The following is a 72,089-nucleotide window of genomic DNA, read 5'->3' on the forward strand; positions in this document are numbered from 1 at the left end:
GGGTAAAGTGAGAAAAAAAAAAGTGAGTTCACATAAAGACAGTTAATAGATAAAGCGAACAAACAAAGCAAAATCTGGAGCTCATCATTACTTCTCATCAGCAGGGGGTGTTCAGCCACTTCCAGGAAGGCAGTGTTCCAACACATGTAATGGTTACTTAGGAAGGCAAACGCCATCATTCCTTCCTTTTCCGCCTCCAAAGTTTTATTGCTGAGCACTGTTTCATATGATGTGAGGTATCCCTTTGGTCAGCTAGGGTCAGAACTCCCAGGTGTAACCCCTCCCAACTTCTTGTGCATCCCCAGGCTATTCAGAGAGAAGGCTTTGAGGCTGTTTAAGCACTGCTCAGTAACAGCTAAAATGAACAGGATGTGAGCTCATACACTCGATTTTGCTACTTTTACACAATCATTGCTCTAATTTCACATGCTTTACTACCCATGTGATGAATTTCTATGACATTTCTCACCAATAAAATAAGATTATAAAACTTAATAAACATTAACCAAGAACCTAAACTTTTCTATTTAAAGATCAAGGGCCTCACACATTTAAAAATACTTCTTTTCGTCCCAGCAAAAGAAAATTCACATTAAAAAAAAGGCAATCAATATGATCGATACTTAAGAGTAAAGAAAACAGGGAAGAAGGAAATAATTATCTATTATCCTTTCTGTTTTCAGTTACTAAATCATAAATTTAAGTGACCATTCTGCATACAGACTGATACTACACAAAGGCAGGGTTAGGGTACAAACAAACCTACACCCCTATAGTTAAATTGCAGTCCTCTATTCATCTGGTACTTTCAAAAACCAGAAGATATTTTCAAAGAACTCAGGCAGGACATTTCTGACATATGCATGTCAGCAAGCATGTCAGGAAAATAGGGAGAGTAATTTCTAAAGAGCATTGTGTTGCAGACCCTTTCAATTTTCACTACTACAGCTAAGTTCTCTAAGGCCATGAAGAAATAGACAAGCTTTACATACTATGAATTCAAAGACACCTTTATACTCATTTATCATCCACCTTCTAAAATGAATGGTATTCAGGAAAAAGAACTCCAAAGCTTAACCATTTTTCTCATAAATGTTTCCATCCAAAAACAAATGGTCATTTTGATGAAGGCATTTTTGCCAGAGTAATATATTTACAGTTACTTTGAAAAGTGTGTCTCTTTTTCTGTGTCTGGATGAAGAGGGTCATTTCATCCTCACGCAAATGCTGCTTTTCTTCCTTGTTTGGTGGGGTGTGCGGCTCTGTGTTACCTAACACAGAGTCTGATAGTAGTTCATGCCTTGGCAGTCACCTGGGTGCAATCCCATCACAGAAGGGTAGTACTTTCTCCTCATGGACACTTGGCTCCCTTAGGCAAAGCAGGATGCCTGTTCTGCTGTGGCATCCCTGGCCCTCAGCTCCACCCCAATACCTAGATTTTCTGCCAAAGTGTGACTGAGATAAGATAGCCAGGTCTTTGAATGTGCCCTTCCCCACACATGCACACCCTTTCCTTTGCAATTGTCTCTGATGAGAAATATGATTTTACTAAGATAAGAACACCCAGTGGGCACTACAGGAGGAACTGTCTGGATGCTTGCATAATGATGCATTCCAGAGACCAGGAGCTGTGATGATTCTGATTGACTTTGGTACACATTGGTTTGCAAAAGTGTTTAAAATACTGCTGGAGACTGAGCCAACTGGACCAACTGGTCTCCCAAGATTGCAGGCAACTTCCAGGCAGTTCCTCCTATCCTGGTAGGGATACCTGCAGAGGATGTCCAGCCCAAAGAACACTCACTTTTCAATGGGTGAGTAAAAGCACCAAAATCTGGTGATAAAATCTTGAAATAGTTCCATAGGTCCTTTGATACTTTGCAATTGTGCATTCTGTAAGGACAAAGAATGTAAACCTGTATGTTCCTAGCTGCTTATATGATAACCCTTTCGACATGCTTATATTGTATACTGTATTGGCAATATTTAGATACTGTATTAGCAATAAATCCAATCATAATAATCCACATAACCAGTGTCATACTTCTTGTGTCTGACCAAGAGTCTTCTCTCTACTACTCTGCTACACAAATACAGGATCATAGGTAGTTCAGTTTTGTTAAAATGAGATCTGGTTAGATGAGGTGTTCATTTAGGAGATAAATCACCGTTTGGACCTCTTTGGGGGTTCAAGGCTATTATGGTTGAGTGGTTGAGTTTTTAAACTCAAAATTCTATGGTATAGTATTTGGGACAAGTAGTGGATCAGGACTCTAGTTAAGATTAGACCAAGTCTGTCTAATAACGGTGACCAGTTAGATTTGGGCTGGCATGGTAAGTACCATTTAGAATGCCTCTTGGTTAATGATCTAAAATCAAGGTAAAGTTGCATCAGGCACAAAGTAGTGGACAGATTGTATCGTGGTACATAATAAGGTTGGATAGGAATGGCTGTTAGCCAGTGAGTGTGACAGAGCAATAAGGCAGAAAAACAGTAAAAATAGTAGACTGGTCCTCAAAATAAGAATAAGGTATTAGCATGAGTAAAACAACTTCTTTGGGGCTGCATTTCCAGTTGTCTTCTGGGTCACTATGGGAATGGATTAGGAGCTTGGCATAGAATTTGAGTACACACTTATCCTGGGCATTGCCATTTTGATAAAATACGAGTCCATCTGCCCAGGATGGACACGTACTGACACTAGATGTTGACAGGACATACATGGGTATGTCAGATTGTTCTGCAACACACTTTGAATAAGCATACAGTGAAGAGTATTTCTGTATTTCTTACAGAATAAAGAACCTCTTTTTAAGACGGAAGGCAACCCAATTTTAAGAGCAATACAAGCAAGTATAAGCAGACCTTCAATTATATTCCTTCTGTTTTCATTGGTCATCCATTACATGCATATGTAGGTAAACAATACACAGGTAAGCATTGTTTGTTTCCTAACCAGATATTTCCCATTACTGACAAGGAAGCACTGCCTTCAACGTGTACTGTGCCTGTTGGCTACAACACATCTCTGCTAGGTATGCAAGCACTGGTGCCCCTTATATCACAATTTCCCATGGTACTTCTTAAATTTATTTATAGCATTTCTCGTTGTTTATATTATGCATTCTTCTAGGTCTATTTACACAAAAGCTGTTTACATTTAGAACAAATAATTATTTATCCAGTTCCATGTAAGCTTTTCCACTATGAGTACACTGCTATTTTCCACTCAGTTCTGAGTCTGGAAATGTTAACTTCACACTGCTCTGAGGCCTTCAGTTATCAGCTTGATAGTTGATCAAACAGAGAGACAATCAACTTTATTTTTCTGCTGAAAACATAAGTTTGCATCTGATTACCAGCACTAGCTGAATTTAGGTTTGCAGCTAAACAGCCACAGACAGCTCAGAAAATACAGTGTCAACATCAGAGACCCACAAAATGTTAAAACTGTCTTGATTTGGCATTTTACATTTATTTTTAGTATAAAAACCACCTCATAAATATAATGCTCTCTGCAGCTACCCTATAGGAGGTTGTAGACAGGTGGGCGTCAGTCTCATCTCCCATGTACCAAGGTGTAAAACAAGAGGAAATGGCCTCAAGTAGCACCAGAGGAGGTTTAGATTTGATATTAGGAAAAAATTCTTCACTAGAAGGGTGGTCAGGTATTGGAACTGACTGCCCATGGAAGTGGTGGAATCACCATCCCTGGAAGCGTTCAAAAAACATGTAGATGTAGCACTTGGGGACATGGTTTAGTGGTGGGCTTGGCAGTGCTGGATTAATGGCTGGACTTGAAGATCTTAGAGGTCTTTTCCAACCTTAATGACTTTGTGATCATAATGTAATACTATTATACTAATTTTTAAGTGTAATACTATTGTATTTTACTATGTCCAGTTCTGGGCTCCTCAGCACAAGAAAGATGTGGAGTTCCTGGAGTGGGTCCAGCAGAGGGCAACAAAGATGACTGGGGGACTGGAGCACCTCTCTTTTGAGGAAAGACTGACAGAGTTGGGCCTGTTCAGCCTTGAGAGGAGATGACTGAGAGGACCTCGTCAGTGTCTGTAAGTATCTGAAGGGAGGGTGTCAAGAGGATGGAGCCAGGCTCTGCTCCGTGGTGCCAAGTAATACAACAAGAGGCAACGGGCAGAAACTGATGCAAGAAAGTTCCACTTAAACATGAGGAAGAACTTTACTGTGCAAGTGACCGAGCACTGGAACAGATTGCCCAGAGAGGTTGTGGAGTCGCCCTCACTGGAGATATTCAAAAACTGTCTAGACACAATCCTGTGTAGTGTGCTCTGGGATGACCCGGCCTAAGCAGGGAGGTTGGACTGGATGATCTACTATGGTCCCTTTTAATCTGACAAATTCTGCGATTCTGTAATAATGTATTCCTAGGTGTCTTTAGACAAACGCATTTTCAGCTTGTTCTATGACTTACTATCAAGATGGCCAAATACACCATCTAAGGAGTCTTTCTGCTGTGCCTTTTGCAATCGGATATGTCTGTCACATATTGCCCTCATAAGCCACCAGCGTGCTTGTAGCAAATGTGGATAGAGCCTTCCCAAATCTTTGTTCGCGAAGCCTAGCCATGATGATGACTTACTATACGAATGAATGACTCCACAGTAATTTCAGCAAACTATATTCCCACAATAATGCAAGGGATGATTGCCATAAGAACCAGAACCACTATTTTGCCAAATTATTGTAAGAAAGGATTATTCAAAAAACAAAGAAGCCTAAGAAAATATTTTCGTAAATAAAAACCAAAACAAAACAAAACAAAACAAAACAAAAACAAACAAACAAACAAACCAAACCCAAATCACTCCCAAGTTTTAAGTGGTTGTTGCTTTCCCCCTTCGCCCTCTGTTCCCGCTTTTCCCCGTTGCCGGGCAGGCAGTGGCGGCGCCCGGAACGGCCGTGTCGAGCAGCCGCTTCCCGGGGAGCAGGATCCGGGAGGAGCTTCCGGCGGGGGCGGGAGCCGGGGTGGCTGGCGCCTTGCTCTGCGACTGACAAAGGGCCCGGCGGGGTCCGGCCGGCCCCATGGCCATCCCCATGGTGCCCATGGAGACGCAGCTGCAGAGCATCTTCGAGGAGGTGGTGGTGAGTCCCGCCCCGGGGCGCCGCCGGCGGCGCAGGGTTGTGGGTAGGCCCGGGATTCGTCTGGGTCCCTGCGGCCCACCGGGCGCCCTCGCGGAGTGGAGGCATCTCGAAGGAGATGAAAACCGGCGGGAAAAGGGGCCACTGATTCTCCTGGCGTAGTTGGTGCGGTGAATCCTCGCCGCCCTCCCCGGCCGTGTTTGGCGCTGTGCCAGCGGCGGCTCCGGGGCCCGAGGGATCCGTGGGGGAGGGGGTTTTCTCAGGGCTGAAATCGCTCTTCGCTGAGTGTTACATAAAAGCTGACGCAGAGCTGGACTGGGCATAAAAAGGGCATAAAACCGGTTGCTTACCCAGCACCAAATTCAGTGCACTGAGTTTACTGCAGAATAAGCTGTTTAAAGAGGCGCTTTGAAGGAGACTGTGAGAAGATGAATGTCTTGAGGAGACCTTTTTCTTCAGCCAGCATAAGGTGTGAACAAATAGTGGAAATACATTCGCACAATGGTGCCTGCAAAATGAAGCACAGTTAGCCCGAAGTCCTCTACTCATAGGACAGTCCTTCCAGCCCTTTCACTAGCTTTAAATGCATTCAACGACCTCCACATCCTTCTTAAATTGCGGGCCCCAGAACTGCTCACACTACTCAAGGTGAGGCCACACCAAGGACTAATACAGCAGAATAATCACCTCTTTGGCCGACTGGTTAAAAACAGTGTTCACAAGCAGCAAACAGTGGGGTTTGCCCTCCTGGCTGCCTGGGCTCCCTCTGGCTCACACTGAGCCAGCTGTCAAATAGCACCCCCAGATCCCTTTCCAAAGGGCTGATCTCCAGCCAATACATTCCTGATTTATACTTGTGCCCAACATTACTCTGTCCCAGGTGCACAATCTGGCACTTCTTAAATTTCATGCCACCAATTGCCACATCCTTCTGTATGGCCTCTCGTCCCTCAGAGAGTCAATACACCTCTCAGTTTAGTATCATCAAAAAATTTGCTCATGGTGCATTCAACCCCTGCATCCATATAATTGATAAATTTATTGAACAAGGCTGACCCTACAGTTGAGCCCAGAGGAACACTGCTAGTCACCTGTCACCAGCCAAATGCAGACCCACTCAATGCAATCCTTTGAGCTCTGCCCTCCAGCCAGTTCTTCACTCAGCGTGCTGTGAACCCGCTCACCCCACAGTTCAACAGCTGGTCCAGAAGGATGCTGTGAGGGATAGTACTAAAAGCATTATCCATAAAAAGTATGCCTACTGCTTTCCCTTTGCCCTCTAGGCAAGTGACGTTATGATAGAAAGATATTATATTAATTAAGCAGGACTTCCCCTTTATGAACCAAAGTCACTGGGTCATTAAGTCACTGTTTTGTAGAGCACAAACGAGTGGGCTTTTTGGTAGATATGGGAACTTCACAGTTGGAAACACTGGGGCGACAATAGCTGATAAGGTCCTGGCGGGTGATACTCCTAGAAAACCTTTTAAAAAACATGTTTTAACAGTAGCTCACTCGGGGGTTTTCTCTTACAGAAAACAGAAGTAATTGAAGAAGCTTTTCCTGGGTAAGTGTAATATTAGTTTATTTGTGTAAGATTTTCTGAAAAGATGTATTTTTGTACTTGTTTCATTGGGTTCTGCTAATAACTGATGTTCTTATTTGCATTAGTATGTTTATGGACACTCCTGAAGATGAGAGAACCAAACTGATCAGCTGCCTGGGAGCTTTTAGGCAGTTCTGGAGCAGTCTTTCCCAGGTAAACGTTTTATTTGTTGCTTATGTGTACTTTATTTACTTTCTTTAATATAAAGATACCTCATCTAGTAGACAGTAATTTTAGCTGTAAGGTCTGCGTCTAGTTATTCAGAATCTGCTTTCAGATATTGTGTAGTAAAGCATATAGGAAGATTTTGCAAGACAAAAATTAGTTTTGAGATTTGTAATGTTATATAGTTGTTCAGCAGAAGTTGGTGTGCAGTGCAAATACAGATAAACAAATGGAAGTATAACAGTAACAAAATAAACAAGATAAAAGTTATTTGTTACAGAATTTCTAGTAGAAGTGAATAAGTAGGCAAAAATTAAAAAAAAAGAAACTAGATGTTTATGTTTAAAAACTACCTTCCAAAACCTAGGTGCTTCCAGGCACTGTTCCATCACTGTTCCATTGGAGACCTGGTCAACTTTAGTTTTATTGAATTTGATTATGACTTTGAAAAGGGAAGAATAATATAGAACAGTTCTGTCTTACTTTATTCTGTTCTAACTTATATGTGAAAACCAAAGTTGACTGTAGAAATCAGTGGTTAAACTAGGAGATGTTTCTTGTACTGGATACCTGAACAGCTTCTATTGGACAAGTGAACTTCTTCAAAATAAGATCAAAAGACTTGTAGGAAAAACTATAGGTTGGACTATTGGTGGATCACTTCCACCAATTCGTAGTCTTGTTCTTATGTTAGTTTCATTTCTTCATAGGAGGATACTATATGAATTTTGTAGTTTGTTTCACTATCTGTAAATACATTCTTTCTTCCTTCTACTGCCTTTTCAGGAGTCCCATGAACAGTGCGTCCAGTGGATTGTAAGATTTATTCATAGCCAACATAGTCCTAAAAGAATTTCTTTTCTTTATGACTGCCTAGCAATGGCAGTAGAAACTGGACTTTTGCCACCCAGGTAAGTTATGTTGGAATGAATTGATCAGATAGATGGAAATTGTAATATTGGAGGTATTTTTACAATGACATTGTACAATTAGTTCTGGAAAACATGTGCTTATTATCTTTCATTCATTCTTGCATTATCTTCTGCTAGGATGGTTTGTGAATCTCTGATAAACTCTGATACACTTGAATGGGAAAGGACTCAGTTGTGGGCATTAACGTTTAAATTGGTCCGGAAGATTATTGGAGGTGTAGACTACAAGGTATCTTCCACCCATTCCTTTCTCTGTGCTAAAATATGTTGGTTTGTAGCTTTGTTTTTATGATTTTATGTCAGAGACACCCAATCTTTCAAAGTCTGCTTTGCTTACAGGAGAAAAAAAAATTCAGTGAGACCACTTTTAATGCTTTTTCATAGTGGAGCTTTACCTTAAGAGGTAATTTTGTATATACAATGTAACTCTTCCTACTCTTTTCTCTATTACAGTCCCCTTTCATCCTTTCTCAGTTACAGGCTGAATAACCCTAATGCAGTTGCAGAAGTGGTATACATATGAAAGTAACACTATCAAGGCTGAAATTTTGTCATCTGCTTAACTCTTCTTGCTACATAGCAGAAGGGTCCGGAAAGCTGAGTCTTTGGCAGAGTACAACTCCAGTGGAAGGAGTAGGGAACCATGCATGTCTTGCAGAGAAGCAGCTCATCAGCACTGTTGATTGCATTAAAGCAAAATAAACTACAAAATAAAATGCAACATAGCACTCTGGTCAGCCTGCACGAGGCACTGTAGGTTGGATGTCTCTGCATCCGCATCAAAATATCAACAGTTACTTTCTCATCCGAGGTATCCTAAGATTGAGACATTCCAAAGCAGTTTTATGTCATTAGTGTTCAAATTCTCAGGAGCCATTTGTCTTCTGACACTTAGCAACAGAGATCTAATTCTGTCAAAATATTGTCTGACCATTTTGATTGTGTAATCTTTCTGTCAAAAATAAAGAATATCTGGGGATGTTAATTTTATGTGCTTTCTTTTAGGGTGTTCGAGACCTGTTGAAAGTGATCCTAGAGAAAATCTTAACAATTCCAAACACTGTGAGCTCAGCTGTTGTACAGCAGCTTTTAGCAGCAAGAGAGGTAACTATCTGAATACTATATCACTACAGAAAAAGATAGGCCTCATTCTGTTGTTGCTAGTGAGTTTGTAATAGGTGGGATGGCTCTGAACATTGGTACATTTAAACAGGAAAGAGCCATTGTGCCCTTATTCTTGACTGTAAATGCATTTTATGCAGGAAACAAAGCAATTTTCGTAAATATCCTAAATATGCATTAAAATCCCCAACAGGAGAGTCAGGCCTAATGTTTGACTTGCTTAAGGTGAAATGTATGAGATTTAATACTCAGATTAGTTTCTTTATTTTTTTTTCTTAGTGAATAAAATTAGTAATTGTTGGCAGTACTTTGTAGGCAGACATAGAGGCATGGTTTTACTTAGATTTAGACAGTCTAACTTAGGCTTATACAATTAAAAACAAGTTTTAGACTAGAGTAGTACTATCAGAATACATCTTCAGAAAAAGTATTTTAATTCTTTTATCTGTTTTAATGGACTGTCTCAGATTAGTAGGCAGACTACACCTTCATTTACCTTGTTCAAAGTCTTTTACACTGATGTATTTTTTCATTTATAGGTGGTAGCCTACATTTTGGAAAGAAATGCATGTTTGTTACCGGCCTACTTTGCAGTTACAGAAATCAGAAAACTATACCCCGAAGGAAAACTTCCTCATTGGGTAATGATATATCAAATACTGTAATCTGGAGTTTTGTTGCACACAAAACAAAATTACTTTAATTTTTTTCATGGAGATTTAAAATCATGCATTCAACAGTAAGCTCTGTGTTTAGTCATATAAATTAAGTGGCAGGCTTGATATGATTGCAGAAGCAGCTGTGTTTAAATTCAGTGATACAAAAATATTTGATGCCATGAGAATGCTCATTGTTTCAAAAAAACCAACTAATATTGATCCAGTTTTTAATTTTGCATTCTGTTAAAATAAATAGGTGTCATGAAAAGGATAAAATCTGGACTCCCTTGAATTAGTGGGAAAATTGTTACTGACTTTTGAGACAAGATTTAAACTAGAGTGTACTAATCTGTGTCAGTTGTCTATGTGGAGTTGTTATTCAGAGGTAAACAGATATATTATGAGCAGGAATTATAGCTTGCCTTAAATCATCTGTTATTAAGTGTTATGCATTGAAATAATATAGTTTGCATAGGAGAAACAGTTCTTATATAAACTCTTGCTTGAGTGCAAGTTGAGAAGAGTGCTTCCTGCACCTTCTTTCTAATGTCACATTTTTTCTTTTGTGATTTTAGGTTCTGAATGATTTTTCTGACTTGTTGAAATCTATAGGAAGCTAGTTATTTTAGTAGATTCCTTTACTTTTATTAGAATGTGTAAAGTATTGAGTCTTAAATGCTCCTTATCATTATCTGGAACTTAAATTCTTATTTTTTTCCTCCTTTTCTCACCCAGTTACTAGGTAATTTAGTATCGGATTTTGTGGATACCTTCAGACCTACAGCAAGGATAAATTCCATTTGTGGTAAGAGAATGACTTAATTAATGACTTTAAAATAAATTAATTTATTTGAACTACTTTGTTTCTTATAACCTTTAGTGACACATATCATCTAAGTCAAATGATTCAGGTCTTTTGTTTCATGAAATGTCTTTACTCTTGTCAGTTCTCAGGCTTGATTCCCTTCAGTTTTTGCTTTGAAGGGGAAAATTCATATTGATGAGATCAAAATAATTTTTTGCTACAACCTGGTAATGGAAGTGTTAACTACTAAGTGTTAACCACTTGTTACATGGTCATATGTTTTCTAAGTACTGTAGACGTTAAGAAAATTGTAGGTTTTCTGTGCTCAGGGATTTTGAGTTAATACATATCTGCTGGTGTGTTAGTCATGGGGTGTTTTCTGACTTCAACTTCCATTGCAGCTTTTGTAGCTGCTCAGCCCTCACTCTGTTGTGGCAGGCTTCTGTGTGAACATTTCCTTGCTCCTATAAGTTCTGGTTCTACTTTTCTGTGAAAGAAATGCTCAGCTTCATTTATTGTTAGAAATCTGGTGGTCAAAATTTGCTGTTTTAGTTGTGATGCTTGCTTCATTTTCTTCAGAAGATAGAAGTGTCTTATGTTTGCTTTGAGAATTAAGTAGTTTAATAACAGCTGCCTTCTTTCTTAGATTTTATTGCAGCTGATCTTATTCAGTGTAGATTAAGAATGTAAATTCATCTGTAATGTTTCAAAGCATTTTGTTTCAGAAGCTTGTAGTTATTCTTGTATTGAAAGTGTGGCATAGCTTTTATTTATATGGCTCATGGGGATCGCACACAATTTTTCTGAGCGTTGTTATGTGTAAATGAGTTGTGTAGTTATGGTTGAAGGGAAGAAATAAATATTTACTTTTTGGTTTATCTGGTAATAGTATGACCAGTTTGGATAATAGAAGTCATGGAATTTGAACTGTCAAAAGTCAATATTGAAGCACCTAAATTTAGGTGCTGATATACAGGTGTGCTTGGTGCCTACGAAATAAATCCCAGGTGCCTAATCTACACTGACTAACAAGTGTAAATTTAGCTTACAGAACACTTTATGTGTGATCAGCCGAATCACATTGGTCTATGCTGACTGAATTGACTAGATTTCCACTGAGTGTAATTGGAATACACACCCCTACATTTGACTCGTTTGCTGTACAGAATCTTACCCACAGGGGGAATGAAGGGAAATTGTAAGACTAGATTATAATTAGATTTATGATGGCATTTTCTTTGTGGAAAGCGTCAGTGTACCGAAATCAAATCCCTAGGTCAAGCAATGGCAAGGGAACAGTCTTCTGGTAACTTAAAAAGGTACTTTTAGCTTGGTATTTGCAAATATTTTTATTTTTAAGGTACCTAATCTGAATAAATGGGGATTTTACTCCTTAGATATTTTGTTAGTTGAAAATTGGTTAGATAAATAAAATCAGCCTGAAGCAATCCTATGGTCAAAAGCTTTAAGCAGTGGAAATTTAAGGAGAGCATAAAAGTGTCTGAGGCCAGTTTTTGCATCAAAATGATTAGGGAATAGGCCAATTTCATTGGTTTAGAATTTATGTTTCTTTGCATGTAGGTCGCTGTAGTCTCCTTCCTGTGGTAAATAACTCAGGTGCCATGTGTAACTCATGGAAGCTGGATCCTACAACCCTTCGTTTTCCTTTGAAAGGTCTCTTACCATATGATAAGGTATGCCTTATTAAACTTCTTAAATATGTTATATTCAATAAATATGAAACTTCTATACAATTTTTTGGGGGGAGGGGAATTTCAGCTGCTGCCCAGGATACTGAAGAACATGAGACATAATTTAATGTACTTTGTGGGTGTGTGCATGTGAGAGAGCAAGTGAGAGCAGAGAGTTGATTGGAAAAGTAGTTAAGCAGTGGCTATGTGGAAGACAATGGGATGGTAATTTCATCTTTTCTGTGCTCTTCATCACTGCATAAAAAAGATAATTTTACAATTCAAACTTATATTTAAGTTAGCTTGTTTGAACTTAAAACTCTTGAGTGTGAAATAGTGGTGTACTAAAAGAACTTAAAAACTCTAAAGAATCAGGACAGAAATCCATGTTGTCCAGCATCCCATTCCCTGTATCCTGTCTAATGAAGGATATAAAGATAGTGTCTCTATTAAGGTGTATAGTGTTCATAATCTACAGCAATTATCATTTTGTGTATTTCCTGAGACAGATGTGATTTCTGTGTATTTAGTTAACCTTCATCTTCCAAATATTTGTTCAGGCTCTTCTTGAGCGCCTTTAAGCTTTTAGCATCCTCAACATTCCTTTGACAAGGAGTGCCATATTTCAACTTCATGTTGCTTGAGGAATCAGCTCCTTCTGTTTGTTTTGAACCCAGCTTCAGATAATGTTTTTCTTTAATGTTATTCAGCTATTGAAAGGTGAAGAGAGCAGCAGTTCCACATCTGATTTCTTCACACTACGCGTGATTTTTGTGCACGTTGGTCATGTGTTTCCTCAGTTTTCTTACCTTGTTTCCTTTGAGTTCAAGGCTGTTCTGTCCTTTTATTAGGTGAACAATGTACTTCTGCTTGGTCCTCATAAAATCTGCCACTTCTTAAGAGCCGTGATTATTTCCTCCTTTTGGTTATCAGAGACCAAGACAATTTACCAGATAATACATATCTGCATAAATTAAACGTTCATTCTTACATTGTTTAATTCTGTTAAACATAAACTCAGTATTAAACATAATTTTGAGGCAATATATGTTTGTATGTGATTGCTTATTTCTTTTTCAAGGATCTGTTTGAGCCACAAACTGCTTTGTTGAGATATGTGCTGGAACAACCGTATTCAAGGGATATGGTCTGCAATATGCTAGGTCTGAATAAGCAGGTACTGTACTGTGCTGTAACATGATTTAATTCTGCATAGAATCTGCACTATTCTTTTTCTCTTTTCTTTGCTATAGCTAACTAAGCAAAACAGTTTAGGTACAGAGAGTGATTTTTTTTAATTTATTTTTATTTTTTTATGAGATCATATTAGGTTAATTGGACCTGTTATTCCTATCATTTGTATATTGCTTTACGAATGTTAAATTGAAAAGTAGAGATTTAAAATATGATTTTTTTTTTGCATTGCTTTTTTTTCCTATAAGGCCAGCCTCAAGTACACCTTTGACAGACAGTAGGAGACTGGTTATTGTTCATTAGTTTTTAAAGCATTGTTGTACTCTGTTATATTGGCATGTTATAGTACTAGAGTAGTTGAAAGCTGGGTTTTGTTTTGTTAACATTTTTTCTTTTTATACCTTAGAATGGGAGGGCTTAGTCTGACTTGGGGATCCTTGAGGCTGGCCTCATAGTCACTGTTTTGTCTTTTCTTTTTTTCTTCCTTTATTTTTGTTCTGTCCTGTCTTGTCCTGCCCATCCTCCAATGCTCTAGACCTTGAACATTGCTCAGGTATGTTCACAACCTTACTGTTGTATTGTGACTAACGATACGCTGGCCGCTTTGTAGCCACTGATTCCAGTTAGAGAATACATGTACAGGCAGGGCTTGAAATTGGCAGGACTGTTAGTCAAGGGCAGATTCTCACTGCAGATCTCTAGAGATATGGGAGATGTAGCATAAAGCTGACAGTCAGTGGTCCTTTGATCCTAAAATTTTTGTTGGAGTGGACTGTTACTATTTTTCTTACCAGTCATAACTTTTTACTTTGCTGGAATTTTCAGGTGAGGAGAGATGCTTAGTTCAAAATTTCTTTCCTTAAGCAGGTGGAAAAACAACCACTGGACTTAAGTGTAAAATTATAAAGCTGTAAATACATAATTTAGAAAAAAAAGGGTTTACTAGTGGAATTTTCTTATCATTAGGAAGCCTCTGTAAAAAACTTACCAACAGGCAATTATAATATTCCCCAAGCTAGGTGAAAGAAAAGTAGTGCAGAATACCACACAAAAAGTAGTTCCTTAAAATTTTGACTACTGTTTAAAATAAATAAAACGCCTGAGCAAATCAACCAAGTGGGCTTCTGCTTGAAATTTGAAATTATTGGTGTTATATTTACCGTTTATCCCTTGTTACACTAAAAATTTCCACACCTACTTTAAAAAATAAGATTTATAAAATAGCGTTGCTGTTTGCAATACTATAGTGAAGGTTGTGTCAGTGTTTCCATTTAAGAAACTTCTTTCAGATTTGTAACTTGACTATAAAATTTACATGATCCTGAAACCTTGTGTATATTTCCCATTGTAAGTGAAGTACACCGGTGCTTTTTCTGAATTGGGACTGTTTTTGAATGAGCAGATTCCTACATCTTGGCAAACAGTACTTTGTGTTATATATGAGAATCTTAAAGCAGCTGAAATGTTAAGCCTTGGAAATGAGCTGCTAGGTTTCCTGTTTAAATGAGTAGTATTTGTGTGTCTATTTCTGTGTCTGCATTGGGTTAATAAACCAAACTATTCCTCTATCCGTCCTGTAGCTGGTAAATTATACAAGATCTAGACAAAAAATATGTTGAACCCATTTTATTCTTTTAACTATGGGTGGTCTGTGCTTTCAGGTCAAAAAACATTTATGTTAAAAATGCTGGGTTTTAACTTCTACTTTACCATATTAATCTATACTCCTTAAAATTTGTTTACTAGTATAGGAATTCCTACACAAAGTTTCATCTTGGCATGAATTTTTATGGCCAAAGAACAAATGTGAAGAATGTAGCTTATAAAGGAAATGCTGACAGAACATGAACTATAGCTGTGCTGCTACGATTACACCAGCATAATGATGTTTGGGCTGTTGAAAATTTGTGAGTTGAAGATATGTGAGTTAAAAATACAAATATAGAGGTGAATGGTGTAGTGGTATAGAACAGGAAGTACGTTCCGTTTAAACATTAATATACTCTGCTTGAAACTGTGGAAAACATTGAAATTTTACTTGGTTTTGGGTACAAATTAACTTCATGTTATAGCTGAGTTTGTTAATGTAGCCACCTGACAAAAATAGTAGCATGCTTTTCAGAAGTTGTGTAACTATATCAATGCTTTCAGTTAATAATTTTGTATTTTATTGTTAGAGAAATAACCTGCAGAAATGAACTGTTGCTATAATAGAAATGCAAATAGTGCCACGTTTGTTTCAAAATAAATACAGAAACACCTCAAAGCAATGATCATTATTTATTTATGATCATTAATTATTTATGTGAAGTTGCTTGTATGCCCTGTCAACTATTTACACAGATCCAGTTGCAGGATTGGAGCCTTCATTTGAATCTTTTGGCATCAGAATCTAGGTATGGTTCAGCCAGATTTGTCCTAGTTCTCAAATATTCTTGAAGATGAACAATGAATTTTGTGGTTCAGTCTTAACTAAGCAGATCTATGTTAGAAAACTGTTCATTCAAGCCATCTCTTGTTGTGTAAAAAACATACAAATCCAGCTGTCCTGTTAACCTTGCAGGGTAAAAAATGAAGGTAAAATTTCATATATTTATAGATTCACGTGTTCCTTTCAGGATTCTAAGTTTTCTTGTGGGATGAGGTTTTCTAATACCCTTGTCAATTTTATGGCTATGAGTCCAGATGTAATAATATGGACTTCAAAATGTGTCTTCTCTTGGTGTCTGGGGACTTGGAGTTTTTACTACTGTGTACTTCTGTGTGGGATAGTACGTACTCTTGTATACCTGTTTGAATTAGTCTCTAGGAAGTAGAGATTTAAACTGTATTTTATCATGTCTGTTATCGTGGTTTGCAGTTAGACTTGATCTTAGCGGTCTAAACGATTCTGTGATTCTATGTCAATTTATATTCTGCTACTAGCTGGAGTGTTACTCCTGATTCTTAGTTATCTTTTTAATAAGTTTTTTGAACTATGTAACTATCTATTTTTTTGAAAATGATTAACAGTTCAAAATGTCTTAGTGCACTGATACCAGATTGAGATTTAGTTTAGGGATCCTACAGTTGGTTCTTAAAATGGAATTTAAGTAACGTCTTAAGGACATAAAGTCACTTTGGATGTTTTTGTTTATATCTTTACTTTCTCTGTATGTACACACTTACATGAAGAATAAAAAGCCATTCTAGCTTGCATAATTGCAGTTACAATCTTACTGTAGTCCTCTAAACAGTCACAAGCTTTTTTACTTTGATTTCTCTGGTTTGGGGAATATTTGAAAGAGAAGGTAATTTTCAAGTGTCTTGTTTCTGTAATGTTATACAAAGTTTTAATTAGCAGCAGTTGTATTAAATTATTTTGCTCTTTAAATAGTATATTTGGTTGGCCACCTTTTCAACCAGCAGTGGTGATCTGCAGCTTTGAGTAGGAAATTATCTATGCCATAATCTGTCCAGGTGAATGTGTAATTGTATTCTCTCCTAGCTACAAACCAGGATAATTAGCTTGGGGAAGCTGTTGTTTATTTCCTGTCTGTCCATGCATTGTGAAAGGAATGACAGAATGCAATATTCAAAAATTTACTTTCCTTTCACTTTTATGTTTAAAATAGCTGGGATCTTACTATCCAATATTACCTATGTTAACCTGGCAAATAATTTAAGGGGGGTGATTATTTTTATATATTTCTGATTGTAGGGGTGTGCATTGAGAACACTCATGTACAAGTTTCTTGTTGAAACTTACTCCATTTTTTAATGAGGAAAACTTGAGAATGGCTACCAAACTTGGTAGAAATAGAATCAAGCATAATACAAAGAATAAGCTTTAAGGTTTTGTGTTTTTGTAGAATGCAGTCTTGGAAAATGGAAGTGTGGGAGTCGTTCTGTCTTGTATTAACTACTTCAGGCATTTTGAATTGGACTTTTGGAGATATCATTTATCCATTTACTATTGTAGGGATCTTGGTCTCTGTGATTTGGTCTTCTGAATCCATTTCTTAAGTATAGTAAATGTTGTTTGTTTAAAATATTCAAATATTCAAAAACTATCATAACTGTCAGCCAGCCTTACCGACTTCTTAAAATACTTTTCTTTTCGGAAGGAACACATCTAATGCTAACCTTGCCCACCTAAACACCACCCCACCCAAAAAAAAAAAAAAAAAGAAAAAATCCAAACTCACATAAGAACAACAAACCACCATCCAATAGAAGCTTTGATCCACTTAAAGTACCACCACTACTCCATCATCAGAGGGCTAGTCTCAAGAAATTAAAGTGTCATGGTAGCTGTTTTCCCCCCCACTGTATTTCTTTGTGGTTTAATAATGTTTTCATTTAGGTTATTCATCAGACTTTTAAATGTTATTTTCAGGACAAAATGGAGAATATGTGTTTGTGTAACCAAATTATAAAAATTTGAATTATTTTCTCTTTAGGAGAAAAACATAGTGATTTTGAATGCTATATTTTTCCATATGCAATCCAAAACTGTGTTTGGGGGTTTTTTGTTGCTTGTTTTTGTTTTACTTAAGCCATACCATAACACGAATTCCTACTTATTTATGAAGGTAATCAGCTCTCACCTGTATTTTTATTCATCTCAGTATATACTGAGATGTTCTTTCAGTTGTGAGCAATTAATAAAACAAGGACCCAATCCTGCAAATTCCTGTGCAGCCAGTATTTTATTTCTGAGTGTTCTAAAATTACAAGTACAAAATCTGTGCAAAAATGTATATTCACTGAAAATACAGAAAAAAAATTCCCAGAAAATTAAATTAATGAAGATAGAACATGAAGTACTGCTATGTTTCTTACTGGAGATTTTACTTAAAGCAATAAAAGTATGATTTTCAGAATAAAAGATAGAATTAATTTTTTAAATTTTCTTGCTCTTAAACTTTTCCCAATCTTAGAATTATAATAATAATGAAAAGTCCTACTGGAAATTCTGGCTCTCTTTTTTCCTGTTGTATTCTTTCAATAACTTTATTCTAAATTCGTATAGCCTAACATGATTAGGCTTTTGGACATTAACCCAGTGCTTAGAAAACTATTAAATTTCAAGCCCTGTACATAGTAGTTTTGCATGCTGGATTATAAACTAGTCTTTAGTGTTGTCTGTTGCACCCTGCTCTGCTTCATAATTAGTTGCTTTGGGAGGGGGGAAAAAAATGAACTACAAAAGACCCGAAGTATTCTGACTTGATGGTGATAACACTGCTCTGTGTAAACCTGTACCATGGTTGGTCTGTGATAATGACATGGCGTTCTGGAAGAAAAGGTATAATTGATGCTTTCTGTTCTAGTTAGAGGTTTGTGTTAAGCATGCTTCAAGAAAGCACAGCTGGAATTGTAGCTTTCTGCACTTTTGAGCTGGCGAAGAGCATGCAATAGGGGATGCTGTTCACTGTATTTTGACAACTTCTCCAATTCTTGCATTCTGCCTTTAATTGAAGAGAATCTTTTTTTTTTTTCAAAGCAAAAGACTACCATCAATGGAGGTAGAACAAGCATCTCCTTTCAGCATCTCTCTTTACTTTTATTATATCTTTATTAGTTAAAAGGGTTTTTTTAGGCTGCCTGGCTAGTAAGTCAAAGAACTCATCTAAGGCATCCCTAAAATGTTTTATTAGTATTTGGGTGATATTTTAAAACTTGTTTACAAACACCTTTTTGCCTCTAGAAAGGGATACTGCATTTTCATGTTTAGAGTTTGAGCAGCTCAGCTCCTTTTCTTTTGTATCATTAAAGTAATAATTTTTTCTTTAAGGCTGCATTATGTTACAGGCATCAGCCCAAATAAATGAATAAATAAATGTGACCATTCTGGAATACAGATTGCATTGAAACAAACAGGTTAGATTATTTCCAAAGTGCTAGCATTTTCTAAAGTAAGTTTAATTCCCAAAAAGTTTTTGTCCTTAGTAACAGTACATTGTATGGGTGTAACAATACAAATGCAGAGTAATAAGAAAAGGTTGTTGCATTAAAGAACTTGTAACATATGACATTATGTTTGATGGTTTTCAACTGAAGATCTATAATCTTCACAGGTAGTGGGCCTTCTTTTACATACATCTGTATTAATGTGCATCTGAATATGTAATGCATTCCTTACTTGATCGTTGCTAGAAGTCATCAGAGATGGTGTGTATCTTTATTTCTGGGTTTGTGTAGCTCAATGTGAAGATTGTGGCAGTCAAACATCCGAAGAGCTCATCACTATGAGATGTAATTTCTATTCATAGTACGTAGAACATACCACTGATTAATTTTCAAGCCTTTTTGATGCTGTCTTGTAACTTGTGGTGTTGTGTCAGTAGGACAGCATCTAATTATACCAGATGTTAATTCTGCTGCAAGTTGGTAGGCTATAGGTGAGCCCAAAATGAGAGTGAAAAAGAGAATAGTCATTAAATACCTACATCAGGTATTGGGATGTTTCCTCTGCATTTGGTGATATAGGTGATACATCTTTTTCTTTGTGGTGAGCCCTACTTTGAAAAGAAGGAAGAAAAAAAAACTAACAAAAAAATCCAAAACAAACAGAAGAATCCCTACCTGTGCATTAAAAGACTTTGTTTTCTGTGAATGCAAGATCAAAGAAATAACATTCTGCTTGCCTTTGTTAAAAAAATCCACAAAATCCCCAGATGTTATTTGTGCATTGATGAGCTGTGCTTTGGAACTGAGTAGGCAATTATGTAATGTATGATAAAATGTAAAAGTCATTGTGACCTGTAACGTAGTGCAGCTTTAATACACTGACTTATCCTTAACTTAAATTCAGACTTCATCTCATGCTTCCCAGCCTTCTTTCAAAATACTGTACTGTAACTTCAACTGTACAAGTTCTGGAGTTAATGGCAAGGCTTTTGGAATACTGTATCTGATCTCTGCCTTACAGCACAAGCAACGTTGCCCTGTGCTGGAGGACCAGCTGGTGGATCTTGTGGTGTATGCCATGGAACGATCTGAGACTGAAGAGAAGTTTGATGATGGTGGAACCAGTCAGCTTCTGTGGCAGCATCTCTCCAGCCAGCTCATTTTCTTTGTGCTCTTTCAGTTTGCAAGTTTTCCTCATATGGTCCTGTCGCTCCATCAAAAGGTAAATTGTTTGTATCGCTCACACGTGGTAAGAGGGATTTAAAAAACGAAACAAGTATGTTTTAAAAAATTGTCACACACCCCTGCAAGAAGTACCTTATGTGCAAGAATTAACTAAATTTTTAATATTGTGCTGTATAGGAGTAAGTCAGATTCTCAAGTTACGGTGCTGTGAGCTAGGTCTGGATTTAGTATATTCATATACAGGATGTTGCATTGTGTTTGGATTCAAAACGTGTGAATAACTAGAATAAAGAGATAAACTGGCATAATTCAGAAGATCCAAGTACTGTGCTGTTGCATCTAGTTTACAAATGAGTTTAAAAGAGAATGAACACCCTGTCTGTGGACTAAAAAACATGCCATGTAAATGAATGTGGGAACTTGCTGTTTGTCTAATCAATCAACTCAAAGCAATCTAATCAAAGGTACTTTGTCCAATTACAGTGATACTGACAATCAAACTCCCAAGTTATAATAATAATAATAATTCCATTAAAACTGATACTGGTATTTGCCCTTTTCTCTGGTGCTCAATGCCTCTCTGAGTTCTAAGGGTGGTGATGCCAGTCCTGAGAAGGGAAACGAGGGGTTACAGTCAGTCAGCAACATCCTGAGCTCTTTGCTTAGAGAGCTGTATGCTGTTGATGGTAGGAAAGGGGTGTTCTTTCTCCTCATTATAGGATTAACTTGTGGCTATTTAGATACAGTTTCTAACATGCACTACACATTGCTCCATCTTCATTTGTCCTCAGTTCCATGTTACATAAAAATGTAACTCTGTATGCTATGTTTTACTGGTGATGGATTGTAGTTCTCTGCTCTCTTTGTTATCCCTAAAATTAATTTTACCGGGGCTGTTTTTCTGTAATTACTGTTGATAAACCATCAAAACAATAGTCATGACACAAAACAGTTGAACAAATCTAATATAACACTACAGCAAGCAAGATAAGAGTAGTGTATTGGTTGTTAGAGAATTGCTGTTACAGGTAAATTAAATCACACACACACAAAAATCCACGAGTGCAGATGAAGCAAGCCCAAGTTGTTCTGGTTCAGAGACTTCCTTTATAGAAAGAGTTTATAAAACCTGTGACCTGATGCTAATGACAATACTGTACTTCACTACAAGGCTGCAGGGTGACAATTTAAGATAGTATTTAAGTGTTGCTAATTTTTTAAAGCAGTGATCCTCAAGAGTTAAATGCATTTTAAATCTTACCATTAATTGTTCTGCCTCTCCCAGAGTCTGTTTGTGTGTTACAACTAATGTACCTGTTTCTCTTCTTTCTGGGAACATGATGTACATTTCTACTGAAGTCCTACTATAAAATTCTCACTGATCTCTGCTGGAACTGTTTTAGTCTGCCCTTGTACTTTTATAGGAATCTTTGCAGTGATTTTTCTCCCGTGTGCAGTATTTATCTGTTACTGAATGTTTTTGACAGTTGGCAGGCCGTGGTCTCATTAAGGGGAGAGACCACTTAATGTGGGTGCTCCTCCAGTTCATCTCTGGCAGCATCCAGAAGAATGCACTGGCTGACTTCCTCCCAGTTATGAAGCTTTTTGACCTCCTGTATCCTGAGAAAGAAGTAAGTCTCTAATTTTTAATTCAACTGGGACCTTTATATGTCAGTATTACAATCATTCTTGAGTCACTCTTAAAACACATACGTGCTGCATAGTTGAAGAGAGATACTTCATAATTAAATGATTTTTTTAGGATTTAGGATTTACTTGGATTTCCTATCCATGTAAACATGTTTGTTTTTAGGGGCAAGAGAAAACTTACGTTGACTCCTCTCTTCCTTGACTTTGGTTTGACTAAAGTTTTGAGGAGTTTGTTGAAGCACTGAGGAGACTATTAAGGAAAAACATGTAATTTTATTGTTACATCTGAGCTGTAACAGAATAGTACACTGAAAGACACCTTCAGTTGCAAAGAACTGAGTGGTTAGTTAAAATTCATTCTGCTGGGACAGATCCAATCCTAGTCATGCTTTATACATTCCTCTAGAAGGGACAGTTAGAAGTTCTTAAACTTTCATCATGATAGCACTGTGAAGTGTGATTGCTAACTCTTTTCATAGTGCTTTCTGCTTTGGGTCAGTGGTTATGATAATACAAATGTGTGGTGTATCAAACTGATATGTAACAATTTTTTCCCCGATATATTAGTTTTGACTCACAGAAATTCTTTGGTACAATTTGTGTCAGGAGCTTGCAGTTGCTTTTGTCAGCATAAAATACGGGAAGAGTGATGGGACTACTTTAGCTGTAGTGATGGCTCCGAGTTACATTTGTTTAAAGTCTTTGTGTGACTAGGGCATTTCTTAGGGTTCAATTTCACAAGCACTTCAAATGTTATCTATGGCTGTTGCTCTTACAAGTGTCTGTCTTGCAGTCCTGTTGATTATGCAGTGGTGGTCTCACTTGTGCAGCCAGTGGTGCTTGTGCAGTAGGAACTGTATCAAAGGGAAAGAAATGCTGGTGTTGGCAAAAGGAGGGAGCCAGAGTGCCTTTTCCAGTGGCAGTAATATACCTGAGTCTGTATCCAAAACTTTTAATTTTGGGGTGTATTTCTACCTTTTCATAAGAAATGTATTAATCTTTAAGGATTAACTGTGATGCTAAACAATTTAGATTTTTCAGAAAATACTGGTGAACCACTGAGTACCTACTATGGAAGCACATAGCATAACTGATTTCAGAATAATGTATGTGTGAGGCTGAGAGGAAAAGCGCATACTTTGTAACTATATATGTCTGGAATTTGTATACTCTAAGCGTGAATTTCCTTTTGCCAAAGTCTTAGATAATTTGTTTGGTTTGAGTGTTTTTCAGAATAATTTTTGAGGTCCAGGTCTCTTCCAGAGCTCTTGATTTAAAATTGCATACAATGATGAGGGTAGAATCCATTCTTTAAAAATGTTCCTTATGGTGCTGCAGGTCAGAAAAAAAGAAAAACGTGACCTTGTGAATACTGTCTGTCTAAGTCGGTTTTCTGCACATTAATCCATGTGATTTGTCACATTCATGTGTTCTTTCTTTAGTGTATTCCTGTACCTGATATTAACAAACCCCAGTCAACTCATGCTTTTGCAATGACCTGCATTTGGATTCATTTGAATCGGAAGGCCCATAGTGACAACTCCAAGTTACAGATTCCCATTCCTCATTCTCTCAAACTTCACCATGAGTGAGTGCCGGGTTTTTGTTATGTTTTGATTTGTGCCTAGACATAATGAAATAGGAAGTTCCAAGTCAGTATTCAGAATGTATTGTGTGATGGGATGCTGTATAAAGGTTATCAAAGGAATGAGTTCAAAGTCATTCAAAAAGACAAAGTTCGAACTCAAAATATTTCATAAAAAGGGAAATGCTGTCATCCAACTAATGGAAATGATATATTTTATTGCAGAATAATAAGTCTTTATTGCTAATGGAGAATCTGAAAGTAAATTGACTGGTTTTGTTATGCTGTGGTTTGGAAAGTGTGGATAAGCAGTACATTGGGTTAGGTTTTCGTCTTGAAAGGTGGTTTTTAAAGTGGATTTATCTGCTGAGGTGTTTAATATAGAAAAGTCATAACACAATGAAACTGTGGCATAAGTTGTAGTTCTTTTGATGTGGTGCAATTAACAACTATTTTGATTTTTTTCTACTATTTTTCTACTATTTTTTGACTGAGGTTATTGTGATGGTATTTTTGGAATGTCTGTGCATTCTTTCTGCCTAATGTTTAACCTCTTCTGTACCCAGGTTTTTGCAACAGAGTTTAAGGAATAAAAGTTTACAGATGAATGACTACAAAATTGCCTTGTTGTGCAATGCTTATTCAACCAATTCAGAGTGTTTCACTTTGCCAATGGGTGTACTAGTAGAGACTATTTATGGAAATGGCAACATGAGAACACCTCTTCCAGGGACTAATTGTACAGCATCAGGGTCTATTACCCCGTTGCCAATGAACCTCTTGGATTCACTCACAGTTCATGCCAAAATGAGGTACAGTATGCAGATAGCTTTTTTTGTTTTTAAACCCATAAATCTGTTTGTGGCTAATTATCATGAGAAAGATTTCCTGTGCCTGAACATGTTGTGTGTGGATCTGTTAATTAGTTAATAAATTTCTTAAATTTCAAGTCCATGTTTTTGATTGAAAAACACTTTCTCTCTTTCCTCAGTCTAATTCATAGCATAGCTACAAGGGTGATTAAGTTGGCCCATGCAAAATCTAGTGTGGCCTTGGCTCCTGCTCTTGTGGAAACCTATAGTCGCCTTTTGGTTTATATGGAAATAGAATCCTTGGGCATCAAAGGCTTTATCAGTAAGAAAGAAAACCTTTTTTTCCCCCCTTCCTTTTGTTAAGTAGTATTTTCTTTTAATGGCAACTAGAGACCATAATAAAACTGAAAATATAATGATGCAGCATATATAAATTATTTTAATATAAAAGAAACTGTAAAAGTTGTCTTAGTGCTGCAGTAAATTTCAGATGAATTTATGCCATCACTTGTATGGTCAAGACCTTCCTAGTTATGCTGCATTGTGCAAAAACATGCTTAATGGAAAATTGTAAGCAAAGTTACCTAATTAGATACACAGGATACTTAATTGCCCTCATTAAAATAATTTGCATGTCTGCTGTATATGTTAATTCAAAAAATTATTAAGGTCTATACATTTACAGCATCTTCAGACAGCACTTGCACACATGCTCTTTGGAGGTAGTACGTTTTTCAAATCAAATATCTGACTTGCAGCCTAATAACACCAGTGTACTCTGTAGTTGTATTTCAAAGTGTGATCCATTCTAAAACTTACTTAACAAAATTTTTTTCATAAGGTCAGCTCCTGCCAACAGTGTTCAAATCTCACGCATGGGGAATTTTGCATACTCTGCTAGAAATGTTTAGCTATCGGATGCATCACATCCAGCCTCATTACAGAGTCCAGCTCCTCAGCCATCTTCATTCCTTGGCTGCTGTGCCACAGACTAATCAGAACCAGCTTCATCTGTGGTGAGTGACGTTTGCCATATTTAGCCATAATCCCGTGAGAACTGTGCTTAAACGGGACATGAGTACTTCCATCAAGGTGTGTGTCTTATATCAGAGTAAACAATGCATAAAACAGTGGCTAATTTAAATACATGAAAGATGGAAAACCTGGTTAGAGAAGCTCTGGAGTGGTTATGGAGATAATTCCAGGGAAAAGCTTTAAGAGTAACTTACTGTTAACAAAGCTGAAGAGTATGAGATTCAGTTTCTATGTAGAATCTGGAGTTTATTGTAGAAAAGTTGTAGAAAATAGTGTCCATTCACTCTCAGAGTACAATAAATCTTGTAGGAGTATGTGAGACAGAGCAACTTCATTATTATCAGTTCGTACCCAGAAAATCTTAATTACACAGTGAATTCATAGAGTCATAGAATGGTTTGGGTTGGAAGGGACCTTAAAGATTATGTAGTTCCAATTCTTCTGCCATGGGCAGAGACACCTTCTACTGGACCAGGATTCTCAGTTTCTTAGTCCAAATTCAAATTGCCCAGTTGCATATCCTTTATCAAGCATAAAGAAAACAAATTAAAACAAGTTTCTCCTTAAATTCAAGGTCTTGCTCTCTTTATTCACCTCACTCTTGTTTAGTCATCTTAATCTGAAATACAGATGTTAGTCACTTTTAATAAGCACTGCATGCAACAAAAATGGAATAAACTTATCTATGGCTTTGGTATTTCAAAGACACAATGTTATAAAAGTCTTTTCAATTACTTCAAACTACCTGGTGTGAAAAGTACTTCCATCTAAAGCACTGGAAATAAAAGTACTTTTAATCAAAAGCTGTACTTCCTCAACTTCCTCATTTCTTTAATAAGGACAATTTAGTGCTGTCTGCTTCAAGGTGGTAGTTAGCTTTGAAGCTTCCTATGCATTATTCATGCCTTTTTATTCTGGCTTTACATATATTTATTCATCTGTGTACCCTTCTTTAGATGAAGATGTGCAAAAGGTAACAGTGAGGGGGCTCTAAATTGGAGAGACTTCAGGCTCTTTTTCAGGGGCTCTGCAGCTGGAATTTTCACTAAATCTACTTTTGAGTGCTTTATTTAAAAATAAAGTACTGAAATAGTTGATAACAAATTTATTAAACAGTAGAAAAAGCAAACTTTTCAAAACGATTAAGAACATAATTTTCAAAACAGATCTTTTTGGATTTGTGTTATTTGAAGCAGAAAATGGAGGAAAAATAGGTGGTTTTGGAAGCTTAGAAGCAGTAGTAGAAACATTATTTGCTAACTGGACTGTTTCCTTCTTTCAGCGTTGAGAGCACTGCTCTAAGGCTAATCACAGCTTTGGGCAGCTCGGAAGTCCAACCGCAGTTCACACGGTTCCTCAGTGATCCCAAAACAGTTCTTTCAGGAGAATCAGAAGAACTCAACAGGGCTTTGATCTTAACTCTAGCAAGGGCAACACATGTGACAGGTAATAGCAGTACATCCAAGTAAAAGCTGTGGTCAAGCCATTTCTCCAAAATACTATTCAATAGAATATCATGGAAATGATCTAGTCATAAAACATATTCCATGCACTACTGGTTTTGAAAGAAGTGTAATCTTAACTTCTAGCTACTTTTATTTAGGCAAGAAGCTGTTATTAAAGCCGTAGTGAAATCAGACATTGTTTAAAAGTTTACACAGAGGTACCATATGACTGGGGTTTGGGGTTTTTTTTACTGTCTTATTTTTAGCTTCATTATTTTAAATTTAAATATTTGGATTGATTACTTATACATGCCATTTAGAAAAAAAAACATAGAATATTCACAGCAACTGTACTGCTCATGTGGAAGCCTCTACAGCTTACATTTAAGAAAAAGTAGTGTGTGTTTTGGGTTTCCTTTCTTGGGGAAGGGAGAAGGGGAAGCTTCTGTGGTGTGTTTTAATGTTTTAACAATGTGCAATGACATGGATCAGGTTTTTGTTAGCTTTGATGGGTTAGCTCTCTCCTTTTTTATGATTCTAGTCTAGAGAGTCGCTGGAGAGTTAGAACAACTGATTCACAAAGACTAGTAGAGGTGATTTGAAAGGAAAAGGACTTCTTTGTGGGTTTTTTGTTTGTTTTTTTAACCATTTCTGAACCTTTAATGAAATCAACACAAGGGTTGGAGGAATGAGGCTTCTGTTTTATTTCTACTTAATTGGGACAGGTGCTTCTGAGAAGCCTTTTTAAAGCAATATAAAATCTCATCTGGCAACTTCATCATCATTATCTTCCTCAGGATTTTTGAAAAAAATCTAATCAGTTAATCAGCAGAAACTTATCTTACTGCCTACTACAGGAAATTAAATATAAAATGTTAAAATCATGATTGCTTTATTTCTAGCTCAAAACCTAAAAATAATTTTCTTATTGTTAATAGCATAAGAAAGGTAATATCCAGGTGGTTCTGTAGAGTAAATAAGAGTCAAAGAAAAGGGCTGGGAGAAGTTGGACAAAATGGAAACTTGATGCATATGACAAAAGGAATACCAATAAGAAATGTTTTTTCTAATATCATTGATCCATTTTCTAGATTTTTTCACAGGTTCTGATTCAATTCAGGGAACTTGGTGCAAGGACATACTGCAGACTATCATGAGTTTTACTCCACATAACTGGGCATCACATACACTAAGCTGTTTTCCAGCTCCTCTGCAGGTAATAGTTTAAAACTGACGATTTTACAACTGGAAACACAGTGAACTTACCCTCTTAATAACATCCTTTGCCTTTTGTGAGTTGGTGGGATTCTTCCCCTTTCTAGACTGCATTAATCTCAAGTCCCTGAAGAATGCAGCATGATTGTGACATTGCTATTTCTTCAGAAAAGCATTAGCTTCCCCTGGAGTATTCTTAGGCTAAGTTTGGTCAACTGATACTTCTGGTGCAAGGCAAATCAGATGTTTTAAAAATTAAAAAAATAAAATAAAATTGGAGAAGCCTTTTTTTCTATGGCAGTTTGTCATGTTAGTGATGAAACAGTCACTGTTATGTCACGGTGAAATAACAACCCTACCTAATAGGTTGTATTGTAAAAGGAAGTAAGAACTCGTAAGAAAGTAAGAACTCTTAAAGTTTACCTGTTCAAATATTGTTCTATAGGCTCTTAGTCACAGCAAAGCCTACTTTTTTCAGGTGTTCTTCAAGCAGAATAATGTACCTCAGGAAAGCCGTTTTAACCTGAAGAAGAATGTGGAAGAAGAATACCGAAAGTGGAAGTCTATGACCAATGAAAATGACATAATCACACACTTTTCTGCTCAAGGTTCATCCCCGCTTTTTCTTTGTCTCCTATGGAAGATGCTGTTAGACACTGATCACATTAATCAAATTGGCTTCAGGTGAGCTTTAAAGACATGCTGTTTCAATTTATTACAGCAACATTCCCAGTTCTGAGGACATAGGCCTTCTGCAGTAACAGCTGGATTTTTTAAAATTAATTCAGAGCATGCAGAGCATGAAAAAAGAGAGTGGAGCTAGGTACTAGCCAGCATACTATAATAATTGTGCAGTGTTTAAGATTGGTCTGCAATGCATATTTTTCCTGGTGAGAAACAAGGATATGATGTGTTTGAACTAATCAGTTTACTTGTAATAGCAGTGTTTCACACAATCTTAAATAGTAAACAAAATATAACACATTTATTTATAATTTATGCATGGATAAAGGCCAAGTATTTTTTTAAAAAACAAATGTTGGATTAAGATGAAAATTCATTATGGAAGTAGTAATCCTATGGTTTTTTTATTTGTTCTTGGTAGTAACAGCACCAGTTCCAGTTGTGAAAAGGATATTTATTTCTTTTCAATCCTTGTTAGGTCCGTTGAAACAGTGTTTGTTTGATAGCATGTGCTACTCTTCGGTGCATTGAGGAAATAGCGTAATAATGCTATGGCTGTATTAAAGTGCATGCCGTGGAAAAATGAAGTTTTGTTGCAGAAGATTGTCCTAAGAGGTGTATAACTAAAATTGCATAAGTAAAGCATGGGTTCTGGGCAGAATACTGCAGATGAAATTGGTGAACTTGAAGCATTTCTCCTGATTAGTATTCAGACTTTGGAATTCTGTTGTTTGGGTTTTTTTTGCTTTGCTTTGGGGTTTTCTTCAATTAATTTAGTAAAGGGAGGGAGTTTTGTCTTTTTTTTTTTAATAAGACAACTGTGTTAAAACCCACTAACGTGTATCAAGTAGACCAGTTAAAAATATATTAATAACTGTAACAACGTCTTGTTGCCTTTTTTTTTTCTTCCTTTGTCTTCCCTGCTAGAGTGTTAGAAAGAATTGGGGCCAGAGCTCTGGTGGCACATGTCAGAACATTTGCAGATTTCTTGGTGTATGAATTCTCTACCTCTGCAGGAGGCCAGCAGCTCAATAAATGCATCGAGATTCTCAATGACATGGTGTGGAAATACAATATTGTAACGCTGGATAGGTTGATACTGTGTTTGGTAAGTATTGCTTCAGAAGATAAGATGACAGTTCTTCATGCAGAGTCTGCTTTCTGATTCACTTTCATAGGAGCAATCTTTTTAAAAATGCATTGGTCTTAAATACTAGTTGCTAAACCAATAATCAAGTAAAATAATAGATTACTTCTTTAAGCAGTGTAAAATTACAAGTCTTGTAGTTCTCTGAGCCTTCAGGAAAAGCATTTCTTGGTTATTTAGTGGCAACCATTGAACTAGTATTACTAAGTGCCGTGATTAGTGATTTGGGTCTCTGACCTCAGAGCTGTGCAGTAATTTAGGCTCTGCAGGGGGATCTGGACAGGTTGGATCAGTGGGCTGAGGCCAGTTGTCTGAGGTTTCAGCAAGGCAAAGTACCAGGTTCTGCTCTTGGGTCACAACAACCCCGTGCAGCGCTACAGGCAGTTCTGACTCACTCACCAGAAGACAGACACTGAGGTGCTGGAGCAAGTCCAGAGAAGAGCAAAGGAGGTGGTGAAGGGACTGGAGCACATGTCTTATGAGGAGCAGCTGAAGGAGCTGGGGCTGTTTAGCCTGGAGAAAAGGGACCTTATTGCTCTCTACAACCACCTGAAAGGAGATTGTAGCCAGGCAGGGGGCGGTGTCTTTTTGCAAGTGACAAGCAATAGGACAAGATGAAACAGCATCAGGTTGTGCTGGGAGAGGTTTATATTGGATATTAGGAAAAATAAGGGGGTCAAACATTGGGATAGGCTGCCCAGGGATGTGGTTGAGTCACCATCCCTGGAGGTATTTAAAAGGCTTGTAGATGTGGCACTGATGGTTTAGTGGTGGGCTTGGCAGTGCTGGGTTGATGGTTGGACTCAATGATCTTAAAGGTCTTTTCCACCTTAAATTATTCTATGGTCCTGTGATTTTTGAAGAAACGTAGAAGGGATATGGCATGCCATGATTAAGAAACAAATGGAAAATCTTGTAGCCATTAGTATATGCTTTGTTTAGAATTCAGCCTGTTTCATCATAAGGGAGAAGTTATGTTCTCTATTTTTTCATGTTATCCTAAAAATAAAGCAGTATTTGCCCAGAGAGAACTAGATTTTCATTCAGTAATAATGCTTTATGTATAATTTAAAACCTCATCTTAATGTAAAACTGTTTGTTTGAATTCTAGTTTGGTTTTCAGACTCAAGTCCAAACATATCAGAGTGACCAAAGTTTGAAGCAATCTCAACTTCATTGTCATTAATAGGTTATTTTCAATAAGAGAACTGGCAGATAAGAGAGCTACAATTGTTAGAGAAAGTGCTATCACTAGGGAGTTTTAAGACTTTCTGCCTGTGGAATAAAGAATGGGATGAGGATTGAACCTATTGAAAAATAGAGTTGAAAGACCATATGCTCAGTGTGAATTTGTGTGTGGATGTACCTAGTGTGGCTAGGAAATGTGACTGCTGCAATGTTTAGGGCTATAAAGCAGACAGCAGTGTCAACTGTAATTTCATATTGTCTGATCCATTTTGTTTCAGGCTATGCGTAGTCATGAAGGAAATGAAGCTCAAGTCTGTTACTTCATAATTCAATTACTTTTATTGAAGCCTAATGATTTCAGAAACAGAGTGAGTGACTTTGTGAAGGAGAATTCTCCAGAACACTGGCTGCAGAATGACTGGCATACAAAGCACATGAGTTACCACAAGGTATCAAAGTTAATAGCATTCTTTTATTGTAATACTTTCTGTGGATGTGAGATCAGCCATCACTTACAGGTCAGCTTGATCAGTTTTTGGAATTACCTAGTAAGCTGTAATTTGTTTAGGCTAGTGTGAAAATAATAAATTACTATATGTAATAACTTTAAAATTATAAAACAGTAATACTCAAAGAAAGAAACAGCTTAAGAATTGCTTGGAAGTTCATTCTTGCTTATCTAACTCAAATGATTTTAAACTCTTAGTTTTACTGAAATTCATTTAGAACAGAGTTTTTATGCATCAGGGAGAAGGTATTTCTTTCTAGTGTTTCATGACTATACCAATAGTTAAACCTATGTTTTCTTCTAATTATTAAAGCTTCTTCAATCTTTTGTGTGGCAAGAACATGATAGCCTGATATGTTAGGGAAGAAAATTGCTGAGATTTTAATGCTGCTATAACTGTACTGGCTTCTGCTGGCTAGAAAAGGATGTACCAATGGACTGTTCTGTCAAAAACAAAATGAACACTGAGATGGAACAGATACAAGCAAACTCTCATGTAACTTAACACATGCCATCTAGTTCTGCTCCAGAAGCTATTTGGTCTATATTAGCCCTCTACCTTAGCCATACAGTGTTTTAACAGGTAAAACATCATAAGCTCAGTAGTACCCATCTGTTATTTGTGTGCACTCCAGTTCATTCCCAGGGAAATTATTCCATGCATATTATTTCTGGTGTTCCAATTCAGTATATGATGCAGAAAATTTCAGTAGTGCTGATTTCCCCCAGGTTTCCTCTTGAAGTACTTAACAAAGGACAGTTAAGTGCTGGCTGCTTCCAGTTTTGTCTTGATATGCTTAGTGTTCTCTTATGCCCATTCTGAGTGGTGGTGAAATTTTGTTTTGCATTTTGTTTTTTTTTTTTAAGTTGTTATCTACTAGTCTAATAACTGATTTCAGTCAGAGTTGAATTTTCTTCAGTAAGCTTTACAGTGAAATCAGCTCATTGAATTCAAATGTGATAAGAAGAGGATTATGAAGTGTCTTTTTTAAAGCAATATAGTTGCTGAATGTTTAATCCATTGCTTCTACGGAAAGAGATTTAGATTTTGTTGGATTTCTTTCCCTCCAGAAATATCCTGAAAAACTTTATTTCGAGGGCTTGGCAGAGCAAGTCAATCCACCAGTTCAGATCCAGCCCCAGTACTTACCAATTTATTTTGGAAATGTATGCCTGCGCTTTCTACCAGTGTTTGATATTGTAATTCATAGATTTCTGGAACTGCTTCCAGTGTCTAAATCACTAGAAACTTTATTGGATCATCTGGGAGGTTTATACAAGTTTCATGGTAAGTTATCCATGAATACACACAGATATATTCTTGTTGCAGTCATTCTAGTCTCCTTCATCTCCTTCACTCATAATTTTCATGTACTAGCACAGCAGTGTTTTATTCCTTTCATATTCTGTAAACCCTGTGTACATTTACCCAGAGAGGTATATTCCCTGTTTAGTGAATTTCAGCTTACTAGCAGTGAACTTGCTTTAAATCAGGTATCTCTTGCTAATTCATGCTTCCTTCACACCTTTCCCTTTCGTTCCCTTCTAACAGTAAGTACTTGGACTGATGTCCTAACAAACTTTCTGTTACCAAGACCGAAACAATTGAAAAGCAGTTCCTCTCTTTATCCCTACTTAAGATTCAAATAACTTTACCTGATTTTTTTAATGCTTTAATAACTACACTGTTATAATAAGGTCTTTTTTTATAGATATTGTTGCTATGTTGTGCTCAGACAATTTACAATGTTCTTTCTTTACTGTGACTTCATGCCTGAATCCTTCCTATTTTATATGAAGAGATGATTTAGTTGGTTTGTTTACAAATATATTAATATTATCATTAAGATGTGAACAGTTAGTAATACTGATCTTCTTTGTTCCATTTCTTTTGTTCTGCAAACACATTAAAGTATGTACAAGACAAAGGAAGATTGGTTTTTTAGAGTATATTGAAATAAAGAATGTGAATCAATTCCATATGTGCTGCTCTTAAATACATACAACTTAGTCTTGTATAGCTCTTGGTTTTAGTTTTATATTTGCCACCATAAACATAGAGTGATGCTAGAAATTATTTCTGGTTTTTGCTGTTTCCATTTTCTTCTTGGCAGACCGACCAGTGACTTACCTGTACAACACTCTTCACTATTATGAGGGGCATCTCAGAGAGCGCACAAACCTCAAGAGAAAACTTGTTCATGCCATAATTGGCTCTCTCAAAGATAATCGCCCGCTGGGCTGGTGCCTAAGTGATACTTACCTCAAATGTGCTATGAATCCCCGAGAAGAAAATCCATGGGTTCCTGATGACACTTACTATTGCAAGCTCATTGGAAGACTGGTAGATAATATCCTTCTGAAAGTTTGCATTAAGTCAGCTATGACAATTTTTTGTAGCTTCATTTCATCAAAATATAAAGTTCAATTCCTGTCTGTTCAGATGTGAAATAAAGCTTGGAGTCATTATTTAGCTGCATATATCAGTATAAATTCATATTAGATTACTTCCATGTACCTTATTATTCTACACAAGGACTGTGTTGCCCTAGTAAACATCTTGAAAGATATGGGGAAAAAAAGTACAGTACAACTATATAAATATTTCACTGTTTAAAGCATCACATGGAAATAACAATTACTGATGTTTATGCATTCTGAATTGACTTCTATTTGCCACAAAAAAATAAACTTGGTGCAAAGCCATAAGTATTTAAAAAAATTGCCTAAAATGAACTTGCTGTTTTCCAATGCCATTATCAGTATTACTAAGAATGAAATATTGGAAGCAGTGACACATTTAAGACGGTATATAACTAGCTGTGTCTAGTTGAAACTTGATATATGTGCTGTTAAAGACTGCTGAGAATCTGTTTTTTAAGAAGGAAAAGCTAGAAGTTATTTAACACAAACCTATGTTTTCTTAATTGCTGCCTGTTATTAATTTTTGCCATTATGACTAGAGCTGATGTTAAGTTCTATGGGAATAGCTGGTAAACTAGAGAACAGCACTACTGGCATCTCCCTGGACTTTGGCTTCTTTCTGGAGCAGCTTTACAAGAGTTGACCAATTTTGGGGATTTTATGTATTCCTTCACTTCTTTTCCTGAACTTCCCTTTCTTTGATATGTAACTTGAAAGAAGTTTATTTGGTCTCTCCAAAGAAAGCTAAAATGACATAAACCTCTGCTTTTATGCAAATGTTAACCGTGTTTAGAGACTCTTCTGTATGTAGTTCAACTAAGTTAGTCTTGTTTAGGAAAGTGGAATATTTTCAGAGATAAGCAGGTGGTCCTTTTACATAAAGTACATGAAGTCTGATAGAGGATCTTACAGAGAGGCAAATTAATTGTTTCTGATTATGCAGAATAGAAAATCCCTGATATTTTCATTTTTTCATCTTGGAAGCAGAGAGTGAATGAGCTGGTTGGTGTTGTTTTTTCCAACCCCTTAATTGGGGAACTTTATCCTTTGCATGACCTTGTGTGTGTAATATATTTATAGCTATGTATTCATGCAGTCCTTCAGTGATTGAGTATCAGTATCTCATATTGATACTTTTGTTCTATATCTCTTATTTTTTATGAAGTGCGGTTGTTCTACTTATTTCAGTAACCTTCAGTTCAATTTAGTATGTGGTATATGCATTGGTTTTGTTTTTCTTTTTTTTTTTTTTTTTAATCAGTGTGCTGCTTATACTGGTCTGTGTTGGGTAGGTTTTTTTTCCTTAATCATTGTCACCTATGGCAGGCAAATCACCTGGTCCATTTCCAAATTGCGACTGGAGATTCAATGAGTTTCCTAACCCAGCTGCCCATGCTCTGCACGTTACCTGTGTTGAGCTTATGGCTCTGGCTGTTCCAGGAAAGGAGGTGGGCAATGCTCTACTGAATGTTGTGCTGAAGAGGTATGTTGGCTCTCTGAAATAGTTTCCTGCAATATATCATACATAATTAGAGATTGACAAGGTAGTCCGTGATACTATTTTTTTTTTTAAATTGTTAATTAAGTGTACATAGGTTAAGTTTTATATGTATAAAGCATTTTTGGATGACAAACAAGGCTACAGGGGTCAAGCAGAAAAATCACGTGTTAGATTGCTGTAGTGGACTGTGTGTGCTTCAGGAACAGTTGACTTGGCATGATGCCCATAAAAGTTAGAGGGAAGACCTCACCCAGATGAAGGTCTTATCCTTGGGGTTCAGAAGCAGAGACTGGAAAAAGTGTGTTGTTCTTTCAGCTGTGCTGAAAGGAGGACATTTCATCAGTTAACATCACAGTATCTTTGAATGCAAAGAAAGGGGCAAGAAGCATTGACAGAACTTTGAATCCTCCAGATGCTAATGTAAATCAGAGGTATTTTGAAACAGTGGTGTGCCAAGGCTAGCCTTTTGCCATGATGCATTAAATTTGACCCATAGCTCTGTTTCTTGCTCAGCCACTGTGAAAAATACTGTAGTGAAAGAAAGGACCTAGTATTCTTGTAGTCATTCAGTTGACACCTTTGAACAATGACAGACTGAAATGATTCGGATTTGGCCTCATTCAGCTTAGTAATATTTTATTGTTAGCTCTGTTTTGGACACGTGGAGGGAAGGAGTCAATAAAGGAACAAACAAACCTTAAGCACTAAAGCTTAAGGAAGAAAGATTGTAGGCCTTGAAGGAAACCTGCTACTAATGCAAAACATACCCAAACAAAGTTTTGCACACAACATCACAGTAGCATTTATATCATCTTCTGGCTTTTCTAAATACCTGTTTATGTTTTTATAGGTCTCTCAGCTAGAGAAATACTCTTTGCCTTTAGATGCATGAGAAACACAAATTGCAATTGTGTATTTTCAGAGCTTTCATTTTCTTTTTTCTTTATCTCTAGTCAGCCCCTGGTACCAAGAGAGAACATCACAGCTTGGATGAATGCAATTGGACTAATTATCACAGCCTTACCAGTGAGTCAATATGTTGTATTTTAAAATAAAAAATATCTTCTTCCATGAAAGGTTTATCATCTTCCTAGAATATGTTGTAAAAACTTATAGCTAACATCTGTAGATTCCACAAAGAGCTAGTCAGAAGGCTTTGTGCGTGTTTGAGAAACATCTACTCCTCCAGCATGGAAAATTGACCATTTTTTTGGTTTTTCTGTTAATTTTTGGGGCTAGGATGAAAAGAAGTAAATCACTTCTATTTAAATATATAGCTAAATGCCGTGTGTGTAGTATTGAGAACTGGAGCAATGTAATAAGAAAATCTATAAGGGTTCTGATGCCAAGCTATTTTTTTATTAATACCTGCATTTTCACATCCTGTAGTTCTTAAACCATGTAAATGAGATGTGCCTAAGATTGCAAAAGGAAACATGTGCAGTACTATAGTTTGTGTATCCTTAAGAACTTTGATCTTCTGAATATCATGACTCTTGATACCTGACCAAGACTGCACGATCTTGTGTACCTCTTGCTTATATGTGCCACAACTATCCTTTCCTTGTGACTTCTCTTCTGCAATAAAATGGCTCCTCGTCTTGGAAAGAAACCAACATGGATTTAATCCTTATTTTTTTTTTTTTATTCTTCCTGTTCCCTCTCCTTGCATCTTCATCTATAGTCTTTGCCTTTTGTTATTCCTGTTTTCATACTTTTTTTTTGGTCTGTTTGTGCCTGCACTCAGAAGACTAGAAAATTCTCAGTCCCCTTCCATTAAGGTTTTTTGCCTCTGCTTTGCTTCTTTTGGAGACCTTTGTAATAGCTGATTAAACAATTAAATTCATTAGATATGTCTTGATTGTGCCACAATCTTGAATGTGCCATACCTGCTAACACAGATGCTTTCTGTACTGTGCTACTTCAATTTTCATCTTTGTCAGAGGTGGTTATAAACTACCATGTTGTTTATAACATTTATATATATACACATTTTAGAAATGCAATAATAGTAGAAAGAGCTGAGGAAACATTATCTTAGATAGTGTTCTTAGTGTTCTTTTTAGAAGCAATTCTGACTTTTTTGTTTGGGTTGTTTGGTTTTTTGTGTGGGGTTTTTTTGTGCATGTGGGGTTTTTGTTTGTTTGGGGATTTTTTTGATTGTTTTATTTTGTTTTGTGGGTTTTTTCCCCCAGGAGCCATACTGGATTGTTCTCCATGATTGCATTGTGAATGTTATCAACAGTCCCAGCTTGACATCAGAGACAGAGTGGGTTGGTTACCCGTTCCAGCTGTTTGACTTCACGGCATGTCACCAGTCTTATTCTGAGATGAGCTGTAGCTACACTTTGGCTTTGGCACATGCTGTCTGGCATCATTCTAGCATTGGACAGCTCTCTCTCATTCCTAAGTAGGTGTAATGGTATTTGATCAATAATTTGTCTTTTGAATTCCATACATATTGTAGATGACAAAGCTCTACCTGAGAGCACTTACACCAGCAGATAAATATGTACAGGAGAGCTCTGAAATTCTCCAGATGGGTCACAAGTTTTTTCCAACTCCCTCTTCCACTGACATAACTCCTGTTGTCTGTGGGCTTCAAGGCTATCATATAAAGTGTGACTGTCTTTAATGAGCCTTTTTTATCCTCATTAGCTTTTATGTTTTTATTATTTGAATTTTTCTTAAAGTAGTAACTGTAGCATATTCTCAAAGCATCAACTGTAACAGTAAATGTTATTCTTAATTCTAGAGCATCCCTGAAATAACTAATGTTTGAAATAACTAATATTTGTGGAGTTACACTGTTTTTTCTAAAATAAAGGCCTAAATCCGTGAGAGAGAATGTGATGTTTTGGCTAGAATTTAGGGCAGGGGAAGGAAGAAAAAAAACCAAAATAAGCAAAAACCGAAGTAGTAAATGTCTTGACATACTGCAGGTTCCTCACAGAATCATTGATACCCATAGTGAAAACAGAGTTCCAGTTGCTCTACGTTTACCACCTTGTTGGTCCTTTTCTGCAACGGTTCCAGCAGGAGAGGACACGATGCATGATAGAGGTAAAGAGTAGCTTGTGGTCTGCTTTATATGGTACATATTATTTTAGCTTTGCAATTATATTACAAAGCAGAATATGGTCAAAATATTTAATCAGTATTTGCAATTAAATTCTCTATGAATTAAACAGTAATTGCAAGAATCTGAATTGCTGAGTTGGTATTCAGCCTACCCAGTTAACTGAAATCTTATTGGATAAAACACCTAGAACTTTTTTTTTAAACAAGGAAAGAAATACAGCCCAAAAAATATCAAGCAATACGTGCTTTCTTTGGCTCTCAAACTGCATGCAAAATATGCATCAGACTTACTGCCTGTTTTAAAAACCCTGTGCATTGGAAGGAAGTGTGCAAGAGCTGAATTGTGAGGATGGAGGAACATAAGCTGTTTCTTGTATTCATGTCAGTGTGAATAAGGGTAGAGGAGGAGAAAAGAGATAGAGCTGGCCAGTAGGCAGATGACCTAAAAAGTGTCATATTGCAAACACTTTTCTAGAAAGAAAACCTTAACTTGGGAATCATTTAGTTAAGCATAATGGGATGACTTAGATCTGCCCATTTGTCCTTGTAAGAAAATGAATTGATAGGAATCATAGATACCTGAAAAGCAGTACATATTTGTTATACTGTTTAACTGTATTTCTACTCTGAAGCATTTTAAAAATTATTTTCATTTGGGCTGTTCCTTGTGTCCGTGGAAACAGATTGGAGTGGCCTTTTATGAAATGCTCCTGAATGCAGATCGGTACAGCTCCCACCTGAACTACATGGATCCTATATGTGACTTTTTGTATCATATGAAGTATATGTTTACAGGTGATAGTGTGAAAGACCAAGTAAGTAAACAGTAGATATTGATACATTATTAATCTTTCTTCCCATATAGTAACTTAACCTTTTTATAAATTGTTTTCATAGGTAGCAGTACAACAAATTGCTTAACAGTTGACTAGATCTCTATAGACAAATTAGGAAGTTGGTGCACTTCTACTAACTTAAAAGCTTCAAATGCAGTAGACTAGGTATCTCAGATTCCAAGATTAATTTATGTAGTCCAAAATTTAAAATACAGCCTTAGGGTGCTTTAAATACTATTATTAAAGCAATCGCTAGAAATAAAGCTATTGGATGTTTCATAACATTTCCTCATTTCATTCTATATCTTCTAAGTTTTTACGTAATTTCTGATTAATTAATGTATCTTCACATGTTACAAAAGCAAGACTGCATCCACATCCACATTCAGGGAAAAATCAATTGTGTTACTTGTTTTACAGAGCTTTGGTGTCTAACTGTTACAGCAGGGAGGGGTTTTTTAAGATTAGTTGTCAGAAGAGGTCCAAAAGTTAGCATGATTAATAAAATATTAATGTGAATAACTCTATTTACTATATATTTTTCCATTTTTTGTTGTGCTGATGTGATGTTTGTGTACAGTAGTGACACATAAAAATACTCCTGTTTTTTACCAAATACCTTTTTTTTTTTAATAACAGGTTGAGAAAATAATTTGTAATTTAAGACCAGCTTTGAAACTTCGGTTACGCTTCATAACACACATCAGCAAAATGGAATCAGCTGCTGTTGCACAACCACCTCTCAGTAATGGGTCACCAGCACAACAGCCCAGCCAAGTGCCTGTCAATGTTGCTTTGCCAGTAACCCAGTAAAATGAAGTGTTTGGCTGACCTTGATGTGAAGGCTTCCTTCTGTTACTGACCAAGGTGAAACCTCATCTGATCTGAAATCTTATGTGCTTTATAAAAGGAAAGAGAACCCTGTGCAGATTTCTGCTTTGGTTTCTTTTGCATCATGAAGCTGCCTATCTCTGTGTGTGTCAGTCTTCTTAGCTATTTATGCTAGACACTAGATGAGGTCTGTGTTACCTTTCTCTGAAATCATTGAATAACAATTCTCTGCAAACAAATACATGGACTTCTGAAGAGTTTACCATATCCTGCTCCCTATCTGAGATTGAGTCATGTGGATTTTTCCTTTTTTCTGCCTGTAATAAGAAAGGACACTCAGTGTGTGTAGCCTGGTAAAAAATGGCCTTTTAAAATTTGAGTTCTGCCTTATTTTCTATTTTTTTGTCTAACAGAAGAATTTAAATTCTTTTTGTCTTTTGGGCAGACAACTTAAGCCCTTATACATAAACACTCCTAGACAGAGATTGCCTCAATTTTATTGAGTTAATTATGACATCTTTACAAAGACTAGGAATGAATCTTTGAAAATATTTGTAAATTTTGTACATATAGATTACATTAAACACACAAGCAATGGATTTGATCTAGTGTCAGTTACTAGACTGTTAGGTTACAGCCCAGAGGCTGTCTCTAATGAATCTATTGGAAGTCTGCATATTCAGTTCCAGCTGCACTGGTTCATATTTGATGTTTCCCATTTGGAGGAGGGTGTAGTTTTTATTAAGTCAATCAGATGAATTTTATTGATCTTACCATATTTTGGATTTGTATAATATTCTGCTGTAAGGTTTATGTGTACTGGGCTCAGCAGGTTTTGATAACAGAATTGAAAGGCTCAATGTTTTGTAAATACTCATCTTTTTGGACAAATTTTTAATTAAAAAAAACCCTTTAAAATTCCATTTTAGTATTTTTAAGTGTATTTATTTTCCATACCTATTACCTTAAAAATAAGTATTGACCATAGCAAATATACTTCCATGTTCCAGGTTCTCTATCAGCTGTACATTAATGACAGTTTTAACCTGTTACAAATAGAGTCCAGATTGGTAAGCTCAGGTCTGATTTATATCTCTCTGGGAAAATTTAAGTTACAAAAAGGAGCTGTTGATTTAATGGGTGGAAGGGTTTTTTTCTACTGTCATTTGTATTGTAATTGGATCCTAAATTCTGCCAAGTGCATTTGAGTAGCGGAACTGTGAGTGCTCTTTAATGAATTTGTAGTCTGACAGGAAAACACATTTGCCTATGTTTGCTGTATCCTGGCAGCTGGTCACAAGTGGTGTTCCCAGGCTCAGTGCTGAGGCCAGTCCTCCGTAGTATCTTTATCACTAATCTGGACAAGCGGATCGAGGGCACCCTCAGTCAGTTTGCTCACAACACCAAGTTTGGTTGGAGTGTTGATCTTCTGAGGGCAGGAAGGCTTTGCAGAAGGATCTGGACACGCTGGATTGATGGTCTGAAGCCAGTGGTATGAGTTCAATAAGGCCGAGTGTGGGGTCCTGCACTTGGATCACAGCAACCCCATGCAAGTGCTACAGGCTTGGGGAGGAGTGGCTGGAAAGATGCTCTACAGAAAAGGGCCTGGGGGTGCTGGTCAACAGCCAACTGAACATGAGCCATCAGTGTGCCCAGGTGGCTGAGAAGGCCAATGGCATCCTGGCTTGTATCAAAAATGAAGTGACCAGCAGTACTCGGTAGGATATTAGGATACAAGTGTGCCAGTAGTACTCAGCGCTGGTGAGGCTGCACCTTGAATTCTGTGTTCAGTTCTGGGCCCCTCACTACAAGGAAGACATTGACATGCTGGAACGTGTCCAGAGAAGGGCAATGGAGCTGGTGGAGGGTCTGGAGCACAAGTCCTATGAGGAGAGGCTGAGAGAGCTGGAGTTGTTTAACCTGGAGAAAAGGAGGCTCAGGGTAGACCTTATTGCTCTCTACGCCACCTGAAAAGAGGTTGTACCCAGGTGGGGGTCAGTCTCTTCTCCCAAGTAACAAGTGAAAGGACAAGAGGAAATAGCCTCAAGTTGTGCCAGAGGAGGTTTAGATTTGATACTGGGAAAAATTCCTTCACTGAAGGGTTGTTCATGCATTGAAATGCACTGCCTAGGGAAGACGTTGAATCACCTCTAGAAGTGTTCAACAAGCATGTGGATGTGGCACTTGGAGATACGGTTTAGTGGTGAACACAGATGTGCTTGGTCAAAGGTTGGACTCGATGATCTTGAAGGTCTTTTCACCCCTGAATGCTTCTATGATTCTGTGTTTGGTTTTGAACGTCCTATATTCCATTCTGGAGCCAAGTCACTCTAATGCCATTAGACTTGATTTTGATAACAAGATGAACATAGTTGATCTCCAAAAATCCAGTGAACTGTTCTGTACAGGCCTTCCCATAGGTTTTCTGGGCAGACCTGAGATGCAATATTATGGTTGTGGGTCTGCAAATTTCTGTCAACAGTGAGACTTCCTTTCTTCCTAAACAGTTTTTGGAGCACATTAATAGAAAAGCGTGTAGAAACAGTGTTTCATGGCTGTTCTGCATGTGTGTTCTAACTGAGCATCTTTCTGAATTGTCTTATTTGATATTGAAATAATTTTGGTGCTTTATGTGGGACCCAGAGTATCCCTTTTAATATTCAAACTAGCACCTGTTTTCAGTCACTGGGATTTCGGGCAGTGTTGGGGAAGTTGAATAGCCGTCTTCAGAAACAAATTATGAGAGCTGTTGGATTTCTTTAAAGCTCCCTCATTCTGCTTTGTGTCCTTGCCAAATGTACAGTTATGTTAAGAACCTGACTCTGGTGCACCAGTCTGGCACTATGTGGATGGGATTTGCCTCAGGTGAACTGGCACTGGCAAATCATCAAAAAAGCTGTGTTTCATCAATATTGGACTACATTTGAACTTTGACTTATAGCTTAAGGGATGTACATCCGACTAACAGTGCTATGAATCAGGACCCTTGCTTACCTAGTAGGATTAGTGGATTTACATGTTTTACATGTTAAAAAATGCAAAGGGAAGACTGTCTCTTCCTCTCAACATGCACGTACTCTTTCTCTGCAAAACTCACCAAGTTTCTAGTTGCTCACTAGTTGGAACAAGGTGTCTCTTTAGCAATAATCTACATTTTCATCTTCAGCAATACTAGTCTAAAAATTAATCCTTAATAATTCTTGCTTTTAGTTAAATGTCTTGCCATTTAAAACCCACATAACCAAATTCACTTTCTAAAGTGCTAACACAGCAAAACAAAATTCCAGTGTAATTTCAGAAGTGTTTGTAATTGATTATGGCTGTCATATGGTTGGTTTTTAAAATTCCATATTGTGTTTGTCAGTCCGCTGGAACTCAAAGTAGTTGTGAGTAGCGAGGGATAACAAAAATCTGAGGTTTAGGTTTTGGCTTTTGGTTTTTTATTTTGTATTCCAAATCATAGGTAGCCAGTATGGAATAGACACAATCATACCAGTCTTCCTTCACCTCATCTGACTCTCATGTAGCATATTGATTAAGTAAGATTTGAACAGTCTTTTCTAATATGACTGACTGAGTCAGTAGATTCCTAAACATAAAAAACCCCAGATTTAGATTAGGGAAGATTTGAATTCTCTTTTTTAGCCACCAGAGGGAGATTTCTTCAAAAAATTTAATCTGATTGCAGTTGATTGTGAGTATAATGCAACATACTGAACACTCAGATCTTCCTTGGAACTACCAACATTTCGATCCAAGATTTGACAAGTTAGAGACCGTATTACACTGTTATCCTTGATGTTTTGTTTATCTTCCTCATAAATTTACTGGAGGACTCCACAGAGCTATGGGATTTGCAAAATCTTCCAAACAAATACAAAGATTTTTAGTCTTTTAAAATGTGTCAGATTATTTTTTTTAAAAGCATCGATTAATGCAACAGCTACCAGAGCCAGAGTTGATGACAGATTTTTATACTTGATCACCTAAAAAAAAAAAAAGGGCAATAGATGACAGCCTTATGATTTTTAGCATTAAGACTTTTTAGGACATAAAAGGATATTTGTGGCTTGGCAGGCAGTACCTGAAATTGTGCAGCCTTTTCTGAAGGTGGACCAAGCAATAGATAATATCATTGTAAATGGTTACTTTGGCTGTTGAATTAACTTTCTTGTGACTCTCCCCAAGATGAGTTTACCCCCACCACACTTGTTGTTGTAAGTAATCTTACAACAATGAATGAATAGCTGAATAAAATGTCTACACAGGTTTCAGTAGCAGTACCTTCTGCTACTCTAAAAGGCGGTGAATGTTTTTGGCTTTCCCTGTGCATTTCTTCCTTCAGCAAATACAAGTACAGTAGGGCATGAACTTCTTTGTCTAGTTTAGGATCCAGAAATCCAACATGGAGAGGTTCCCATCCAGCTCCCCTGTCTCTTCGCTTGCACATCTGCTGTGAGCCATGATCAGAGAGATACCACTGTGCTTCTGCATCCTTTCTTCTAATCTTTTCTATCAAAAGAAAGATTCTTTTTTCTTTTTTTTTTTGGTGGGGTGCCTTTTTTTCCTTTTTCTTTCTCTTTCCTGTATGACTGTTCTATATAAGGTTTCGTGAACTGTATTGCTGTCCAGGTCTGGTCCTTCACCTCATTAGTGTTTCACACAGAAACCTTCTATGACTTGATGGTGTGCATCTGATGTCAGATTTAATAGGAGTGAGTTGTTTTAAAGGTAAGTGGGCACCTTCTAATATTTTCTGCTGAAATGTGAGGGAATCCTCTGTCCTGGTGAGAGGAACACAGTGGGTTTCTGTCAGCCATCAAAGGCAGAGGATTTTTAGTTCTGCCACAACCCCAAGCAGGCCCAGGCTGCTTTATAGTTTAACTTTTAATTAAAAAGCTGAAAAGCCCTTTCACCTAATTGCCCCCACATCAGTGCTGCATGAGAAATTCTTAAGGAACCCAGATGCCTTTGAAGCATAAAGCTGAGCTGCATGAGGAAGGAGAGACTGAGGGAGGCCATGCAGGCACAGGAAGAAACCCCAACATGAAATAGTTCCTAGATATATAATTTGCGCATTGTGCAGGGCTCTGATCATATTGTTGTTCTAGAAATAAATTGAAAGTTTGATGTTCCAGATTTATGGTGAGGCTCCGTTGATTGTCACTCATGAGAAGAGCTTTGTAGACTAATGTAAAGCTTTGGGCCAGATTTGTTTATTGAAGATTTGGGAGGATGATATTTGTGTTTGGAAAGTGAAAGCAGAAAACACTGGTGCAATAACAAGTTACAGTTGGCTGACATTGGGATTCAAGAAAGAAATGTGGAAAAACCCAAATAATTTCTCTTTGGTAAAGCTGCTGCTTTTTATTAGAGGTAGGACCTACCTGGGGACTGAAACACAGCTGTGGGACTGTAGGCCCAGAAATGCAAGGTGATCCTCGTTTGCTGTGGGCTGAGCCAAGTTAAATCAGCCTGCACATCCAGAAGAGCATAGTAGCTCTCAGATTGCTTCATCACATGTGTGAACCAAGTTTCATATGCTTCATATTTTTCTGGTCTGCATGAGTATGGATTTTGGACACATCTCTCCTTAACGCATGTCTCTGTAATGTTGGGGACCTGGGAGGGAATGCTGTTCCATCTGTGATGCTGGAAGGGGATAGGCTAAGGCTTGCATTGCATTCCCTGGAAAATGTGGGGTAAAACAAGCTGCAGATGATGTCACGCTTGGATTAGCTGTTAGAGCATTTGTTCTTCCTCTCCAGTACTGGACATAAGGGACAAGGCAGATGAATGAGACTGAACGGGTTGTTTGGTTGGTATTGCATTAAAGAAGCAATTGGGAGCACAAGCAATGTTGGGGTCCTTCTGGAGCCAGAGGAAAGATGGCTTCAAGCCTCTAGGGTTTGGTTCTTGCTTTGAAGTGGCCTCTGGGAAGGAGCCTGCCACTCCCCATTTACTGCTCCTTGAGTCAAGGAAGATTGACTGGCCAAGCTGGGTGCAGGATGCTGGGTTGTGTAATTACCATCCACATGGTAACATGTCCAAGAGATCACTAGGTATTATATCCCATTGGTACAAGAGATGTACTGATGGGATATAATACCTAGTGATCTCTTGGACATGTTAAATACAACAAGATAAACAAGGAGAGGACATATGAGTGTTGGTAAGTTATGAGACTCACATCATTATAAACAGATGAGTGATGGCTACAGACAGCAAAAAATGAGCAGAGAGAAAGCAGTCTGACAGTCCTGTATAACATTGGCACTGAGATACAAGTCCTGCAGGGGCCTATTCCACGCTAATTTGAAGAATGTATTTGTCATGGCATCAACAGCAGGTATGTTTAAAATTAGTAAAGTTCCACTGAAAGTTGTATAGAATACAACTGACATGTTCATTGTGAAATGACAGCATAGCATTATCTGTATGATTGAAGTTGAAAAATTCAGTGTTGATTCTCACTGCAGCTATAACTAAGGCATGCCCTTATTTAATAAATATGTCAAAGTATAGAGCACAAAACCAGGTCCTGAGTGAACCAGTCCCTTGCACTGAAGAACTTACGACCTATAAATGAAGGTGTGCAGAAAGAGAAAAATTGTGTAGTTGAGGAAGAAAAAATTGGTTGGGTTTTCTTATTAGCATATCAGTTTTCCTGTGAGTGCTGCAAAAGCAGGATGCATGTGTGATATCTTTGAATGAATTTGTGGAAGTGTTTGGCAAATGGAGAAGACCCTTAAGAAGTGAGGATGAGATAAACATGGGAAAGGAAAACTGTTAGTGTTCTCTGAAGGGCTGTGAGGTTGAATTCTCTAAGAAAATCGTCATAGGCTCCTTCCTTTCTTGATGCTGTTTCTAAGGTATAATTTAGCAGAAAGGAGTCCTGGCTGTAGCTAATCTTTTCTGTTGCTTTTTGTATTATTAAGCCCTTGCTGAACTAGCCTTGAAGGACCCTTGCAGAAGCAAATCCCCTATTTTTCTACTGCCTTTCTTTAAAAGGTGATGAAATGGCTAGGAGGAGTGTAGATTGACTCCATGCATGAGAGAGAGATTGTCATCTGCCGTCAGCAGACATGTAGCCTCTTAAGCAGCAGCAGTGCTTTGACAATGGATAGAAAGGGGAAAGACAGAATGTATCCTCTCTACCATCAAAGAATTAGCATTATTCTGTGAGTGAAAGCCATGTTAAACTACCTGATAAAAAGAGTTCAGCAGCAACATTGTCTTCCACTTCTCCCTTCCTACCTATTCTGTTTGTTTGTGCCTCTAGTGACTTCCCTCCTTAATTGCAGAACTGCCCTGTGAAAATAAAAATGTCACTTCCCTTCTGAGAGTGGATCCTGTCTGGGAGCTGTCATGGGAGAGGCTGGGTGAGAACCAGGGCCTGGGGGAATATCAGCATCATGAGCATCTCCCAGCCTCCATGCTGCAGGAGATGCAGCTTGTGGGAAACATGATGCAACCTGTGGTGAACGTGCTCGTGGAGGGCTATCAGCATGAAGTCCTAAGTGTAGAACCGCTATGTTTCAGCTACTTAGTAGCTTTTGGAGTAGATGGGGGATGGGGGAAAGCCCTGTGAGGTTGGAAAGGAAGATGGGGTGTGTGGTGCTGATCTAAGCCACAGCACAGGCTGTTGTTGCCAGTTGAATTGCAAAGGACCAAGCCCACGCTGGTAACAGGTTGCTAGGCCTGCATGCACCCACACTTGGGAAGTGCAGGTCACATATCAGCCACATCACCTCCTCTTCTTTGATGGCTTTGTGCCTGTTTTCCTTATGAGAGCTCAGCTGGAGAATCAGATTTTTACAGCAAAAATGCCTTTTTCAGAGACATTGAGTGCAAGCACCAGAAACAGCTGAAATCAGAGTCCTTACAGTCTCTTTCCTACCTATGATTTCAGATTAAAACCTGTGATACCATAACCCTTCTGAGGACAGGACAGGATGGAGAGGATTTCACCTCTCCTGCTACCTCCTGGCTGATGGACCATTTCCTGCTTGTTCCTTAGAGGGCCCTGGCTGTAGGTGCAGGGAAGAGTGTGCTGAGACCTCACACATTGCAGGTCAAGCTTAATTTCAACAGCTCACAACAGAGGCTTTTCTGAGCCTTCCACCTCTAGAATGGAGTGACTGAGGGAAGCCTGAACAGCACCCAGACCTTGCCTTATGGTCTGGAGTCCCATGGGCCTCAAATTTAAATGGCAAAATCACTGTATGTGCTGTATCTAGTTCAAGAGGTAGCCTCAAATAAGTTTATTTTATTATGTTAAGGTAGTTGTGTGCCAATCTCTACTCTTTGATTGGAGAATTTTAAACTCTCTTTACTCATTAGGACAAATAAAACTCTCACACTACAGATGGGAGAGAACAGCCACCATATTAATTTCATTTTAACGTCCTCTTTTTTCCTCATAAAAAAGGCATCTTCCAATATTTAGATTCAGTTTTACACATTTTAATAGCTGGGTTTGAGCTCTGCAAGGTTTGGGGTTTGGAGAAATAAGCTAAAGAGAGAGGTGAGATTAGACACTGCTGGGGGGCTCAGTCATCCTGAACAGTGGACAAAATTAACTTCTGATTTTCCCCAGTCATCCACCGTGTTAAGTTCAAAACAAAGACAACAAATGTCAATTCTGAAAGAAACATTTATGAAAACTCCTTTTCCTCCCACTAGAAAAAGATGTGGCTAAGACATTTTCCACAAAGCTCTGAGTTTTTGCTCAAAAAGAACGAACAGCCTTGAAGAAAGGTCACAGTCTGTGGCAACTTCATGATTTGCAGCCTCACATGCTCTAAGCAAAAGTGTTTCTAGTTTGGTCTGACAAAAGCTGGAGATGCTGTTTGCCTATCACTTTTGAAAGAGGAGCTCCCATTCCTCTGGCTCATTGCTTCAACTTGGCACTCATTATGACACCTGCAACAGAATTGAAGTTGCTGTAAGGAGGAATTTGTTTTTCTTTCTGTCCACAGGAAAAACAAAAGCACAAATCCATCAGCAGTAGTTACTGCTTTCTTCTCCTTGCAAGTGATATCAAGTATCTTGTCCTTGCAAGTGATATCTTGCAAGTTAGTAGTTGTTTTACTGTTTTCTTAGGCTGTTTTGCAGTCTGTCATATCACTAAAATGCCTCTTCAGTAATTTTTAAGAAATACACGTCTCCATGACATGCAATTCTGGGCAGCACTCTAGAGTATCTTTGAGGGAAGAAAGCTTTCACAGAATGTGATTCATGTTGCTATTTATAATTTAGGTCAAATCATTTTTTCTCTTTTTCTTTTTTTTTTTTTCCCCAGCAGCTTAATTTTACTGTAGGCTGAGGCATTTGCTTTAATAAGATGGATAACCCTTGACAGATAACAACTCTGTCACCTCTGCACTCTGGGAACTATTTCAAATTCCCTTTGAGATTTCCTTGGGGTTTTTTAAACCTTTTTTTTTTTTTTTTTACTCAGCATTTTCTGAAGGAAAAGGCACACAAAAGCAAGGCCAAAGGATTTTCATGATTCCCTACAGTATTGCTACATTTCAGAGAAAAATTTCTGTGCTCCAGTACTTGTGAGAAGCTCTGCCCCAGGCGTGAGGCTCAACTGGGCAAGCATACCCTGGGAGGGCTCTGCAGAGTGGGGACACGTGACACATTTTTTATGCCTGCTTTCCTGGGCTCCCCCGCATTCAGCTCTTGCACCCCTGACTTTCTCCTCTCTCATGCAGTGAACAACTGGAGAGACTTCAGACCAGCCCACGAAGTGTGGCCCTGCCATGCATGAGCCACTGCAATGCAGTTTCTTGGTTTTCCGCAGGCTCCATGTTGGCATTATCCCACTTCTTTCACTTTACCATGCTCCCACTCTCACTTCTGTCATCACTGCTTTCCTTTGCAGAACCTCAGTGGCCACCAGCCACAAATTCCACTGGATTCAACCTCTTCCAGCTCTGAACTCCTCACCTCTGTAAGCATGTGAAGCAGCCATGTTGCAAATGGAAGTAACCATTTGTTGAAGGCAGGATTTTTTGTCCTTAAAAGAGAGCAAGAGAAATTATAATAATCCAGACAATAATAAGCACATTAACTATAATTTCTCATTATTATTTTCAGAGGAAGTATAAAAATCCCTTGAGAATTCAGGAAAATGCAATGAACCATATACGCCATGCAACTTCGATAGAAATTATTTATTTAGGTTTTTTTTTCTCTCAATCACTATAACATGTGAGTAGGATTAGGACATTTGCCACCTTGCAAAGGAATGTCACTATTTAATTTTATTTTCCATAGCTTTCTAAGAAATGTGCTATCACAAGAGCTATGGCAATGGTCCAACCTCCCAGACTGCAAAGAGTTTTAGTGAGCATGTTGATCGTGCTCTCGCCATTCTCACACGCAGTTTGGGCCACCTCTTTCTTCTCTTCAGAATGAGTGCTCCTGCCAAAATGAAAATAATAGGGTGCTCTAATTATATTCTCTTTTTCTCTCAGTGTATGAAATTAACACTCAAGAAGATGTTGGCTTGATAACATTTCCAGCCAGTGTGCAAGCAGAACCTGCAGCACTGCAAGCTGTGAAACAGAGTTCTATATACACATCCTGGTCTGGGCCTTATTTACTTTGGAAACTGTATGCAGTGTGTTTAAGCTGTCCTGCACAGGAGGCTTTTCTAGAGTTGTATCTATCCCTTAGGATAGTCTTTGCTCTGGGCACCTTCCCAGTGTTTTGGCTCATGTAAAAAAGTCTTGAAACGGAGAAGGTGCTCAGCGTGTTTCTTCAGATCCTCTGTCAAACTTCAGTGAAGTCCAGGGGAATCTTAATATCACTTCACTGGGATCTGGATCTGGGATTTGGCTGCCTTCTCAGACTGGCACAGACACCCCAGCCACCAGGTTTGCCTGATGGCAAACACAATCGAGTGAGTGCCCAAAGCAGGTTATGTGACACAAATGTTTGATTTAAAGCTTTTCAGGTGTGCATCACATGACCCTTAAACATTTAACTTGTGTGTCTATATACCTATTTCTTTCAGATTAAGGTGTTGGAACATATGGTATTTAGCTAACTGGAAGAAAATACAAGAAGGATAGTTGTATGAAATAAAAGCAGAGATGGTCCTCTAGAGCATGTGCAATGCTTCTTAAGTGGCATCCTGTCTCACCCTTGTCAGAGAAAAGAAAACCCTTTGAAGTGGATGGGGGACCATAAAAATCTAATTTTTGTGATCTGTCAACAAACTATTTCTTCTACTCCAGTAAATGACACACTAACAAAGCTTGTTTTAACAAATATTTTCAGCTTGCTTAGTGAATTATAAAAGGCAGCTTGCAAATGGCATATTTCATTCTTACTGACATAAATCCCAAACAGATTTTTCAGTAGTGTTACAAATTATATAAAGTGATTTACAGGTTTCCTTGGCATCAGTTTTCTTCTTTTCTCCTGAAATTAGACAAGCTAAAAGACAGAAAAGTAGGACAGAATTTAAAAAGCATTAGGATGAAACATTACAGAGTGGGGGAGTATTTGAGAAATTAAAATATAAAATGCTGACAAACCATCAAGGCTGATGGCTGAGTTACAGGAAGGAACTGCAAGAATCTAGATTTGTTCTTCAACCCAGAACACGGCAAACAGGAGTGGGCAAACAGGGACGTGGCACGGCAGTTTGTGAGACAGTTCACGCAGGCAGGGCAAGCAGGAGGGGCACAGCCACCTCCCAGCTCTCTCGGGTGAGCTTTTTCTTTTTTTTTTTCCCCTGCAACTACCCTTAAGCCAGCAATGATTTCCAAAAAAGTAAAAGCCACTGCTGCTGCTGTTATCACAAGGGGTGTGTCCGCACAGACAGAACCCCCCAGGAAGGACACAACTGTTCAGGTCTCTGGCTGCACAGAGTGTTTGAGCCTGGCAGCTCAAGAGGACAGTGTGAGTGGCGTCTGTGTACGATGGGAGCAGGTGAATGATTTGCTGTGCCTGTTGGCAGAGCTCAAGGAAGAGGTAGAGAGGCTAAGAAGCATTAGGGAAAGTGAAAGGGAAATTGACGTGTGGAGTCGCACCGTCTTGCCCCGGAAAGAAGTCCAGCAGGAGTCGGTGAATCCCTGCCCCTCCTGCCATCAGGCAGAGGGAGCGAACCAAGTAGATGAGGGGGAGTGGAAACAGGTCTCTGACCAGACAGGTAAAAGAATCCCTTCCTGACTCCCTTCACCTCCCACAGTACCCTTAAAGAACAGGTATGAGGCCCTGGACCCAGAGAATCAGGTAGAGGACAGTCAAGAGGAAGATCTGTCTGGAGGGTCTCCTGGTTGCACCCCATCTACCAGACAGATTACAACCACAGCTATAAAGAAAAAAAGAAGGGTAGTTGTAGTTGATGACTCCCTTCTGAGGGGAACTGAGGGCCCTATATGTCAACCAGACCCATCCCGCAGGGAGGTCTGCTGCCTTCCTGGGGCCCAGGTGAGGGATATTAGTAGGAGACTCCCTGAGCTAATTCAGCCCTCAGATTATTATCCACTGTTGGTTGTCCAGGCTGGCAGCGATGACATTAATGACATTAATGATATTAATGGAAGAAGTACCAGGGCAATTAAAAAGGACTTCAAGGCACTGAGTCAATTAGTTAATGAGACAGGAGCAGAGGTGGTGTTTGCCTCAGTTCCTGCAGTAGCAGGAATGAATGAGGAGAGGAGTAGGAAAACTCATCAGTAGGTGGCTAAGGGATTGGTGCCACCGGCAGAATTTTGTTTTTTTTGACCATGGGGCAAATTCCATGGTACCTAGTTCCTTCAAATTACATGGGCTTCATCTATCTAGGGAGGGCAAAAGGACTCTACCCATAAGTTGGCGGGGCTGATCAGGAGGGCTTTAAACTATGTTTGAAGGGGGAAGGGATTGAAACCAGGCTCTCCAGAGATGAGCCTAAGGGTGGAAAGCCCGAGTTAGAAGTGATATCAGCAGCCCAGCTGAAGTGCTTGTACACCAACACACACAGTACGGGTAACAAACAAGAGGAGCTGGAAGCCATCATGCAGCAGGAAAGTTATGATGCCTTTGCCATCACAGAAATGTGGTGGGATGAGTCGCATGACTGGAGTGCTGCCATGGATGGCTACAAGCTCTTCAGAAGGGACAGGCAAGGTAGGAGAGGGTGGAGGGGTGGCTCTATATGTTAGAGGATCTCTTGACTCTGTGAAACTTGAAGTCAGTAACAATAAGGTTGAGTGGCTGTGGATCAGAACCAGGGGCAAGGCCAACAAGGCTGACATCCTGGTAGGAGTCTGTTATAGACCACCCAACCAGGATGACGAGGGTGATGAATTATTCTGCAAGCAACTGGCAGATGGAGGTTCAGGAGTGTGTGAAAGAAGATAGATAACATACCAATGCTTTAGAAGTCCCAGTAGTCACACAAAAATATTACACTCAGCTTTACTATTCCCCTCAGTTTACAAGTGAGATATTAAACTGTCTTTCAACTGCAACTGATGCTCATACTAAACATGATCATTTTACATTGGCCAAATTCCCTACATATTTAGCATGTTTGTCTGTTGTGTCTCATCATGTACAAGGTCTAGAGTTCCCTGGGACAGAAACTCTATTTCTTATTGCATCTGTTCTCATTAACTTATATAACAGAGCTTTAATCCCCCTCAGCAGGATTTTTAGGCACCACTATTCTTCAAAATTAGGTGTTCTAAAGCCCTAGACCTTCAAAGATGTAGAAATCTACAGATATTAACATTTCTCTTTCCTTGAGATGTCTGCACAGCACTCTTCAAGAGCTTTGCTTGTCCTGATGAGAAAGCTGTGAAATAGTCCTCTGCTGTTCATGCTTTTGGCTACGATCCTTGAAACTAACTCAATAAATTGCAATTTAGAAGAATCTTTTATAACTTCCTGAAGAGGGGGGACTAAATCCAGGTATTTATAGTAGCATAATAACCTTCATCAGAATGATAATGCTGCCATTTCAGTAAAAATTCCTGACTTCCAGGCATACTGGATTTTGCCTCCCTAAGAATGAAACTGTGTGCGTGCTCTTTCAAAGTGTTGTACCCCTGTCATATAAACTCCCAGCAAATTATAGATGAAAATTTAGTCATTTCATATATTCCAAAGATCATTCATGCAGTCTTAGGTGTTCACCTTTACACTGAGTAGTGATGTAGCCATAATAAATCTTGATGTGGTAGTGCTTCAAAACCATGTGGAATTGATTTTAGCAAAGTAGAAGGGTTGCGAGTATTCAGCAATATGCAGAATTGTGATTTTGTGCACTAAATAAATCAGAAAATTATGAGAAAAAAGAAAAAAGAAAAGAAAAAAACCACAAAAGTTACAAATTCAACCTTAGAGTTTCCTCAAGCAACTCAGTTCTCCCCCCCAGTTTTCCTCCACAAAGAAGAAAAGTCAGACATATGTATTGAACAGCAGTGAAATTGTGTCACAAGTGCAAGTCCCACATTAAAGATATGAAAGTATATCACATGCAAGATTTTGTACTTATCAGTTGTTTTTCTTGGGTTTATTTGAGCAATAAAGATCAGGGATGTTCCTTCATTATTTCTCAGCTGGAGAAAGACTCTTATAATTTTTTCAACCCCTAAAACGCTGTGATAGCACAGTGGGGGATTCACAAGCACTTTGATTAGGACATAAAATCACAAGGAAATAAAATGAAAAGAAAAGAAAAGCAGAGGACGGTTCTTTGTCAGTACGTTTTAAAATGAACCAGAGAGGAAGGTAAGATGTATTGCTGTGTTTTCTTGCTATGCAGAGACTTGCCCTGTGTTGGCTGAGGGTCAGGAGAGCAAGGTGAGTAGAGCAACCCTTGCAGTGCGCTAGCGATGCCCTGGGTTAGTCTGTTGTTCACCTGAGCACTGTCTCATCTGCCTAAATAATTTCTCAGGCTGAACAGGTTGTTAGTAGGCAGAAACTTGTCTTCCAGTGACACAGGCAGAGGGATAGGCAATGTCCACCAGTCTCACCAAGCTACGACAAGCATGGTGAGATGGCATCAGGGTACCTGGGATGAGGGGCCACCCCAGGGAGGTTTAGAAAGAGCTGAGTTTGGTGCTGGTTGCCCATGATGCTGTTCCTTGCAGCTGCAAGCTGCCACTGACAGGCAGCTTAAACACTGTGCCACAAGTGGCAGTGCAGGAAGGGCGAACCTGCACTGCAGAAAACACAGTGGCCTTGTATATTCATGTCTCTGGCACCCACTACACTTATTATTGCATGTCAATAATTTGGTAAATATCACTCATAATCTGCAATTTAAGAATTTGCTGTTGAAAGTGATGTTCATAGGGTCCTGTATAGTAATAATTAATGAATCTTGTCCAGTTCCTCTCTAAATCTATTTGTACATTACCCATACACATTTATATAGCCCTCAGTGCTACAGCACACTAGCAGCTCAGAAAACAGCCCCAGATGCACTTCAGAAAACTCATATATAACTGGATCAGTTCTACTTGTATTCTTTCCATTCACAACATAGATCTGTAAAATCCCTCGGCTGTAAAAGAAAAATAAAAAAGGGACATGGAAACAAAGTATTGGTTTGAAAATGTCAAAGTGCTTCATGTAAATGCTGTTGGACTACAATGGTTTGACGTTTCATTCAAAACAACAGGTTTTAGTATAGAAAGGAAGCAAAACTTAAAAAAAAACAACCAAACAACCAAAATTGAAAGGAGTTTAATTATGCACAACATATTTTGGTTTAGCTGAATGAATTAATGACTTGTTTAGGTTATTTTAATCTGAGAGGCTAATATTTGTTTTGGAGTAATTAAAGCTGTTTGTTTCCAAGAGTGGGGGAGGACAGGTAGTCCCTACTCTTCACGTGTGACCTAAATCCATGCATTTAAACACCTGACTCACTCTCCCTCCATATCCTTTCTGAAACTCTCCAAAAGAGCTTGGTTTGGGTCTCCTGGCCCTCTGGATCCCATTGTCTTCCCATGGCCCTTCCCTTCACTCTGACTCTGCCACTCTTCCCATTCATCTCACTAGCATGTTCCCACAGACCTGCCTTTGGCTAATGGGCCATTAAAACATGTGACGTGCCCTTGGATTAAATAATAATTACCATCTATGCAGCTTGAGAGGACACTGACAAGTTTATTTGAACAAGTTTGTTTGCACAAAACTCACTTTTTAACAGTGGTTTCTGTGCATTTCCACATCTGAGGGTCAGCCCCTCTTAAACCTGCCTAGGGAAAACATTTTATCATACAGCATTCTCTATGATGAAACAACTATTCAGTAGGAGCCTTTGTTTGGCTTTTGACATGGAGAATTAGGACAACAGCAGCAATGCTACCAATTCAGCTTTAAAAAAATATAAGTGAGACACTGCCTTATTTTTATCCTTGAGTAGTTTGAATCACTAATGGGGTAAATTATGTAACAAGCAACTACCTAGTGAGTTAATTAGAGGTGCATTTTCTAGTTTGAATTTATCAGCAGTCATATCACCATAAGCCAAAGTAAGGAACAAACCTTTTATGTTATTTTTCTAACAGTCAAAGGAGGAATTCTAGTTGATGTTCCCAAATTCTTCTGAGCTGAGATGCTAAACTACCTTTTTCATTCCTTACAGGAGAAACAGTCAGCAGTGTTGATCTATTTCCACTACACTTCTGTTACATTGGCTAAATAGAGAGTTTCTGTCTTCATCATTTTCAAAGTAGATGTTTGGTAAGAGCCGAATCTCATAACTAAGGAATTTCATGCGAGTCTTTCCACTGGCTCTGTGAAGAGATAATGATTGAAATTAAAATAATTCTCAAAAGTTTCTGTATCCTCCAGTTCAGTGTCCATACCCATGGGCAATCTGTCTGGCTGCCTCATCTTGGGGTCAAAGAAGGAATTTCAATGGGAGGAGACATGTAGGAGAAGTCCAGCAAAAAGTGTCCAAAATACAGCAGTAGAGCATAAACAAAAAATAAAATCTGAAAAAAGGAACCATTAATGAGCAATACTGAGAATGTTTTTTTGCCAGTCTACCTATAGAAATAATAAAAAGCAAACCAAATGGCAAAAATTCAGTCAGGTCATCACTGTTTCATATTTTTGTTTCACATCCTCTGTCTATCTTGACAGTGAGACCTGCCAACTGCCCTCACCATATTCTGTCAGAGAGTTATCCAAGCCTCTTGTAATCTGAAACCGATATTCTCCTCATCTTTACAAAACATAAATTATTGTGAAAATGGATACCTAAACAGTAGTAAAAACCTGAAAGTATCAAGTTCTATATCCCTAGTCCAGCTGTCAAAGTTTGACAATACTGCCATGTAAATGGATGATTCCTCAAACGTTTCTGCTGTAGCCTGTTTCATTGCATGCCCTATATAATCTTTAGATAAATTATTCAACTGAAAACTTTTCTTTCCATTTTATGGAAGGGTTGACTCCTTTCTAACTGTGTAACTTTCTCTCTGCAGATGAGAAGAAAACGCAGAGGAATTTATTCTTTATGGAGAACAAACATTAATACTTCATTGGGAGTTTGGTATGATGGTTGCAACAGAAAGGTAGTTGGGTAAAAGCTACCTTACAACACACCTTTTGTTGTGGATGTTTTCACTGCTTAACATTCACTGTGTGAACTATACTCAATGGGAGACAAGGAGGTTGGTCTCATTTTGACACCGGCAGTGACTGCTAATGCACTGATTAACTAAAAGCAATGGCATCATTGCTGAGTGAATCATTAGCATCCTCAGTGAAAAGCATTAATGAGGAGGGAAAAAACCCAATTGCGTAGAAAAAAGCACACAACACATGATGGAGTATTTTAATTTGTTCAAAAATAGTTTCCACTCCTCTGCTCCTATAATTAAGGCTTCATTAATTTAGAATGGGAACAGATGAGAGCATGAAGCTTTGTGAATCTGCATGAGCTCAGGCACAGTGTATAAGCCTGAATCACAAGCACCACAGCCACTTTCAAGGGCAGAGGTTCCTTCGTGGTACAGGCTGTGGGTGAAATCAACACCAGCCTTCTCTGTACTATGTCTACTTCTATATCAAACTTTTGCAGCATGCCCATATGGACAATGAGCAGACCTCAAAAGTGTGACAGTTTAATCATGCTCAGTATAATTTATTTTCTTTAGGCTTCTAACAAGAACCTACAAGTAACAGGCAAAAGAGGCAAAATCCTATGCTTCTATGCATGTAAGTGAGAATGGGCACTGGAGTATAACCAGGGGTTCATCCATAATGTACTGATGTCCCAACACCAACTTGAGTATACCTCTGTGGAAATTACCTCCAGAAATTCCTCAGACAAAAAGCCACTGAAAACAATGATAAACCCATGTATTGCAATTAATGAGGTCTGTATCAGGGTCCAAGTCTCCATCTGGGAAATCCAGACTTGGGAATTTAATTTATTTTGTTTTACCTCCAAAAGTCTGGATCAACATCCCAAGATTATCTGCTGGAGTACTGTGCAGAAGTTCAGAAATATAAATTTTCCTGATTAATTCCACTGAGCATATTTAAAGAAAATAAAGCTTGACCTTGTCTAGATTGTCCACTTGTATGTGTGGACACTGAAAATTATTTGTGTGTTCAACATATCAAAGAATCATAGAATCATATAATGGCTTGGGTTGGACAGGACCTTAAAGATCAACTAATTCCAATGACACCTTCCACTAGACCAGATTACTCAGAGAAGGATCATAACAATGTGTGACCAAAGAACAAAGGCTTATTCCTGACAGGCTCTGTGTGTCTTGAAAGACAGATTCAGAAAAATCACAGAAAAATTTAGGTGGGAAGGGATCTTCCAAAGTCCCATCTACTCTGACTTCCTGCTTGAAGCAGGTATAACCAGATCACCTTTCTCAGCACTGTATCTAATCAGGTCTCCAAGGATGGAGGTTCCCCAACCTCCCTGGGCCCTGTTCTAATACTGGACCACCCTCATGCCAAAGAAGATTTTACTAATATCTAAAAGAAATTTGTCATGTCTTCTGTCTTCTCAGATGCTCTGATCAGGCAGTGGCAGACAGCCATAACATCTCCCTTGAGCCTTCTCTTCTTCAGAGGCTTTCTAAAAAAGTACAGTGCACTTGACTCCTACACATCCAGGCTTTGCACTGCTTCCTAATAGCAGGCAGTGTTCCTTGTTGTGGGTAGCCAGACTGTGACATTACTCATTTCTACCCACTTCTCTCCTCTGTTTGTACCAGGTAACCTGTCTCTTTCAGAAATATGATTTTAAGGGAATAATGACTTTTAATCTAGTTGCTGGGATTCCTCTCTCTACCCACAGGAAAGCATAGCAGCTGCTGAGACAAGCACAGAAAAGTTGTACCTGCTCTATAATCCTATATTCCCTTGTGAGATGGTGGTCTGCTCCTGTGCACATGCACCTCTGCAGAAACACTCCTGTGAACCAAAGTGGGGTTTGAGTCCAGCACTTTAGGTCCAGATTTCAGAAGACAAAAATCTGTGTGAAGCCCTGGATTAAGAATTTCCTATTGACTCACTCTGTGCTGGCAGGGAAAATATTAGGCATGGGGATTTGACTGAAAATAAGGTGTGATTTAGCATTTTGGTCTTTTTGTGGCTAGGGTTTTTATGGGCTGTCCTGTTCTTCTCAGCATTGGGTCCTGCATTTTAGCAGCCATAAATGCAAATTATTTGCCTAAAATCTCAAAACTCCTGCATATTAAACTACCACACTATGTGAATCCAGATGTATTTAAATCTCAGCACTGAGATATTACAAATTGCCAGACTGAAAGTTGAAAATTTTCCCCATCCTCTAGCTGAGGTTTTCCATAACTTAGCATTGCAAGGAGTGATGATTCAAGGATGTTGAAAGAATGTTTTAGGTCTAACCTCTCCTGAGGTTAGAAAGCCTCTTGAGGCTTTCATATCTGATTCAACATTCAGATCCATGTGGCCCTCATGAGCCTTTTAGAAGGCAGCAGTATCATACTTTTAGGAACAGCTCTGTGTAAGAACCCAGGTGAAGTTTTTGCATCTTCAAGTATTCCTGGACAACAGGACATTGTAATATTTAATTTTTAATCAGGTTTCTCTCTAGGCCATTAAATTCCTTATTAAATTCACTGGGCTAATGAAATATCTAGGACCTAGTTCAAGGTAATAGACCAAGTAAGCTGTAAAATTGCTAATGAGTAATACTTATCATTCCTTTTCCCATGCAAAATGGTATAGTTCAAACCAGGAGACTTGAGGAACTCTCTGGTAAGCTGCAGAGCATCTCATGGCTGTGTAATCCATAAGTACATTGGAGATGTGGGTCGAACACCATGCAAACAACAGAGATAATCTTGGTCTTCCTGTCTCAGGTGAGACTTCTAATAAATGGTTAAGGCAGAAAATAGGACAGGATCCCAGCTGTGCAATTGCTTTTGTTCACCAGATATGATAGAGTGATGGGCACTTTGTACCAACCCCAGCAGGATCCCAGAGCAGGAGTCAGGAGGTAAGTGATCTCCCTGAGAAGGGGGGGGCTTTGATGCCTCAAGCAGGAACCCAAGGAGCTTGTTAGAGGAAGCACAAAAATCCAGCAGTGGGAGACACTTGAAAGGTTTCAGTGATGAATGTTTTGAAGTTCATATACATTCTGGGTAGCTAAAGTAGGTAGCTAAATCCATCTGTGAAGTCAGCCTCCTTGTTTGGAATTGACCCTGTTTATTATATAAACCAACAGATAAATAAACAAAATACTTTTCTTAAATTACGTTGTATAACATGGGCTTCAGGGGAGAAAAGAATAATCTATCTCACAGTCTTTAAATCTTGCATAATTTTAGTTAAATCATATTTTAAATCCATTCATAATTTAATTGCATATTTGTCTTTTAAACTGATGGATATTTTCCAACATGCTGTCACGCAGTACTTTTTTCATATTTTCGATACCGAAAACCCCAAACTTAAAAGCAATGATTTTAGAGAGTGAAAGAAAAAGAAAGTAAAAACATCTCCTCACTTCTCTACCTGAACAGGAAAGTAGTTCAAATTGATTAACATTTTTTTCTGAAAAGTGTTGCAGACTTCTGGTTACCATGAACTCTGGAAACTCTGTGTATTTGCACTTCAGTTTAGCGAACAGAAGCCTTGCTCTTCCCTTTATTTAGAAAGGTTTAATTCAGAATTAACAAGCTGATAAAACACTTTGCTCTAAATTTCTAGGAAAATCTATGATGGGTCACTTTGCTATGTTGTCATGGTGATGAGAAGTGTAGATGTCAAATGCAAACTAGAAAGTAGTATACATTATGTTTTGATTATTAAAAACTTTATTTAAATGAGCTTTCAGAGGGCTCAGATGTTCTTTCTTCTGACAGATTACTCAAATTTCAGTAGCTAGAGGCCCAATCCAGAGACCACCACACCCAGTAACCCTCAGGCTTTTTGTTTCAGTGAACTGTGGATATGGCCATTAGTAAGGTGTTGATGTGAGACAAATGCATTAATTTCTTCTTTGTGCAGAGAAAAATCCCTCCTACAGATTGAGGTCCTTCAGCTGCTTGAAATCTGTGTAAACTTAATAAGGATTATTTTTAGATGGTTGTGTTTGATAAATGGTAAATGGGGTGTTACTCTCCATAAAGTTTCTGTTATATGAAGGGTATTTTAGAATTAAATTAGAATTAAAATTATAATTTACTTAAGTGTGGAAGAAAAATATAACTTCACATACAAATTGCCATCATATAGTACAAAACATGGTGAGTGGAAATTTAAAAAGCAGCCTTGACTCTACTGAAGGCAATGAAGACCTGTTGCAGGTGAGTAGTGGCATTGATCAGGGGTGGAGTCCTTAGCAAGGATGACTATACTGAAGCTGTACTGCTCTTGGTGTTCTGCCTTTGCTCACATTTTTGGTACCTTCATGTTATTTCCTTTGAGTTCACACCACAGAGCTTTTTGGCTGAGAATACATCCATTTAGACTTGCAGTTCAAAATGGGTTCTGGCCACAAATATTTCTTTCCCCCAACAACAATTCTATTTTATATGGGCTGCATAGCATGGAGATCTGAACTTCTTTTCCAGAATTGTGTTCCCCAAAAAATATGATCACTGAGAACGGAAGAGAAGAAATGTGTATTTCTCAGCAGAAATCTTGGAGGTAAAGAGTGGGGTTGAAAAGCTCTTACAACAGACTAGATAAGCCAAAGGCACATGTTTTGCATTAATCTGTGCTGCTGTGAAAAAATGAGTGGCTTGAGCCTCCCCAGAAGCCCATGGAGATACCTGCAGGGGCAGCCCAGATCCAGCCAGGCTGATGCTTGGACAAAAACCCAGTGACTGAAAATAATTTGATTGGGCAGGTGCACCAAAAGGAACTGAAAAGAGCTTTAGAGGTCAGAGTCAATAAGTGGAAACTTCATACATTAATTCAAGTATGTTGACCTCTGCCACATTATTTCCAGATAAGTAGAAATCTGACTCATTTCCAAGATACAAAATTCATTTAATTGAATGGCAGAGGGAGTTTTCAAAAAGCAACTTGACTCCAAGTGCTCTGAGGGCATTATTAAAAATGTAGTTAGCTGACAATCTGAATGAACTTCTGCGAATATACAATGACATTTTACTTCATCCAAGTGCTACCTCTAGTAGCCAGGATTTTTGCCTAGACCTTTCAGATGGCATTTGGTCAAAAGCCTGAAATGAAACAATGATCACAGGGATTTCAATTTAAATCATTTCACTGCATAGAGGACAGTAGTAAAGCTATAATTATTCATTGGGTCATGCTCAGCTTCGGAAATGAAGGGAAACAACTGAGAGTACAGCCACTGCAGTGGAATTGATAATGATGCAATGTGACCTCCATTTTCCGTAATTGTCACAGCTGCTATTACAATTATGATCATTATTCCATCAGGAGGTAATGCTCCTGGTATGGAAGAAAGGGGGAAATGTTTGGCTAATCATTTGGTGGTGGTATAACCGTGGAGGCTTGTTCAGAGGTCACAAGTTCTGTTGCAGCTCTGATGCTTCTGCTGCTGGGAGAAAATAGTTATTCAATCACCCATATCTGCTAATGGTTTGTGTGAAATAACTGGTGTTCAAAACCTGTTCTGCAATGGATTTTTGCACCCATATATTCGGATTCAACACCTTAGTAGAAGGATTGGCAGAAAGGAAAGGGAAGACCTGCTAAAAGGCATACTCTGGAAGGTGCAAGAGACATTTGCCGATATCAGTGGAAATTTAAAGCAGCAAATCCTTCAACTTCATGAAGACTCTTTTTTTTAAGAACTAGTTTGAGTTTTCCACTCAAACACAAAAAGAAGAAATCCATACTTTAAAGTAAATATTCTACATTGAATAATACCATCCAGCTCACACATATGTGCTGGTTTAGAAGTAAGCCAGTGGGAAAAATTAACCCAACTCAAGAGAGATTACAAGTCAGAGTTACAATTTACTAAAAAAGATTACAATGAATACAATGATACAGAGAAAACTGTTTTTCACCCCCAACAAACAGATATATAACCCAGCACTCTGGGACAAGAACAGAACGGTGTTCCTTAGCCCCTATGCTGAGCACCACGTGGCCCCACTGGGTGCAAAGTAAAAGAAAAGGAAAACCTGTTGGTCTGGGTGATGATTGCAGTCCTGTCAAAAGTGGTAGTCACAGTCCTCTTGAAGTTCTGGTCCTCTTCTCGATCCAGTGAGTGATACCAGAAGTCTCAAAACCTGAAGTTTATATATGCTCAAGTTCAGGTGGGAATGCCCAGTACCTCCCCCAGAACAAGGAGTTTCACAATAGGTAATTTAACTCTATGAGTTATGGGAGATTTTTGGAATCTTCGAATGTTGCAGCTGCCTATTATACCAGTCCATAGTGACCCATTAACAGAGATGACCCTCAGGCTGGGTGTGAAGGTGTTAATGCCTTTCTGGAGGGGAGTTATCACAGCTAAGTCATTGATGTGAAGACAAAGAAACACTCCTCTGCCTCACAGAGTTTTAACACTCAGCTTGTAGCCTGAGGTGTCAGGTGTGCCCTGGGCAGCTGCTGCAAACTATCCATTTATTAACAGTCCATCAGAAATTACATAGAGGGTATAGAATACACAGTTTTGGCTATACCCACATAGCAATAAACTGGTCCCAGCCCCTGTAACTAGGACACACATAATAATTTGTTTCATGAATAATCAAGAATAGAACTGCAATACACTGTAGTCACTGCATTAGAAAACAGATTAATGTCAGGTTCCTGCATAACTGAGCTATCAACTTCAGTTGTACACAATCTCATTTTGAAATACATAATTCAATACATTATTTCAATTTTACAAGAAAGTACTTATAAAAAAGGTATTTTAGTGAAAAAGTGCTTCTTAATGTTCAGACAAAATCTCCTGCATTTCAGTTTATGCCTATTTCCTTCCCTCCTGTCACTGTGCACCACTGAAAAGCACCTGGCTCCATCCTCTTTGCATCTTTCTTTCAGGTATTCATGCACATTGATAAGATCCACCTGAGACTTCTCCAAACCGAGCAGTCCCAGGCCTTTCAGCCTTTATTTGCAGTAGATGTACTCCAGTCCCTTAATCATCTTTATGGCCCTTCACTGGACTGCCTCCAGTATGTCCACGTCTCTCTTGTACTAGGGAACCCAGAACTGAGATATATATGTTGGCTGAGATATACATTATATCAAATAACGCTTAACTGTTAATTTATACCTTTACCAAGGAGCAAAGTATGAGATGACATTGCTCTGCAGCACAATATGGTATCTAGTGTCCGAAGGGGAACTGCTTTAGTCAAGGCTGATCACTCTTGGAAAGATCTTCACTCAGACCAGTTCTGTGAGTTCAGTGCAGAGCCCGGGATGGAGGTTTGTTCCCCCCTGTAGTCCCCAGGACCATGAGTCACTTGAGTAAGGGGCTGCATGCTGAGTGATCTTGCAGAATAACATCCATGCTGGTTCTACAACATTTGTTTTATTTCAGGTCACTCATAACTAAGGAAAGATTAGTTGTAACAGAAGGCTCCTTAATTTTTCAAATCACAGTTTAATCACAAAAAAAGCAGCTGCAGCTGCAGCTAAGCTGACCACATCACAAGGGGAGGATGCTAAAGCAAAGTATCTCTTGTACCTATCAATTACTACCCTCTCAGCGATAATAGAGGGTCATAGATCCTCTTACTAGGCCTATTCTGACCTAGTGTACACTTCTGCCCACATAGATTAATTGCTGCTTGTTTCACAAAAATATATAATAGTGAAGGCATTTTCTTCTTTTTCCAGACTTTGGCTTCAAAGGTGCTAATTTTCTTTACACAGTAAGCAAATTACCCACTTCAATGAATTGTTCTTGGCAATCACCTTTAAGAATTGTGACAGCATTAGCAGTTATGTGCCATATGTGTCTGTGTCTGCCTAGTCTGTGAATGCACATTTAACAAAATCAGCGTGGTGGCAGTGAACAGTAAGGAGAGCATCTTCCTGTAAGAATTTTTTTGCTGTGGTGCATTTTCACCTAGTAATATAGTGAAGGGCAGCAATAACTCCTCAGAATCAGATGACCATTTGATTTAGCTTTATGATCAATCTCTCAGTGCACCTGTCAGTGGAACGGATGGGAAGTAATCTTGCGGAAAATTTTCAACAGAGACCTTCTGTGCCTGTAAATAAGAACATACAGTATAGATATGAATGAGGAATATTACCATATCAATTTCAGAGCTTCACATTCCTCCTTTGATGTTTTAATGTTGATCTTTTGTCTCCTGGAGACAATTTGCTCTTGTCTTCTCTGCAGTAAATGTTGTGAGCAAATTATTGCCTTTCTTCTAAAATTTTCTCTTTTGAAGTACATGAAGACTTGTGTCATATCTTTTCTGCTTCTTTTATTATCTAGGACAAACAAGTTATGTTCCTTCCAACTTTTTTTGTGGGTTGTGCTTCCTAGACCACTGATAATTCCTGTTGCTCTTCAGCTGACCTTCTCCCATTGCTCAGTTTCTTTCCTGAAGTACCAAAATTGGACTTGGTTCTGCAGTTGGGTCTCACCAGTACTGAGGAAACCAAAGGAATTATGTATTACTATACTATAATAGATACTCCATTTTTTACATTCTGAGATGATGTTCCATTTTTTCCCTCTAAGGATGATGGCTGTTTTTAACTTGCTCTCAGACTATGATCAAGTCTAGCATGTTGTGTTTTCTGCAGGGCACCCTCTAACCAACGTCCCCTACTCTGTACTTGGGCAGTTGCTTTATTGTGCATAACTTTTCACTTGTTAAAGTGCACTTGGCTTTGTTCTTCTAAAAATTACCTCAAATTTGTAGAGTTCTTTTCTATCTCCTCTTGTACACCACTGTGTTTTCACTCTCCTTGTACTGGAGTTGCTACCTCTATCCAATCACAGAGTTAGGAGTTCTACTCACCTAAAGTTTCCTGTGAGGGTGGAGAGCATGTTGGCACCTTTCGGGTATCTGGAAGATGTAAAGCAACTGATATTTCAGGGAAGAGGTCTGCTTAGCTTCCCACAAATGAAGAAATTTTGTGCAGATACTAACACAAAGATCAGCTTCAAAAGGACAAAGTTAATCACTCTCCTTTCCCATATTGTGGAAACCAGAATATCGTAAGTATTTGTCCCCATCCTGTGAGTGAAACCATCATGGCCTTGGGCCATTACCTTTTCTGAAGTGGAACTACTTGACAAGTCCCATATTGGGAGCTGGGTGTCATTTCTAGCTATGAGCTTCATCAGTAATACCAAAAGGAGTTCAGCATGGCTAAGGAAATGGTTAAATGCAAATCGACTCAGAGGCTTACCAAAGGAAGAACACAATGCTCTTCCAGCATCATAGGTTGCAAAGCATAGGTTATACGTTCTTCGGCCTCCACATGTTGTTACTGAAAAAAAAACAAACTGTCACGTTAAATATTTCTGTGGAGAACTTCTGGTCTTAATGCAGTTCATCAGTTTTACAGAAGGCCACATCAGGAGTGGTGTCTACATCTGCATCATGACCTTCTGCAGATCACAACCCATAATGATCAGTCAATTTTCCTCCTAGGAGCTGAGGCATGACCTGATACTTCAATCTTTCAAACACAAAATGGTATGTGCTAAGCTGAGAGCCAGAGACACCAGATGGTACCAGTGCCCAAAGGCACCTACAGTTGCAGGAGTTTACTGTATCCAGAGATCCCGCAGATAGTGTGCCATGCTGTAGAGATTTTGCCAATCCAATCCAGAGAAAAATGTGACAGTAGAGCCATTGGCAGCAGTTTGTAAGTAAGAGCAGGGTTTGTGTACCACTGCAGAGAGTTTGTCCACACAAGGACTTTCCCTAATAATCATCCCACATTTGTTGTCATCTTGACAGTAGAATGGCTGTGTGTGAGAAACACATAGTACCCAGCAGGGCATTAGCAGGGAAATCACAGGCAATTACAGTAAGATGGCTCAGAAGAAAGTTGCCTCTGTCAGAGACTGCTTCTCAGTCAACATTTTCTCAAAAGAATTTTGCACTGCATTCATTTCAACTGAAAGAATAAAAATGATTCACCATGAATTTTTTTTCCTTTCAAAATGGGGGTTTGGTATAGTTTTTAAAATGTATCTTATTAGACAAATGAAAATTGGAATATTTTGTTAAAAAAACCCCCAGAACTACTGATAATGTTCGCGTGTTGGGGTTTTTTGGGGTTTAGTTTGTTTGTTGGGTTTTTTTGGGGTTTTGGGGGGGTTTTTGTTTGTTTGTTTATTTTTAATTTTCATTGTTTGAAGTTTCTTCTGACCTCTGGTCAGACTTGTGTTATAATTTTGTGACAATTTTTGTGAAATGGGAAACTTGTTTACTATCATCCTTGAACTGACAAGCTGATCAGGCTTTGCTGCTTGTTTGCCTATAAAAGACATACCTGATATGTCTCTGTACTTTTTAAAAAATTGCATGAGTTGTATTCCTGAAAGATAGAACTTTGATATGATCCTACTGTTTGTTCCTGGTATGTTTGATATTTCCAAAGCTAACCAACTCATCTATTTGGGAATCCTTTATTATAAGTTTAAAATTACTTCCAAGTAAAAGAAGAAAAATAATGTTATCATGTCATGTATTGTTTTCATTTGGATCATGGCATGAGTGAATTAGATGTCACAATGTAATTTTGCTAAAATGTTTAGTGAAGTACCAGCAGCTAAGGAAGCATGGAGGTGGGGCTTTTGATGTGATTATACTGTCTCTGGCAATGATTGTGTTATGGAGATCAGCACTTCCCACTGTGCAAGTAATATGTGCAGGCCAGATTTTTTAAATAAAATGGCTGCATCTCTGGTTAAGACCTGTTATTCCTTTTTTACAGAGCTGATAAAGCTGTGCTTGTTGAGCTGGCCAGAGTTCAGAAGTGAATTTTTAAGAAGGTTATATCTTTCAGAAAATGAATCAAAACAGTGAGATTATCTTGAGTTTCCTTGTAAAGGGGTAATTTTTTCAAAAGATATGGAGATGTGAAAATGCAGTTTTGTCCTGAGCACAGAACTGAGCACTCAGAATGTCTTCCCATTTTTCTTTGTAGCCCTTCTTTTCCTTTTGAATCTATTTTAGGTGCTTCAATGCACAGTTCCCACCCCGTGACAGTAACAGTCTTTATGAGGTGTAGGATAGAACAGACTGCAGTGTAGGAGGATGGTAGATTACTGTAGCTTCATACTACAAGCAAATTTAGCAAGTGCTTTAAAAAGCCAAACTAAGAAATAATAAAGTCATGACCAAAAAATTCTAGAAATATAAATCTGAGGCTTATTTTATGCTAAGAGCATATCTAAGTGGAGAGAAAAGCACTGGGGATGGGTGGAAGAGCGCATTATTACAATAGTAGGAAAGAAGGTCAACCCAAATAAGTGATTTCCCAGCTGGCTCATAATCCATTGCATTAATAATAAAATTGATTAATCTTTAACTAATCCCCTTTTGCTTTTTTTTTTTTAATTTTAAAATATTTTTACAGTTTAATGAGTTAGCTTCGCTAGATAAACATGTAACTAATAGACAGCAGGGTGAAGAAAGGATTCAGATATTATGGCTATTGTGAATTTCAGAGTTCTAGAAAGGTCTTAAAGGTTTGAGAGGGACGTAATCCTTTTGTCTCCTTGATATGATCCAGCCAGTTGTTAATACAGGTTAAGTAACTTCCCAGTAACCTATACAGTTCCCAGTATCTGCTGGTTTGTCTGTGAATGAGCAACCTCTACTGAAGGTGTTCAGTTTTGGGCCCCTCACTACAAGAAGGACATTGAGGTGCTGGAGCATATCCAGAGAAGGGCAGTGGAGCTGGTGAAGGGTCTGGAGCACAAGTCTGATGAGGAGCAGCTGAGGGAACTGAGGTTGTTTAGCCTGGAGAAAAGGAGGCTCAGAGGAGAGCCTTATTGCTTTTTACAACTACCTGAAAGGAGGTTGTAACAAGGTGGGGGTCAGTCTTTTCTCCCAGGTAACAAATGATAGAACAAGAGGAAATGGGCCTCAAGAGCCAGAGGAGGTTTAGATTTGATATAAAGAAAAATGTCTTCACTGAAAGGGTTGTCAAGTATTGGGACAGGTTGCCCAGGAAGGTGGTTGAGTCACCATCCCTGGAGGTACTTAAAAGTGTAGATGGGGCACTTGAGGACATGGTTTAGTGGGGGACTTGACAGTGCTGGGTTAGCGGTTGGACTCAATGATCTTAGAGATCTTTTTCAACCTTAATGTTTCAATGAAAGCGTAAGAAAAGCAACAACTTTCTTTGATATTCAATAGATGGTGCTCTTCCCTTCTGCTGAAGTTACAGTTCATGCTGCTGGTGCATTAAGTGACACACTTCAGAAGGTATTTAAGCCTATAGTTCTTCTATCTATCTCTTATGCCACCACTGCTTGCTATGTGTTTTGCCAAGACTGTTAACCCCTGCGACTCGGCCAGGTCAGATTTAATCTTGTTTACTTAATTTATCGAAACACCCCACCTTCTCACTGACAAAGACTAGTTAACACTATGTGAGGCTTGGGTCTACCAACGTTATAGTGTCAGTCCCCAAGAAAGACACAGTATATGCCTTGTGCATGGATTTGATATCTCTCCAGAAGTGGACCTGTTGTTCCATTGGAGTGCAGCATTGTTCTGAAATGTCTCTTCTGCTCAGGCACAAACACAGACTTTTCTCAGCTATTTGGCTTTACAGGACCTACATCTATATTGGTGGACTCCAAAGTGTCCAAAGGGTGAATACACATGTCCCGGCACCCAACTTGATCAACCTTGTTCCTGACATATGCTGGAGCAAGAACTGAGCATGCTCCAGCCTCCACCTGCTATCCCGCACCTTGGCTCCCCTCAGAAGAAAAAATTACCATAGCCGTTCCTGCCATGACCTTGATTTGGATTTTGTAGAAATGCTGGAGGCATGTAAGAGCATGAATCTCTTGCACAGTTGGGAGACAATCTGAGCGATGAGGTTTAAAGCATCACAAAAGTTGCAACCAAAACACTAAGCTGGAAGATTTACCTCAAGGATAAGAATGTTCCTGGAAATGCTAATAGGGCTTCCCAATAGCACCTGATGGACAGGATGGATTCCTAGAAGGCTTTATTGAAAAGACAGAGAGACATTTAATTCTTGTGGAGAAAGAGTTGCTTGTTATATTGTAAACTTATTTGGTTTTGGAACACATTTCAGGCACATGTAGCAGAAGATGACTGAAAAGCCATCACAGATTTACGAATGATAAATCATGCCTGAGTAGTCCAATTTCTTTGCAGATGAGGCAAGAGCATGGTGGTGTTTGGTCAAAGGTTGAACTTGATGATCTTGGAGGTCTTTTCCAGTCTTAATGATTTTATGATTCTATTATAGCACTGCATGTAGTTTACATTGACTTTGGCAAGACTTTCAATTCTGTCTCCTTGCATCCAAGTCAGCTATGAATAACTGAACTGGATGGGCAGGCAACTGAGTAAAAACAAGTTGAACGATTGTGCTCAAACAGTAGCAGGGAATGGGTTGCTCCTCACCTATAGGCAAGTTACATGAGCAAAATTGCAGGAGTGCATCCTGGGAGCTGTCCTGTTTAACAGCTTTATCACCTGGAATAGGTGACTCTATGCACTCTCATCAGATGACCACAGACTGGGGGCACCATCAATACCCACAGGGGGAGGGCAGCCACTCAAGGACTGAGTTTAGCCAGTTTAGACAGGCAGGAGGAAGGGACTGACAGGAACCTTAGGAAACTAATCAAAGACAAATGCAAAGTTCTGTACCTGGAAAGGAGGAGCCCTTGGCAATAGTGCAGGCTATGTAGACTGGCTGGGGAGCAGCTCTATGAGAAAGACCAGTGAGGTCATCAGAAGTCAGCAGTGTGTCCTGGCAGGAAAGGAGGCTAAGAAAAGGGATTAGCTCTCTCTCTCTACTCATCACTAACTGAATCACCTCAAGATGCAGTGTCTAGTTTTGGACCTGTGATGACAAGAAAGACATCAATAAGTTGTCTAACTGGATGAAGTTTAGAGGGGAAGACCCCAAGTGGTTGGGTTTGCAGAACCTGTGCTTTGTGGATGAGGTTAGGGATGGGGCTGGTTAAGCTTGAGGAAGAGATGGCTTTTGAGGGGGACCTAACAGCAGCCCTCTCAGCATCCATGGGCACTGGGTGAGAGGAGGGGTCCAGGCTATTCCCAGTGGTGTATGGCAAGAGCTTGAGAGAAAATGGGCATATGCTGAAAATAGTTTTCACCGTGAG

The 72,089-nt window shown here is 38.5% G+C and overlaps 1 protein-coding gene across 2 annotated transcripts; it reads left to right on the plus strand.

Moving 5' to 3' along the window:
- Positions 1-4,984: 4,984 nt before the first annotated feature.
- MED23 (mediator complex subunit 23) lies at positions 4,985-41,238 on the plus strand. 2 transcript variants are annotated; one of them, XM_018078100.2, is made up of 30 exons: positions 4,985-5,122; positions 6,655-6,686; positions 6,791-6,878; positions 7,677-7,801; positions 7,940-8,051; positions 8,828-8,926; positions 9,484-9,585; positions 10,339-10,408; positions 11,990-12,102; positions 13,181-13,276; positions 13,829-13,846; positions 20,210-20,410; positions 21,861-22,004; positions 23,466-23,611; positions 24,175-24,420; positions 24,600-24,742; positions 25,262-25,436; positions 26,738-26,901; positions 27,992-28,116; positions 28,594-28,799; positions 29,727-29,907; positions 31,413-31,583; positions 32,714-32,930; positions 33,757-33,993; positions 35,384-35,549; positions 36,521-36,593; positions 37,763-37,977; positions 38,510-38,630; positions 39,332-39,463; positions 40,124-41,238. In XM_018078100.2, the coding sequence occupies exons 1-30, from the start codon at positions 5,063-5,065 to the stop codon at positions 40,295-40,297; spliced, it is 4,152 nt and encodes a 1,383-aa protein (XP_017933589.1). In that variant the 5' UTR covers positions 4,985-5,062; the 3' UTR covers positions 40,298-41,238. The 2 variants fall into 2 exon arrangements, with proteins under 2 accessions (XP_017933589.1, XP_017933590.1); XM_018078101.2 differs by lacking the exon at positions 13,829-13,846.
- Positions 41,239-72,089: the final 30,851 nt, after the last annotated feature.

The sequence above is a fragment of the Manacus vitellinus genome, unplaced genomic scaffold (genome assembly GCF_001715985.3).
Source record: "Manacus vitellinus isolate BGI_N305 unplaced genomic scaffold, ASM171598v3 scaffold_4_pilon, whole genome shotgun sequence".
Classification (NCBI taxonomy): Eukaryota; Metazoa; Chordata; class Aves; order Passeriformes; family Pipridae; genus Manacus; species Manacus vitellinus.

Coding starts and splice junctions, on each gene's coding strand:
- MED23 (XM_018078100.2), top strand. CDS start 5,063: ATGGCCATCCCCATGGTGCCCATGGAGACGCAGCTGCAGAGCATCTTC. Junction 28,117..28,593: donor GTTTTCCAGCTCCTCTGCAG/GTAATAGTTTAA, acceptor TACTTTTTTCAG/GTGTTCTTCAAGCAGAATAA. Junction 37,978..38,509: donor CAGCTCTCTCTCATTCCTAA/GTAGGTGTAATG, acceptor GACATACTGCAG/GTTCCTCACAGAATCATTGA.